General features: G+C 41.2%; 2 protein-coding genes across 2 annotated transcripts; one reads left to right on the forward strand and one right to left on the reverse strand.

Annotated features, from left to right (window-relative positions):
• Positions 1 to 21,369: 21,369 nt before the first annotated feature.
• Positions 21,370 to 37,247, reverse strand: LOC126640029 (elongin-A-like). The gene is given in 12 exon segments (XM_050315498.1): positions 21,370 to 21,587; positions 21,721 to 21,839; positions 23,598 to 23,715; positions 24,042 to 24,222; positions 24,994 to 25,091; positions 25,680 to 25,853; positions 26,679 to 26,769; positions 28,227 to 28,929; positions 30,015 to 30,127; positions 30,835 to 30,891; positions 37,010 to 37,162; positions 37,164 to 37,247. Coding segments are annotated over 12 exon segments (1,953 nt in total). The 3' UTR covers positions 21,370 to 21,525.
• Positions 37,248 to 44,061: 6,814 nt separating this feature from the next.
• On the forward strand, positions 44,062 to 50,176 carry KLHL31 (kelch like family member 31). The gene is given in 4 exon segments (XM_050315746.1): positions 44,062 to 44,156; positions 46,397 to 46,557; positions 46,559 to 47,601; positions 49,444 to 50,176. Coding segments are annotated over 3 exon segments (1,905 nt in total). The 5' UTR covers positions 44,062 to 44,156; positions 46,397 to 46,428.
• Positions 50,177 to 72,089: the final 21,913 nt, after the last annotated feature.

A 72,089-nucleotide genomic window follows, 5' to 3' on the forward strand; every position in this document is an offset into this window, starting at 1 on the left:
TTGAAGAAAGCATTTAAATTAATTTGATTATGTAAAGATCTGAGATGACTGGAAACACTTGAAAAAGTACGGGTCAGAAAAGGACATGGTGCTTCAAAAAATAGGCTTATTCCAGCTGACACCAGTGGTGCAATAGACATCTGGTCTTCCCGTTGGTGGAAATCCTGGCATAGAAGTACCATCATCCACCGTGGATAGTGCTCAGCTTTAATTGTGAAATGCCCATTATTTTTTCAGCCATCACACAAACACAGACCTTGAGCCTGGACATTTTATTCAAGTTTTTAAATCTGTATTTCTATTTCCAGTTTTTTAGCATTTTGTCCAGACACCCCGCAGAGGCATAGGCTGACAGAAGGCCAGACGAGGGTGAGAGGGAAACCTAGTCTGCTTTGGCATGCTCATTCCAGCCACATAGTTGGCAAGAAGCAGCTTGTAATTTTGCAGCCTACCCATCCATTCTGCTTTGTTGTGCATGGCGCCGGGTTCTCTCAGCTTGTGGCAGAGGTTTGACTTCTTGTCTGCCTGAAATCCTCCTCCTTGTTATGGGCTCACTTGGTTTCAGCACATATACAAGCACAGATACACCAGTGCTTTCAGGTTTAGAAGCAATACAGATGGGGTTGTCCCCAGGTGGAAATGCTGCTGGGACATGGGTTACCGCAGAGAAACAGAGCCCACCCAGGGCCCCCTTTCCTATATATTGCTTTTCCTCCAACTTTCCCAACACAGGCACGCTCATCTTGTGGTTCACTGTCTGTCTCTTCCCAGTAGGAAGGACAAACTGCCCTCAAGTAAAATCTCAGCAGAAATCTGATCCCAGGATACAGATGTTGAGCCTAATGCAAATATGGCTGTACAATGCAGTATTTCCTTAATTCTTTTGTCTCCCACTTCATCACTATTCCTCTCTTGCAGGACCACCATGAGATCATAACACTTATTTTTTGGAAGGTGGAAAGCTCTACACTGTATTTTTAATTAATCTCAGGGCTGCAAGCTGAAAATGGGAAGTTGAGAGGACACAACAGCTATAAGGAAAGCCAAAACCAAAGGCATTTTGCCCTTTCTAGCTCCTGGACATACACTGTTAGCACCAAACGGGCAGCTTCAACCTCACACTCAATGCCAAGCTGCTGCAGGTTTCCTATCTTTGTCTGCTTCCCTGCTAACCTTCCTCAGCCAAAATCCCCCTCTATGAAAAACAAAGACTCTTTCTTTATGTTTGGAAACCTCCCTAGGAAGCAGAAGGGCACCTTTTGTCCTTCTGTCATCAGGAGCGATAGGAAGAGCTGATAATCTCCATCCTTAGCTGGCCCGGTACTTCCTTTTGTAAGATCTAGTTTCTACTTGCTTGCAACCCCCCCAAACTCCAACTGTCAGGATAATGTTTTCTACCTTACATGTCTGGCTCAGACTCAGGTATTTTTAAGAAAGTTGCAGCTAAAAAGATCATCTAGTTCTAAGAACACACCAGACAACATCTTGAAAAGATGCACAGTAATTTTGCTGCCGTGATTGTTTGCTTTGGAAGAAAAAACCTTTTTAGCAGAAAGCAGCAAGCTCAGCCTCCTGTTAGCAGTGGGCCTTTTGCTGCCACAGCCATGAAACTTGTCCAACATTCCTTTGAAAAAAAATAGAAAATCAGTTTACAAAGGCCCAGCAGCATATGCACCTAACAAGCCTAGTATTTAGAAGCTAAAAATCCCCCAAATCCTCTGTGGACTGGGTCAGTTCTGCATCGTGCTGCCTGGGCTGCCCAGGTGCTGGAGCAGAAGTCTCTGCAACGTGTGCCCTGCAAGCAACCCGCCAGACGCTGGTTCATTAACCAGCTGAAGCAAAACCGAAATTTCTCCAGATCTGTCGTTAACATAACAGGAATGTTTATCTACATAAGGAATAAAGGTGTGTGACCCACAGCTTGGTGTGGCTGCACAGTCAGCAATCTGGGACACAGAGCACCAAATGGGAGAGTCACAATATGTTTGCTCAGCCTTGTCCCATATTATAGCATCTCAGCTAAAAAAAAAAAAAAGGATTTTATTCTGAGTTCAGCCTGCATCCATGCTGATTATTTTGAGGCAGATTTATAGCCCATGCAAACTACTTACTTTGGGGATTGCTGCCATTTCTCAAGAGGTAAATCCTGGCTGCAGCCTCAGCTTTAAAGGGCTCTGTGCTTCTCTACCAAGCTGTGTAACAGTTCAGCAGCTTCCATCTGTCTTGTCAGTCCTATTCTTAACTTCCAAGAGAAAAAAAAAAGTCCCCAGTTCATTCCTAGAAGAGACTAAGTGTTGCCCACTTGATGAACAGATATATTTGTAGGCAGCCTGAGTACAAGCTGCTTAAAAGGAAAATATGCACCCAGGGATAAGGTTTCCCAGCCTACATGAATGTAGATGTATCTGTAAATGGACATAGATCAATTATTGATTTTAATGTGAGCTGCATCTGGGCTTTTGTACTGAGAAAGCAAAATCCTCTGTGTTTGCTGTAAATCTAGGGTTTGCTGCTTGCAAAACCTTTAATCTCTTCTTGTCACTCCAAGCCAAATCTTCAGTTTTACAATGAGTAAAAGCAGCATCCAACATCTTCCAAAGAGCTCTTCAAAAGCCACAAGGAGAAAGAGTCCCCCAGAAATCACAACAGGCTTCATCTCTCCAGGGATGACCATGAGTGCCAGAGGGAAAAGTGGCCATGTCCAACCTCAGATATAGATGTTGGACTGCAATCCCTTTTCTTCTTCATCTGCATTTGCCAACACTGTTCGCATGGCCCACAATGTCCTCCAGAATGACAGAAAAGGATTAATAAGTCTTCTCCAAGAGGGTGAAGGCTGGGCCATCCACAGGCTGTCACCAATTCCTCAGCAGTTTAGAAGCCATGTTCAGAAGCAGACAATCATTCAGCCCAAGGCGAGCAAATGCAGAGTAGTAACACAGTTTCTAGGGAAGGGGCATGTAATTCGCTTCACTCCCCCAGCCCAATTAGTCTTGCAGCAGGAGCAGAGACAGCTCATTTCCAATCAACCACGGCCAGCTCTTCAGCTGCCAGCAGCTCCCTGTTGGGAGAAGTCCTGTAACACGTGTCCTCTTCAGAAGCTGCTCTTAGCTCCTCAGTGCCTGCAGAGCAGTCTGTTTCTACCACACTCTGCTCCTCTCCCTGAAACATTAGCATGTGCTTGGGGTTAAGGTAATAGCATTGTGACAAGCATCGTGTCATCCAGATCTGCCATGGTGGTTTCCTGCCTGCCTTCCATCTTCTGAATCTTTCACTTGAATGTTAGGCTTGTTTCAGAGTCCAGAAACCACCACAGTTTCTGCACTGGGAGCAAATCCCAGGACTCAGGGTCCTATAAGGAGCACTCCAGGTTGCTCTCCACCGGAGCAGCTCTGGGCATGCCTCCCCTTCCACAGTGGGCAAGAAAGGATGCACAGAGGTTGAGAAACTTTTCATGAGAATCTACCAGTCCTGCAGAGCTGTGTATGGAATCATAACATGCTCATCTCTTTTTCTGAAGCACTTGCTCAGTACTGAACCACTGAGGGAGTAGATAAATAAATGCATACCTGGACACCTTAGGAAACTTTGGCAGCTACAGAGGCTGATTCCTGCTGGAGATGCGCCTTATGCACCAGCCTGGGAGGAATGAAACTTCCATGCTGGTGCATGAAGAGTACGTATTTAGTGTGTGTGCCCATTTATCCCAGAAACTGAGTTCCCTTTATGAAGGAAAGAAGTCTAGTCCTAATTTTTCTACTGAGTTTGTCCCCCCATAAAATCTGCTTTCATGATGTCAAGCACGTGTTTAGAAAGCATAAGCTGCCTACTGGATGGAAAGACAATGTGGTTTAAAAACAGCTTAAATTACAGAAATAAAGGGAACAAAGCTAATAGAAGTAGAATTTTTTTTCTTGAAACTTAAGACAGGAAAAAAAGCACAGATTTTTATGAACATGTTTCCATGTTTTATGAACAAACATGAAATCCACATGATACATATAGCCAGTTGCCAGTTTTCTGCCAGCTCAGATTTTTATAAGTTGTTGGAGTGTGTCTGACAAGCGATGTCAAATCATAATCAGAAGACAGGAACGTTTGGCAACAAGAATGATGCCATTAGAGCTGCAAGAATGAGGAGGCTGGATGAGAGCTTAGATGCAGGGGAAGCTTGGGCTGAGAAAAACTCTCCATGGTGCAGGCAGGGGAGCGTGCAGCGAAGGAAAGGTGGGTGGTCATGGCTCATGAGCTGGAGAAGAAAGTAGAGGCCAGGTTGGATGTACCCTGAGCAACCCGGTCCAGTGGAAGCTGTCCCTCTCCATGGCAGTGGGTTGGAACAAGTTGATCTTTAAGGTCCCTTCCAACCCAAACGATTCTATGATTCTGAGAAGAAGCAAAGTGAAGCTCTCTGGGCAGGTGTAGCTGCAGGCACGCTGTGATTACCTAACGCTGGCAAAGTCTTTATGGGATTAGACAATCAGGACTCTTGGAAACAGAGGAATGCACCCTTGAGAATTCATAAGACTTTTGAAAAAACAAGCTGCAGTCCAAAGCCACAGTAAAAACTGCAATAAACTCCAGTGAAAGTAGCGCTGGATAAAGGAATAAATGTAGTAAACTTCTCAGTGTTTAGGAATGCAAGAGTTCTGCAAAGCAAGATGTTACACAAATTGCACTTAAGTTGTAAAAAAAAAAAAAAAAAAAAAAAGAGAGAGAGAAATTGAGAAAGGAGCAGGTTAAATACATGTTCTGTATCCAGTAGGAGTTTAATTACCTTGATAAGTGAAAATTATTCCATTGCTTTATGGGTGGTAAGCTTGGAGTTTGGCAATACCCAATACACACAGAATATTTTTATGCAATGCTCTGCAAACTGTCAACAACACGTGGCTTTACAGCTAAACAACCTTTGCAGACCTTTGAAAATGAGGACATCCAGTGGCTGAACGCTGTAACTGAGATTTTCATCAAGGGTTTTCATCTAGGGCAGAACCTTACCAGTTATGTCAAATTTCTGCCCTTTGCAAAGACCTGAAGTAGGTCGTGTGTGTAGCAAAGGCTTTTACAGAAGTCCTCTGTGCTGGGGTAAATTCTACTTAATTAAAGGGCTCATGGTTGTAACAAACTGTTTGAGGCAAGCTGAGTACCTGTAATACCTAGAATATTGCTTTACCTTTCTTTCTCTGCTTCCCCGTGATCATAGGCTTATGCTGTCATTTATATTAAAAAACAAAAGGTGAAAGCTTCTAAATAATTTCTAGTTTGGCCTCTCGGTCTCTTATTTAGTTACAGAGAGTAAACGTGGCTGTGAGTTTTAGAAACCCTTAGCACCAGCAAGTCCCTCTGGAACCAATCAGTACAGCAAGTGCCACAGACCATGCTTTTAGTAATTTAGCCATAGATACACAGCTTAGAATATCTACACCTAGCTCCCATATTAGTATAATATTTAAAGGCCAGTTGCAGTATTTAATCACAATTCCAAATAGCTATTGCAAGAGAAGAACTAAAATATTAATAGATCAAATTCTTGCTCTCCTGATATGATATTGGAGCAGAACATGATACATATGTTCTCAACAATATATAATTTCAGGACAAGAATACTGTGCCTTGTATGGATCATAAGAGGAACAGAAAGAAAATATGTAAAAATCAGAGTCTTATATAGAAAAAATGGGTCACTGGAGCTTTTGCGCATGTACAGGACCTGAACTCCCCCAGGGAATGGCCATATAATATCACTCAGCTATAAGCAACTTCTCACCTAACATCGAACACTGAATTTGGCAGCTGAGAATTGCAGAACTGTACTGAGCTTCCAGGATGAGCTGGGTAAGGCCAGAAAGGAGAAAAACCCCTTCCTTCTTCAAAATTGATTTTGAACTAATGTCAGTCTGGACTGTGTCTACATGCCCCAGAGTAATCCCTTGAAGATTTCTCAGGAAGCCCTTCGTATAATACATATCTCTGAACTGTGACCAGTTCCCCAGGGAGCCTCTTTCCAGTGCCCAACCACCCTCTGGGTGAAGAACCTTTTTCTAATATTCAACCTAAACCTCCACTGACACAATTTCAGGCCATTCCCTTGGGTTCTGTCACTGGTCAGCACCAAGAAGAGATCAGTGCCTGCCCCTCATCTTCCACTCACAAGGAAGTTGTAACTGCAATGAGGTCTCCCCTCAGTCTCCTCCGGGCTGAACAGACCAAATGACTCAGTCGCTCCTCATACAGCTTCCACTCAAGGTAGAATTATCTTCTCTGTAACTTTACCAGGCACTGAAGTGACACTGACAGACCTGTAGTTTCTGGGGTCCTGCTTCTTGCCCTTCTTGAAAACTGGGACAACATTCACCAGCTTCCAGTCAGCTGGGACTCTCTGGATTCCTAAGACCACTCAAAAATGTTTGGGAGAGGTTTTGCAATTACATCAGCCAGCTCTTTGAGGAATCAGGATGGTTCTGTGCAGGGCTAAGGGTTGGACTCGATGATCCTTGTGGGTGTCTTCCAGCTCAGCATATTCTGTGATTCTGTGAATCCCATCAGGCCCCATGGATTTGTAGGGATCCTGATGGAGCAAAAGATCCTGCAGAATTTCAGGGTTGACTGGAAGTTGATCATTCTCCCAGTCATGGTCCTCCAGCTCAGGGCACTAAGAACCTCTTGGTCCCTCATCCATGTTGAAGACAAAGAAAGTATTAAACACCTCTGCCTTGTCTCTGCCCCTGTTTGTGAGGTGACCATCTTCTTCCTGTAACAGGCCAGTGATATTTCTACACTGCCTATTGCCACTAAAAACTTTTTTATTGTCCCCCACATTTCTGATCAGCTTCGCGTCCAGTTCAGTTTTGGCCATGCGGATTTTCACCCTACAGTGGCAAGCAGAATCTCTGTATTCTTCCCATGTCACCTGACCTTGCTTCCACTGGGCATACACCTTCCTCTTCTGTCTCATTTCCAACAGAAGATCCCTGCTCAGCCAAGCCAGCCTTCTGCCTCACCTGCTTGACTTCCAACATTTAGGAGTTGCCTGTTCCTGTGTCCCATGGAGGTGATGTTTGAAAAGTGACCAGCAATGATGGACCCCAGCACCCACAAAAACATTTTTGCAGGGGACCTTAGGACCTTACTAACTCCCTGAGCGACCTGAAGTCTGCTCTCCTCCTGCCCAGGAGTTGGCACTTTTCCTTCTATTAACAGAGACTTTAAACTTGATCACTTTGTGGTCACTGCAGCCAAGACGGCCACCAATCTCCACTTCCCTCACAAGATCCACTCTGTTGACAAGCAGCAGATCAAGGAGGGCATTTTTCCAAGTCGGCTCCCTTAGGATCTGTTTCATAAAATTGCCATACAGGTGTTTTAGGAATCTTCTGGCCCAGGTTGTACCAGCTGTGTGATGCTCCCAGTTAATTTCTGGCAAACCGAAGTGCTCCATAAAGACAGCCAATCCAATCCAGCAATCATTAGGAGCTGTATCTGCTCTCTGAACCACTTCAGTTCCCAGTTCCACAGAACAAGTACCAATTTAATATAGTTTTCATCAGTTGCAGCGTTTTTAGACTCTAAGACTACACTTTCAGTTTAAGCTTAAACCACTTAGTGAGTTGTGTTAGGCTTATGCCACTGTGTTGGAAACTGAACCCAGTGCCCTTATGATCAGCAAAACAGAGGGTGTAGCCTTGAAATTCCACAGCAAGACAATTCTCTCACACTTTGGTAGTGTTCTTGCAGCTGAGCTCAGGCTAGACCACCAGTCAGAGGGTCATTTTATGTCCATCCTAAGCCACACTTCAGCCTTAACTTCTCTACTTACAGACTTCTGCTAAAAGAAAAGAAAAAGCTATTCTCCTTCACCTCCCCTTCCCCAGGCTCTCCTGTGCATTGGTCACAGCCACAGGGTAAGATCAAGCTTGCTGATCCTGTGGGAAAGTAAACCAGTATGAAAAATATAAAAAGACAGCCAAGTTTCTTATGTCATTGGTTTTGAATGCTGAATCAACATAGCATATACTACATGAGCATTAGATCTCATTCAAGAAAGGAGGTGTAAATGTTTGGTCAGCAGTTTGGGAGTCTATTTTTACCAATTTGGCTCATTGCTTAGTCAAAAGAACACTCAGCTTGGTGCAAAGAAGGTGCCAGGAACATACAGCAAGAGAGGAGAGACTATATTCTTGCCAGTTTTTATCAGCTCACATTGTTATATCTTAGACTTAAAAATTTTACAGCTTTATCATTTGGGAACTATGTTTAGAGCTCATAAAAATAAAACCATGAGCAAAAAGCATGCTGGGCACCATCAGAAACTTACTTTCTTTGAAGAGCTGTAGTGTTCACAGACTGACTCTTCCAGGATTACAACATATTTTTCTTCTCTGGCTTGGGGCTTATGAGGAGCAGGACAAGAATCCCAACATGGATTTCTGCACCCTTATATTAAAGGTGTGATAGGCAGTATTTGGGGTGGCCATGCTTGCTGGCTAACAGCATATAAATTCCTTCTGGCTTTTCACATGTGGAAACGTGGAATCAAAGAGCATGAGTGAGAAACTCAGGTTATTTTTCTCCCTATTACTATTAAGTGTTCTCTAGTATCTTATATATTTTCTGGAGCATTAGTGTCATACTCAGCTACTTACTTGATTTTGTTTATTGTTACAAGTTACACTGTGTTTGGAACAGACACTTAAACCACTGCACTAAGCAAAGTCAAGTCAAGGTTCCCAGCAAAACTGAATTATCTGACTTCCCTCTCTGTTCCTCCGTAAAGGTTATTTTAATTACATAAACTTCATACAGCAGCTCATGAGGAGCACCTAAATTACAGACAGCAGACAGGGACAGGTGGGGAAAAGTGGCTTGGAACTTAGAGGTGTTGCAACCTGTGATGCAACATAAGAGAATTGGCAAAGCAACTGAATATCAATAGTGGGAGCTTTGGAATATTTTTCTTCCTACAACAGCACTGTGATATGTTTTTGACATAGAGCCCTAGCAGCACACAAGAACTTCATCCTGAAATTAGTGATAGCTTTTACATTAGCTTAGTCTTATGGCTAGATTGTCCTGGCTGTTTACAAGGTATCTGAATTTCATTGAATTCGCCATGAATGCAACCACAAAGCATGCACTTATTTCTCCAGAGGCTACCTTAGATTATACGTTGACAAATTATATACTGACAGATTATGTGGTGACAAGCAACTCATCCTTGCATTCCTTTCACCAGCCCACCAGACAGAAACCGCACTGTACACAGGCTGAGAACAACAAAACAACATTAGTTCCCGTTCATGTGTCTAATTTGCTTTCAAAATGCCTGTTTTCAGCCAAGAGGCATATGGGCGAAAATATTCTCATCCACTGTACTTCAGGGAGAAAAAAAAATGTGTAAGTATGTAAGCGTAATGGGTTTCTGTGGCTGGCTTTTGGTAGGGGGAGCGGGGAGGGGGTACAAGGGTGGCTTCTGTCAGAAGCTGCTAAAAGCTTCCCCTGCCCTGTGGAACCAATGCCAGCTGGCTCCAGGATGGAGATCCTGCTGCTGGCCAAGGCCAAGGTCAGCTCCTATCAGGAGTAATAGTAATGCCTCCATGATAACATATTTAAGAACAGAATGTATTGCGCAGAAAGAATTCCAGCCAGGGAAGAGTAGAGTGAGAACATGGGAACAACAATTCAAACACCAAGGTCAGTGCAGAAGGAGGGGCAGGAGATGCTCCAGGAGCCAGAGGTGAGGCTCCTGCTGAAGCAGGCTATCCCCCTGTAGCTCATGGAGGACCATCAGGGTGCAGAGACCCACCTGCAGCCCATGGAGGAGCCCATGCTGGAGCAGGTGTATGCAGGAAGGAGGCTGTGACCCTGTGGGAGGCCCAAGATGGAGCAGGGTTCTGCCAGAGATCTGAGGCCCATGGAGAGGGAAGCCCACACTGGAGCAGCTTTTTCCAGGTAGGACTTGTGACCCCTGTGGGGGACCCACACTGGTACAGCTCATCTGTGAAGGACTGCACCCCATGGAGGAGTGACCCACAGGACAGCAGTTTGGGAAGAACTGCTATCCGAGGGATGGACTCACACCAAGGTGTCCCTCAAGGACTGTCTACTAGGCGAGGGACCCCACGGGAGCAGGGGAAGGACTCCTCTCTCTGAGCAGCAGCAGAAACAACAACTGACAGTAACCCTCATTCCCTGTCCCCCCCCCACTGCTGGGGGGAGGAAGGAAAACATGGAAGGAAGGAGGGGTGGGGGGAAGGTGTTTTTAAGATTGTTTTATTTCTCACTCTTTGGCTCTTATCCTGTTAGTAATAAATTTAAGTACTATTCCCACTTTAAGTGTTTTGCCCATGAAAGTATTCAGTAAGTGACCTCTCCCAGCTCTTAACTCACAAATCCTTACCTGTTTTTTTGGTTTGTTTTTTTTTTTTTCTCTCCTCTGTCCAGTTGCAGAGGGAGAGTGAGAGTAGCCTTATTGGGTACCTGGCATCCAGCCAGGCTCAACTCCCTACAGTAAGTAAAAAAAAACCAGCAAGCATGTATTTTGATTTTCCCAACAGTGAAAGGTTTATAGAGCCATTATTAATATAAAAATCAACCTCAGATGTCTGTAGAGGTGAGTAAACACACCCCTTTCCTCCATGCTGTATGGTACAAAAGTGTTCTTTTCAGTTAACAACATAGAAGAAGTTAGTTAGCACCCATGCCTCAACCTCTACAGCGTAAAAATTTGAATAAATAAATCCATACTTTCCTCTAATGCAAACTAGATGCTACAACATCAGCATTTTCTCTGTGTCAGCCTAAGCCAGTGATCTGGATCTAACCCAGCTGTCTGTAAAAAACCAGAAAATATAAGGCAGAGAATTACTGGCTGTTTCCCATCAAGTTTTGAAAATAGTAAGGCAAATATAGTGTGTTTTGAAGAGATTCATCTATACTTTACCAGAGTAGCTTGCAATTTTTAAGTCCTACTGAATACAAGCTACGCTTACCATATTGAAAAATAACAGATGTACATCGCAGAGTTTTGTTTTTCCAGTTTGGTGATAGTGGATTTTCTTATTGGACTTAATGGACTGTAAATATTGCAAGTCGTCTGACTGTCTGAGTGCATATTGCCATTCCCGTGTTTCTCAAGTTCCAGCATAAATTTTCTAGAATAAATCCCAAATGCTGCATATTAGCACAGACTTAAATGGTTCAGCTTCACAGCTACTGATCGCTGACCAGTTATGGAAACAGCCTTCACATTTGCCAGGGCTACTTGTCCACTGATACTCACTCTGCTCAAACACAGGCACTACACAGACATTAATAACGAGACAGGATCTCGCCTTGATGCTCAAAAAACAGATTCTGAAGGGATTATCCAACCAATGGAAAACTAATTTTTCCTAGTTCAATCTGCATGCCCTCCCCCACCCATTCACTGCAGTGTTTAGAATTGGCATCTCCACTCAGATGTATTCCTCAATCAAAGTCCAGAGAATTTCAGTGGATGACTCCTATTAATGTTCCCATAAAGTAAGCATTACCACCTCTCTGTCTGGGCAGCACTGAGTTTCTCTAACTTTCTGAACCACCCATTTTGCCATAAGCTTTATCTCATGCAAGCAAGAGATTTTTAGATGATCTAACAAACTGCTCTATTTAGATCACATAAAAAGAGGCTAAGTATAAAGAGCCAGTAGGGCTCCCCATGAAGAGAAACAGTGAGCCTTACAGTGGGTACACAAATGCATTATGGCATATCTTGAAACTCATGTCACTCTCCTTCAACCTTTTGTGCTTAATTTTCCATAGTGGAAAGTGGCAGGCCATTAGCAGCACCCTCATGTGAACTGCTAACTCATGCTGAATGAAACCTGGAGGTTTGCTGCCTGCCACAGCCGTGCTGCCAGTCCCTCGGCTGTACCGCAGGGACTAATGTGACAAGGGGACGTATTTTATGTAGCCCACACGTAAAATGATGGAGCTCTTGGAAAGCACTTGAGGAATTCTCCCCTCTAGCAAGTCTTTATCTTTTTTAACAGGACAAGAAGTGACACCTGATTAAAGACACAAGCTCAGACACTGATCTCTGCCTTTGCAAATTGATACACCAAGACGTGTGGTCTTGTATGGAGATCAACATAGCTACTGCTGCTCTGAAGTATCTTTTTAAGTCCTATTTTCAAAAACAGGAGCTGAAATTGGACTTTCTAAACCCGAATTTGAAGCACCTGCTTTTGGGAACACAAGCACCTATTTCCCACTTAGCAACAAATCAGCAAGTCAAAGTGCGAAGAAAACAAATTTAGCAGACTGAAAAGTTTGAACAATTACTTGAAGACAGCAAACACATCCTCATTTTTGAGCACATCAACAGCATCCTGATTATTTTGGAATACATTAGCAAGGAACAGCTGTATCTCTGAAACTGGGAAGCCTTAACTTCCTGTTGGAGCTTTATGAAAAATAAAAGATGCCACTGGAAATACACTTATGGAGTTATCTGTGATGGAGAATAGGGAATGGTTTCAGTGTTGGAATATGGTGACACCTCTGAAAGTAAGAGAGAAAAGAAAAGTATGTGTATGCAACACAGAAAAAGGTAGAATATACACACTAGGGCTTCTTGCAAAGACTTTCCTCTGTGCGGTGCTGCATGGCTGTATTGCATCAGGAGCTGAAGGAGGAAGGGTTGTGATAAAAAGCAGCAGCAGACAGACAGACTGTAGGATCTGGGTGAACAGAAAGGGTCCTGGGGAAGGGCAGGTAAGGACACAGCATAGGTTAATTAGCTGGAAATGCCAGCAGGCTGTGGGTGAAAAAGAGTTAGAACCAAAAGTCGCCTTACTCGATGTTACTGGGAGAGCTGGCAAGGCAAAGGCTACATTAGCATTTTGGATGACAGACTGAAAAAAACTTGTATTATTATTGTCCTCTCAGAGGCTTCTCTGATTTTTAACGTTTTTCATGCCTGTGGTTTGGCATCTTTCTTGAGGAAATAAACCCTCTGAGCTGCCCACCAACATTCTCAGAAATGGGCTGTTAAGGAGGAAATGACCCAAACCATAATTTTCATAATTGCCTGAAGGAGTTACAGAGTCCACTGTACCCAGCTTTGGGAGGAACACATGATCTAGGTCTCACAGCCACTTCTTGCAGCTCTTGAACCCCTCTGTAACAACTCCTCCTGGGCCGCAGAACAGTCACCATGAAGGATGGACAAGCAGGGACAGGAGCCGTGCTTCAAGGGCAGGTAGTGGGTTGCACAGCACCTGCCTGACTCTTTACCACTCTCAGGACTGCACTCTTGTAGTGAGACTGTCATCTTTCTGCTGTCAAAATTCTTGCCAAATTCTGTTGCCTGATAACTACTTTAAAAAGGCCCAAGAGCCTTTAAATTTAGGTAAGCAGGATGTACCTCAGAGTGCATTAAGGAAAAGGCAGTTCTCTGTCGTGTCCACATAGCTAAAAGCCCCAACTTCACCCAGTAGCAGCATGCTGGTAGCTACAGGGAGGTGGGAACCAGGCACTGCTGGGAGAAGGCAGGGAATAATGGATGGGCATCCAGGTGGAGAGTCAGCACCCAAGCAAAACCATCTTTTCCCTTATGGTAACAGTAGTGCCATGGGAAGTTGCCATTCTTTGAGAATTATAGTGATTCATTCCCAGAAGAAAGGCATTATTCTCCATATAACTCAACAGATTATTATAAATGATGGATGGAAGATGAAGCTTCTTGTTGCAGAGCAATGACAAAAATACTGGTAGGAAGAGTGGTTGTCTTGTCCCCAACCAGCTCAAGATCTCAGTGGCTTTTAACCACTAAGAACTAAGAAAAATGTAAACCACTGTGCTAGTCAGAACAGCACCGAAAACATAGTCTGTCACATCCTTGTTTTTTCCCCAAATTCTTCTTATGTGCGGTAAGTGCCATAATTTTGAGAGAACTATACAGTTCTTTCAATGTTTTACATTGACTTATATCCAAAATATAGCTCAGTCTTACTAAAACAATCTAGAAAAATGCTTCATACATTATGCATAAGTTCTTCCACAAAGCTCTTGATACAGATTATAGAGAAACAAGATACACTGTCATCTGAGTGTTGAAAGCTTTTATAACAGTGAATGATTAAATAACTTCATAGTAAAACAAACTCTAAGGTTTTCTTGAGGAAACTCTTTCCTAAACTTCTCTTGCTAGGCAAGCAAAGATTGTAATGAAAAACATGTTGCTGTACCAAACAGCAGAGGAAAAACAGACACAGCTTATTGCAGCTCTCCAGATCAGGATATTTCTGAAAAGGGCATTCAATAGAGACCAGGGACAGTAGGGACCAGTACCTTGCTAAGAATGTTATATTTCAACATTTTTTAAACACCACTTTTATGATCCCGGTCAACTCTGAACTTGTGCAAAATCTGCTGCTCCAGATGAATCCCTGGAAGTCTCTGAGGCCTCATAGGATTCATCTAATAATACTCAAAAAGCTGACTGAGTCATCACAAGGCCTCTCTCAATGATTTTTGAACAGTCCTGGGAACCTTGAGAGGTCCCACTTGACTGGAGTCTGGCTAACATTGTCCCAGTTTTCAAAAAGAGTAGGAAGGATGACCTTGGAAACTACAGGCCTGTCAGTGTCACTTCAGTGCCTGGTAAAGTTACAGAAAAGATAATTATGGGAGGTACTGACAAACACCTGAAGGACAACACAGCCATTGGTCACAGCCACCATGGCTTCATGGGGGGAAAGTCCTGCTTATCAAACCTGATTTTCTTTTATGACAAAATAACCCACCTAGCTGATCAAGAGAAGCCAGTTGATGTAATCAGTAAAGCTTTTGATACTGCCCCTCACAGTATCCTTCTGGACAAAGTGTCCAGCACACAGCTGGATACACACATCATGTGATGGGTAAGCAGCTGCCTCACAGCTTGGGCATGAAGAGTTACAGTGAATGGAGGAACATCAGACTGGCAACTGGTCACTAGTGGAGTTCCACAGAGCTCCATCCTGAGCCCAGTTGTCTTCAACATCTTCATAAATGACTTGGATGCAGAACTCAAAGGTATACTAAGTAAGTTTGCCAATGATACTAACTCAGAGGGAGCTGTTGACTCCCTCAAAGGCAGAGAGGCCCTGCAGAGAGACATAGACAAATTAGAGAGCTGGGCAATCCCCAACCCTGTGAAGGCCAACAAAGGAAAGTGATGGATTCTTCACCTTACCAAAGAAAGGAATTTGAAATGATGCCAGCTGATTAATCAGCCGGTGATCAACATCGAGGTCATGACAAAACCTTGTGGCACAGGGCAGAGACCTCTTTGTTATAATGAGGTGCCCAATATATTGATTTTGCCTTTTCAAAGCCACAGAGACTAATCTTCTCCATTCCTGTAGAGGGATTGGTACCTTGGCTCAGAGCCATTGATATTCATCCATCAGCTGCAGAAGCAAACTCAGATTTCAGGCTTTCTGGAAACCTGGAAAATCTGCTTTGTGAATAAGCCTTTGGGACTTCTCTGCATTTCATTCTCTCTCTGCTTTTCTAAATACCTAAGCCCAGAACTCAGAACCCAGAACTGTCAGCACTGCTCCAGCATGATACTAATGCTCTGAAAAGTCACACCTTAATGCACCACTTTAGTGTTTATCTAAAATTTTAGACAGACTAATTATCTAACTTTCAGACTGAAAGGTCTGAAAGCATTGAAAAGCACATCAACACAGGTAACTGTGAGAAAACATGCTTTGCAGTGAGCTGACTACAACACATCTGTGGGAGAGAAAAGCTGAGAACTCTGAGCATTATGAAGACCTGTAAGTAGCAAAAGTGCCATGTCTGCTGAAAGGTACTTATGTAACACACAGTTAGGTAGCACAAGGAAAAGTGCTTCAACTTTTTCCCCTCAGAGAGGTCAGCATCTTGACAGGAGGGACTATTCTTCCCAGTCTGGTCTTAGTAGCTTTTCCCACTCCTGCAGGGTAGACGCCTTCCTTCTTCCAGAGGCCAGCAGCCATTTAATCCTCTTCATTTCTGGCTGAGCAGCTTATTTTCCCATTTCTGCAAGCAGCATCTCTTTTTCTGCAGCCTCAGCAATTCCATAAACATTAAGGGATAGGGCCTGGAGGTGTGGTAAAGACCTTTGTCTACTGCCTGGATAACCATCTGCAGTTCTGTGGGAGGGCAGCTAAGGATGATTTTCCAGAGCTGTTCAGCCCTCTCCCTGAGCAAGTTCCATTTTTAGGCCTGTCACCAGGGATAAGAAGAGGCAACTTCTTTGTAAACAGAGTTCACAAAACATACATTTCCAAAGACTTCCACCAGCACTTCCCACAACAAACACACCATTTAGGGCTTAAGCTACAAAGATGACACTCATGACATTGTATTTTGACATTTAAAGCAGGGATTTTAAAGTCCTGCAATTTGAAGGGAAAAAACAACAACAAAAACACCCCAATCTTCTGCATTATCTTGACCTGAATAGTTTTGTCTTCTGACACTGAGAGGCAGTTTCATTCTGAAACTAAATTTCTATGCCTTAACATAATTGGCAACTTTCTGAATATTTGATGCTTCATTTCTGAAAAGCTATGACAGCCTCATCATGTATTTTACTCTATAATCCTGCAAATTCCAAGTTTCATTTTAGTATAATTTTTGTCTAGGGTGCATTGGTGAGGAATTTGAGTGGGGTTAAATGCACAGGACTGTTAGACCTCAGACTCCAGGATGTTTCATCCCCAGGTCATGAGAGACTTGGGCTTTTTCAGCAGAAACAGTTTTCTCAAGTCTTCTGGGATTAAAACATTCCTTTGCACATTTGGAAATGCATGTTTCTTATCTGCTTTGTTGTCATTTTGGATCCCAGCTCTCTGCAAATTATATTTATTTTCTGAAGAGCCTGCAATTCTGACTCTAAAATTTTTGTAGTCACAGAGGTCCCCTTTCACTACAGTTTAGGGTGAAAGTTTTAAAAACGACCCAAGACATTTAACCAAATGAAATTAGAATTCTGTACCATTGAATAAAATGTAGTTCAGCTCTATGAAGAAGCTTAGAGAGGGAAAAGATCTGATAGTTGCATAAGGATGCAATTTGCAAGTGCACAAACCAGAAAATTGAAGAAAAACGCATTAAAAAATGTTTACTGGAAACTGTAAGAGAGGAGGAAAATAACTCTGTACATTGCACATTACTTCCATTAGGCGGGAGGAAGAATGATGTTGGGTATCAGGCAGACATCAGGCCTGGGAAAGCAGGTGCAGTTGCTCAGCAAGAGGCCTTGTTCCCATTCTCATGTCAAGCAGCACAACTGCAGAGTGATTCCACCACTGTCCTGAATGGTTTTTCTGCTAAATAATGGTACCAAAGACAGAGACTTATTGGAAATAGTATTGCAAATGATCACACCAAGAAATGAACCCAGCTCCTACAGTGGATCAAATCTGATTATCATGAGGACACATCACCATTCTTCCCCCCTGCCTCAACTGATTCAGCAGATCAGAAAGGAAATGCTTTGGGGGCTGTAGGGAAGAATTGTTTATATAAGACTTACTGACAAAGCAAAAAAAAAAATTTTCATAGTATGTTTGGTCTGTAAACCAAGACCATTTCTGCCGCAGATGGTGAGCCAGGAAAGTAAGCTACTCCTTCAAGCTCCTCCTCTTTCCTCCCTTGCCTGGTAGAATTAAGCTTGTCACAAGCAGACATTATTAATCTGGAGAGAACTAGACATTCCTCCAATGGCAATAACTAGTTACAACTGCAGGAAAACAATCTTGATAAATTCCACCTCTGTTCAGTGGCAGGGCTGGTTGCAAGGGGAGACAGTAGGCTGTCTAACCAGTGCCTTCAATCACCCACTCAAAGGCCTCTCCTGTTTTTATAGGAAAGGCAGAGAAAGGAAATAATGCAAATACCAAAACTCCAAAACAACCAGTGAGAGTTGCCTTATTCTTTTGAGTCGTGGTTTGTTTTTTCCCCAAAAGCAGTGTATCGAGGACTGTCCTCTTACTTATCAATCCATCAGCATTTTTCACCACACTGAATCCTGGCACAGGCATTTTCCTGAGCTTTCAGATGGCAAGTCAGAGATTTGGCCTGTGTGAGGGGATTTCTTTTCACTCTGTGGAGGTTATCCTATGACTACCACAAATTCTCAAAAATCCCCATGTACCAGACAGCCAAGAGCATCAATGCTCAGAGCTGCAACAACCTCCCTGCTCACAGCTATCCCAGCTGTGCCTTGCTTTGACAGAAGCTCAAATACTGATCCCTGGAACTGACAACAATTTGCTTAGGGCAGTACACAGATGTCTATGAATTCTTCCAGAATTATCATGCCAAACCTTACACCCCTTTCTGGCTTTGGTGCAGGACTTAAGTTAACATTTTAATGCCTACATGGTCCCTAAGAAGAGCTTAGCTCCTGGAACTCACCCACCTTCTTAGCAGGGTCTCATAAGATCAAATGCTGCACCTCAAAACTGTTTTCTTCCTCTAGCCACAGGGAATGTTTAGATGGCAACATCATATATCTTCCTTTTTCAAGTGGTATAGCAGTAAGGCCAAGCTTTCTTCTTGGACCCAACCACTAACAGGATGAAAAATGTTCCTGAATGCTATAAAGTAAATATTGTCAGGAAGTGGAAAGTGGTTTCTGTGCTTGAAATGGACCAGTTCAAGAAGAAAGAAAATATCCATTTGTGGTGTTCTCCACAACCACTGGGCTTTCCTTCTATGACAATATTACTCTCCCATTACTTACCTAATTTGCCAGAAATTAATATGGAACTTGCTTACCACCTGGAGGGAAAAGCATTATGCTGCTGGGATGAAAGGCTCCAGAGATACTGCTGGATCATAAGCTGCAATGTGTTTAAAGAAGAGAAGGCCATTGTGCACTCATGACATATGGCCTTTCTGTGAAAATAGTCCCTAACCCAAGAGGGATCAGAGGTCTCTTTGATGGGATGGCAACCAGAGTGCAGAGTATGTAACAAAACCAACCAAACATCTTTTGCACATCAAACAAAAGGAAAGTCATCTGCCTTAGGCCAATATACTGATACCATGTACTGCTAGGTATGTCAGATGCCAAGAACAGATATCCAGCAATAATTCCTCTTTACTGGAATAACTGTATGTAGGGATGCAAGGCAGGAAACTGCAGAAGCACATTAGTGTTCTAGTTCAGATGAAAAGGATATGCTTTTAAAACAAGCTTTGAGTTTGCCTCCATATATGATCGCTATTGTGTCATCAAGCAGCGTCAAACCCCAAAAACAAGATTCCTCACAAATTAACTAGGAGATACATTCCCAGAGCACCGCAACACACTGCAGCCTCAGATGGACATTAGTCCATAGGAACAGACCACAGCACATCTGAAGCAAAAGAAAAACCCTAACCTAAAGTGTGTGTAGCACCAACTACTTTACAATAAAGAGAATTGCTTACCTACAATATCTTCTGATGTAGACATTGTCAGGACATCAAGCTGGTCCCATGGAGTTCCCTTCTACATATCTCTTACCAGAGTTGTATCTAGAGCCTCTGAAGTGAGAGAAATTGAGAAGATTAGATGAAAGCCACTTAATCTTGAAGTCAAATTTGCCCTCCACACAACTCTGCTATCACTGAGGACAGAAGAAGATCTCTAATCAACAAATGTAAGTCTACTAGTTAAAACAACTATTTATCCTTCAGGCCTCCTACAGAGACACTCCTGTCATCTATATCTGTTCCAAATGGCTACAGCTGTGTTCTCCAATGCCAGAGCCTAATAGAAGACTTTGGCTTTTCTTACATAAAAGGATACCATCAAAACCTACAGCAAAAAAAAAGTGTTTTAGAAAAAAAGAAAAAACACCACAAAAAACCTCCAAAACAAAACAACCAAACCCCTCCTTGAACAATTCACATCACACTTGATGCAAACCTCCAGCCGAATTGAGCTTCTTCCACCAACTGATAAGCAACTCTGTGATGACCAGAGGTGTCTGGGGGACAAAGAGGTGGTTCCCTGGTCTTTCAGCCAGATTTAAGTCATGTAAAGAATGCTTCTGGGATGAACCCTCCAGACGTGACAGATCTTGCACTACCTCTCCTACTTGTCAATGCTTGTTTTGATCCCAGAAACAGACAAAGCTCCCCACAGTGTTTCCAGATTAACACACCTGTTTTCAACTTTCATTCTTTTTAGTACAACTATAATACTTGGAGAAAAACACAACACAGCAGCACACCTGCTGACTTCAAATTCCTCTATAAACAGGGCATTTGCACATACTGTTACATATAGGTGATTATGTTACATGACTGTCAAAGCAATTTTTAGTAGCTGTTATTTTATAAACTACCTGTTATAGCCAACATACAGAGAATGGTGAGGAAACACACACATGGTGTTGTAAGAAACAGAAAGTGGTTTCATGATAAACTTACCCTGTGCTTCATGAGAAGTTCTAAGATGTCAAATCCTATGGAAGTACAAGGAAAAAAACAAGACCTACTTGCAACTACTGAGTGCAGTCTTTCTACAGAAAGAGTTCCTCTAAGCCATGCCTTCAAGGCAAAGTCACGCTTGCAATTCATGCAAGTGAGCTGGTTTAGAGGAAACTACAAAGATGTATCTCATTTCTAAAAGTAAACCTATTCATGGACTAACCCCAAATCGCAGCAGTCCCTAACTCTTGAAAGGACAGCTAACCAAGATCAAATAGCTTTTCTAATTTGAGCACAAAAGGGTGTGAGGCTGTGGCTTTTTCATTACAGGTTAAGAGCAGCAGATCAGAGTATAGCATGTGTTCTTTCATCTCCACACTTACGTAAATGTGTACATAGAATTATAGAATCACAGAATTTTTTAGGTTGGAAAAGGCTTTGAAGGTCATCATTGTCCAGCTGTTAATCAAGAACTCTGGTCCCCAAGTGCCACATCAACACATGTTTTAAGTAACTCTAGGGATGGTAACACATACACTTTCCTGGGCAGCCTCTTCCAGTACTTGACAATCCTTTCAGTGAAGAAATTTTGCTTATTTATCCAATCTAAACCATCACTGGTGCAACTTGAGGCCATTTCCCATTTCACTGTAACTTGGGAAAAGGGACCAACCCTCCCCTGTCTACAACCTCCTTTCAGGCAGTTGTAGATGACAATAAGGTCTTCCCCGCAGCCTCCTTTTCTCTGGACTAAATGACTCCAGTGCCCTCAGCTGTTCCTCAGAAAACTTGTGCTCCAGACCCTTCACCATCTTAACTGATAAGTACACCACCTATAAAAGTCAATATAAACTGATTTTTCATTAGTGTGTACTGACCTTATTTCAACTCAAGAAAGAAAGCGGCAGTATGAAAGGACTCAGATGTTTCAATTTTTATTGCTAATCACTTGCCTTTGCAATGTTTCATAACTCTTATCTAGGGCACATTGAACATTGTTTACATGAACATTTTATTCATTTGCTGTAGCATGATACACAAACAGTCACATCACGTAAGCATCAAATACGCAGCTTCATTTTATCGCCGTCCAGGTCTACTCTTCAATACTTTCAAAGTTTTCTTCATGATTGGTCCAATTTCTTCAACAGCAACAAAGAGACCAGTTAGGATTACAGCTATGAGTGACTTAAAATGGTATTAGCATAATATTAAGCATATATTAATAGGCAGGTCAAAACAACTAAATTGATAATCTTAGGAAATTCCATTTACTTTTGATTGGCTTCTTTCCATCTTGAATCATGACACCTGAGCTGGAACTTCCAGTGTTGCCAGCAGGAATCAGATTTGATAATGTGTTATTTCTGTCTCTGCTTTCTGGAATCCTTGTTCTTTTAGAAAAAGGAAGTAAAAAAGTTAGTATTTGATATCAAGCTACTATTTGCTCCTGCTCATTTGGGGGAAAAAACCAAAATCCTGATCAAACAAATTTAAGAGACTTTCTCTGTTTCAAAATCATAAGATAATTCAGGTTAAAAGGGGTCACAGGTCCCCCATCTTGTCCATTTTCATTCTTGCATAAATTTTAGACTTATAAGATTTTATTTAAAATTAAATTATCAGAGTTTGTGACAGATCAAAACAGTGAGCAATATCCCTGTGATTCATAATGCCCTGTGCTCTAGTTTGTTCTCTGTGTTTATTTTCCTCTGTGAACACAGCTGAACTGCTAACTAGCTCTCTGACAGAAAATAAGGGCAAACTTAAAAAGAAGCTTGTATAAGAATGAGTAACTAGGAAAAGGCACAATAACTAACCCTAAATATCCAATCAATAGGACAAGACCTGAGGCAGATTCTTATACCTCCTGCTAAAGACAGTTAAACCAACACAGCAATCACATGTCAGCATGATGTCACTGATCTGGACAGCCTTGTCCACCTCAGAGCCAGTCCCTGACATCTGCTGCCAGTGCTCACATACCACTGTGCACTGAACTGAGAACAGTGGCCTGCTGGGGATCTGCGTGTCTGCCTCGGGACCTTCTTAGCTCCTGCAAGACCAGCTGCTTAAGTGAAAATTTCAGCTGTACAAATTCTGCAGTTTACAAATATGACAGCTCAAAGCAATGAAGTTTAACTTATCATGCCTAAACAAACCCTTGTTTCTCATGAAGGCAAAGCAACGACTCTTATGGCTTCTTTCGCACAACACCAGTTCTTCCTAATTTATCATGCCTGGGGTAAAAGTCTTGAAGGGCTTGGAGTACGTCATTCAGCTACTGGCCCAGTGATTACTGGAGCAGAAAGGACATATACATTACTGTACTTGAAGCACCTAAAGGCTGGAAGGCTGGTCTGTCACAACACAGAATCAACCTCCCACAGAGCAGCTGAAAGCAAAAGCCTAACCTGAAGTGCCTTAAGGTACTGCCTTGGTGGGGAACTATCTTTCCATTGAAAACAACAACAGTATGGAAAGAACCTTCCGGATCTCATCAGCTAAGGGTGCACTTATGAAAAGATACCTGGTAAAAAAGCTGACTTTAAGAAATTACTTTAAGAAATACATCCAGGCTGTCATTCCTGCCCCATACCACCACCATCTTGAGCAGTAAGTCAAGGCTATTCAACTAAGCTTCTGAAATTCAGAGAGGGGAAAAAAAAGGAATGAAAGCACACCAAACAAATAAACAAAAGAACCTCCCAGTTTTAAAAGTTCCTGATGTTCATTCTGATCAGCTAAATTACTACAGGCAGCTGACTGGGATTTTATCAAAGCAGAAGAACCTGTGAGGCTACTAGGCAGGTTTATAAACCCAAAACATCAACAATGGAATCTCCCCAGGATGTCAAGCAGCTTTAGAGTGATCTGGACAAAAAAACCACCATCCACTCACACTCTAGCTGAGAGGGTGAATTCACAACTAGCACTTTGGAGAAATGTGGGATGGCAATGCGCACATGGCGCGGCACAGAAGCACGCACAACTTAAAAGGCAGGTTAGTTTCTAGCCACCAGCCACTTAAAGAAAGGAAAGTAAATAGAGAGTTATTTAGAACTTCTAAACTATTTTGCAAGCAAGCTTTTGAACTGACAAAAGACACTCAAACTCAAATTAAAAGCATTGTACATAACACTTACTTGTACTTCTGTATGGGATGAAATGGGGTGACAGGTCCTGCTGTCCCATGGATTTCTTGCTGTCGGCGAATGTCCCTGGGTGGTTTTGCTGCACTGCTCATATAAGCCATTTTTACTTGTCTACCTAATATAGAAACAAGGAGCAGAGGATATGTGACTTTTTATGCCTTTTATATCCAAAGCTCTTTGCGTTGCTGCTTAGGATCCTCAGTCTAACCAGTAAGGTAAGATTTGTCTAATGCATAATACTTGCAGCATACAGCAAAGTATTGTACTAGCACATGCATTTAGTTTTTCAGCAACTTTTAAATTAAGAACAGTGTTTGTTCTTGATGACTTCTAGAAGTTCAGCATTAGTGTTCCCTGCAAACAGATCACTAAACCCTACATATTATCAAGAACAACAGAAGAGATTGGGTTATGTAATTGGAGGAGCTAACCAGATTTTACCTTTTGGTTTCTCAGACTGAGCTGAAAGAATATTTTTTGTAAGCATCTTCAGTTTTTCTTCTCTCTGATTAAACAGTCTCAAGTACATTTCACGCCAAGACTCATATTCCAAGAGGCTCTCATTTTTAAAGTCTCTCTGGCAGTGTTTCTTCCACAAGTGGTCAGAGTCCTTTATAAACATCTAATTTGAACAAAAGATATCTTAAACCAAAGATTTAAAAACACTTTCAAGAGTACCTATTAGCTGAGCCTGAAGACGCAGCCCAAACCCTTGGTGGAGAAAGGTGCAGAACAAACCCCATCACACGTGCCATCACCAGTACCCACAGTGTGAAGTGTAGCAATACCTTGCAGATATACTGACTTCAGCCTAGAAATCCCACAGCTTCAAACAGCAGAGCCCTACGCTGGAGTCAGTAGGCCATGCTTACAGTCTAGACTTGTGTTTACAGCACAGGCTCAGGCCGCTCCAGCTCTCCACTTGAAGCAAGCAGAGAAAAGGCAAACTTGCACTATGAAGGGCTACACACTGAGAACCTCAATGTCCACATGCATCATGGAGCTGAAGTCTCAGCAGCATGCATACTAAATCTACCACACACATGAAATCTCACTCCAGCTACTTCTTGACTGGTATGCTTTGCAATCTTAAGAGTTTGTAACTTGAACACAGTTGGTTCTATTACAACTTTCCCACCAATTCAGTGTCAAATACTGTGATCATCTTTTTTTCTTTCTTATTTTTGGAAACAAAAATAGTTTTCTATGTACAGTCTTTCACTTAGTCATCAGGAATAATTCTCCCAAATGTTTTAAATCCTGACACTTGAGAAAGGGAGTCTTGATAATGATAGCTTAATTCAAAGAAATTAGTATGCAGGACAGAAACCCAGTGCAACCCATGGAGTTGTGGAACTCTGTACCTCCCTGAATTTAACAAGGCAGAATTTACCAAATTGCATTCCTCTATTCGAAACAACTGCTCTGGTGTGCAACGTGTTAGCACAGGTTCAAGAATTTCAAAGGGCACACCTCCTACTTCTTGTAGCACTACAAAAAAGTAGGTAAGGTACTTTCAGTATCTTGCTTATTTTACTCAGTGGGTAACACCACTCATCAAGCAGTTTAAAAGTAAAAATACAAGTCAAATTTAGCACACACTAACAGAACACTTCCTGAAGTCAGGCTATGAAAATATTTAGAGATCAGCAGTTCCTCACTGACTAGTAGTTATACCTGAGGACAGATAAAGCATCTTTGAACAGTCATTTCCCCATCTTTACTGATGTGTATCACTTCCCCTCTCTACCTATGCATGGCATAAAAATGTCTTGATCACTCATTCTAATTTATGTAAGCAAACATCTTGGGCTGAGGGGAACAGCAGACTTCTTGACTTATAATTTATAGGACATTACATTTTAAGTAAAACTGGAACCGGAAAAATTGTAAGCTTTCAAAAAAAACCTCTACATTTTAGCACAGACATCAATCCCTTTTTAAGTGCCTTTCAACTTGCTCTGAGTCATTGTTTGCAGAGCAGGACAATATATTTTAGTAGGCTTGATGTTTGCATGGAGAAAAAAAATCTGATACACTTTCAATCACAGCCTGCTACAAATCCCTTAAAGTACTCACAATCAATATTATTCTGAAGCACACGGATGCACTGTTCATACAGTGTAAGCATCTTTGAAAGACAGACCGTTTTAGAGCCAGAGTAAACTTGCATTTTAGAGTTCACTCTCCTTCCTGGGAATTGAACCGTCTCACTGACTTGCTGAGGTGCTTCCACAACAGGTGCTACAGAAGCTGTAAGCAAAACATCAGCAGGTTTTGCAGTGCTTTAAACATTCAGCTCTGAGATGAGCACAGCTGGTAGGACATGTTACCTTTTCTTGAAAGACAAAGTTATTGCATTACAGTTTTGGGCCCTTGCACATATTATATTGCAGAAGTCCACTCGCCATCATCTAACACCAAGACAGCATGTACACTGCAAGTGAGCTGCACCCACTCAAACATGTCTTGCATTATTTAGCTCCAATCTACATGAGCTGTATTCACACTTGGGTAAAGGAGTAACCTATCTATGGCACCCTGCTGACCCTCCCAGGTTATCCTAGAGAAGCCAGAAGCTACAATAGCAGCGACATTTCAAGACGCCAGTGGTATAAAACCACTGAGACCTCAGAAAAACTGCTAGAGAAACCACTGGCAGTTTACATCACCTACCTATAAAGATGCTAGTGGTTCCCATGCCAAAGTTCCTATACCAAGTGTTTCATGTATTTATTTTACCTGAGGTAGTTTCTACTAAGTCTATTCTTGTCTATACCTTCGACCAGGCAAAAAGATAAATGGGGGTTGTAGAACTACTACTGATTTATGCCTTCTCTAATATGCCTTCTCTACACCTGTGATAACCTTCCACAGTATTTCTTTACTCAGCCAGCCATAAGGAAGGCTTTATAACTCCCTTCAACTTCAGTATGATTTTTACAAGTGAGAAAGTGAAGGTGAAGCCCTTCTTTGCTACGGAGGGATGAGCTAATAGAGTTTATTAGAAAAGAAGATAAAATATCTCTACAGAGACCTGTAAAACCCCATACCATTTCAACCTTGTATACCACTTACCTGTAAAGTCTGCAGCATATGAGTTTGAGATGCCTGTCAGAAATTTAGGTAGTGGAGTATTAAGAAGCTCCTGGAGGGATGCCATCTTAGCCTGTGCACAGTCAAGGAAACAATGCTTCAGCAATATAAATTTGGGTTTACGGGAACTTAAAATAAGCTAAAAAAAAAAAACCACACCAAAAAAAACCCACCCACACGACCAAAACCCCAAACCAAACAACCCTTAAGCAAACCCCAAAGGTAACTAGGATAACTAAAATTATTTTTCTATACTAAAATTTACTCACAGGATTATTTTTCACGGTACCCTTTCTTAGTTTATATAGTCTACTTATCAAGACTATACCACAAAAAGAACTTAGTGTGACATCTGCAATTAGTGCACAGAAAGAAATTAAAGAACAGTAGATCGGTCAACAGGCTTTCAGATAAATCACTACAGAGGCAAGCAGTGAACGAGACAAAACTGCAAGATGACAAAAGTACAATCCTAAAAGACAAGAAACAGCTTTACACCTGGTCCTATCAAGTCTCCTAAATCATGCCTAAAATATTCACAGATAACCCCATAAAAATGGATTGAAAGATGCTGCATTCTGTTAAGTATGGGTCCCTACAAATGTATTATGAGCAGTGTCAAAATTGGGTCTTAGGTGTCCTCCAATTGTAAGTCATGCACTTATAGCCCAAAACTTGCATTGCCTGAACTTCATTTCAGTATCTTCAATAACTTTTCACAACTGCTTGAATATAAAAAGATTTTTCTTCAAGCAGTTTAGGAGCATCAGATACAAGCCTCTACATTAATATTTCTCCATTTGAGACAGAAGATACCACATTCAAATCGCAGATCTTCCACAATAAATAAAGCCTGAAGCTTTCACATCACAGTGAAGATATAATACTGAAGATAGCTCTAATTTCCAGCATGCAAAAGGTTTTAATTTAAAATGTCTAATTAATACACATTTTTAGATATACCTTGGCTCAGGGAAGCTACTCAAGCTTCTTCCTCTTCAAGGAGCTAGGATAGCTCAGATTAAGAACATGTATAATTGAGTTTTATATGCAATACTTTGGTTTACCTCAGTGCATTTAAGGAAGGTTCAGCTCCACTGCAAACCTTAATGTTCACTATTAAAGAACCGTATCATCTGACAAAAAGACTGTGCTGTACACAAACAGCTGCTGCAGCCACAAACCAGGCTGGTCAAGAATGGAAGAAGGGGACATCTTTCCAAAGGTAAATATCTTTGCACTTTGCAGGTCAAAAGCAGACTATCTGATATGAATCAAACACTACTGCAGTATTTGAAATAATCCTAAAAATACAAGTAAGTCAATTGCAAATCCCCAGTATGCAATAAGCACTCTTCCTTCCCCCCTTCTTGCCTCCCATAATTATTGTAATTACAGGTAGTTGCAATAGGGCTGATATATCAGAGTCATGCAATCTGTTCCTTAAAATAAACAGAGATAAATTTCACTGAAATTCAAAGTGCAAAGCATTTGTTTATCTGCTATTACCTCAACCATGTAGCAGTTTACCTTTTTACTGGGAGTTTCTGATTGATCACTCTCACATTTTTTAAAGTCTTCCACTCCTTCTTCTGCATGAGAAAGTTTTGAGGTCTTTTGTGGTAATGACCTGTTCTTCTGTTCACTGCATTTCTTTGGCCGTGCACCCGTAGCCCCAGCCTTCCTCTTTCTTTTATTAGTAACTTGATCATAATTAAGATAGGATTCAAAAGACATAGTAGGGGGCTCAAATTCCTCATCACTAGATAATTTGGCTTTGCTTTTTATGACAAGTTTTTGTTTTGCTTTCTTCACACGTTTAGGACTTCTCTGTTCAGAAGTATCCTTACTAGACTTTTCCCCCAGAGGTGATAAGCCTTTATCGGCTGCAGAGAAATGCTGCTTTTCTGAAACTTTCTTGCTCTCTGTGGAGTTGCTCCCTTTGAACTCACTGTCTTTAGCCTGAGAATTGGTACCCCAGGAAGCGTGCTTAGAACCACTGCTGCTACATTCTTCATTATCACATTCTTTTGGACACTCAGAATCTGTACTTTGATGGGTCTTTTCACTACAAATATGCTCCTTATTCAATGTTTTAGAAATGGGAGCACTGTTGGGACTTCTAAAGGCCTGTACAGGTGCTCTGGACTTCTTTGAAGGCTTAATCTCCTTGGAAACAGAAGATTTTGTCTCACATTTTTCTTTTTCAGTATATTTTTTTCCTCCATGACCACTGCAACAATAGAAAACAACCCATATGCCATTGTATACCTGATGCTAAATTTTTAAACAATCTTTGTTCCTATATTAGTAAAACTAAAACCATTAAAATCACACCATATGTCAACTTTACAAAACCCAGAACTGTGCTCTGCTGTGCTCTTATTTTTCCATTATCAGTACAGAATCCCAGAGAACTGCTCTTGGGTCCAGCACTGCTAAATATTGCAACAAGAATTGACAGCAAGGCAAGTGGGGAGTAGGGACAATCATCAGTCGGAAAACATGCCTGGCAGTACTACTTGCTTAAAACTTGTTGGATACCACATTTCATACAAGTTTCCCTGCATGCTTTAGAACACAGATGTGGTGCTTGAAGTAACTATGAGACAGAATTTACAACATGCTCTGTAGGTGGTACGGATTACAACAGGTCAGCCTTTACAATTTGCTCTTCACAGGTTCTGGTATTTTGCTTTCCTGTTGTTTGAACAACTTCAGATTTAAAATGCACTGTTTAGTCAAACGAAACCCTTGGTTTTCTCAGCTCAAGTGTCTCAAACTGTCGGAGGACTGCAAAGCATCCAAAGCAGAGCGAGCCTGGTCATGGCAGTGGTGGCTGTTTCTTTCAGAAAAGAAACTGCATTTCTTCAGTGTGACTCCTCTGGTATTAGAAGCCCCTCTCAGTCTACAAGAACGTTAAAAGAAAACTCTCTATACAACAAAAGCGCAGGAGAGTTTCCTCCTTTAACCACCACCTCTGGGAAGAAAGAACAAGTTTCCCAATTTACTGAAGAAGTGCACAGCACTGCCCATCATTGGTTAGGGTTAGTCCCTGCTTGTACCAGCTGGGACCTAAGAACTTGTACCAGTCAAAAAACCAGCTGAAGTCAGAGTGCTGACTGGCTACTTGGCCAGTACTAGTAACTTTGACCTTTTTCCTCATATTTTATAATGACATCCTAATTCCTTCCATTCAAGTTATGCATTTGTCCTAATGCAGATTTGTTCTTCCAAACACTTTCCCAAGATTTCCAATCTCTATTTTAAAGTCACACTACAGTATAATTAACTTTTAGGAAAAACGTTCACACCTACCTTTTATTTTCTGTGGAAACAAGCTTTTTCCATTGTTTTACCAGAGTTTTAGCTATATTCCCAGCAGTGACATATTTCCTCAAACTGTTAACTGTTTTGCCTATGCCAGTTTCCTGTGGAAGATAATGCAAGAAAGATGGGCAGAATAAATCACAACTCTCATCCCAAACAAAACCTGTGTTTAGGAAGGCAAATGCCTTTGCCCCTTTGCCTGAACAGTCTAGCTAAATACCTTAATAATCATTTTTTTCTATTACTCTTCAAAGAATTCTCTCACAAACCCCATATTTTTCTTCTTCCCAAAATACAGACACATTGCTTATAATAAATCAAAGCTTCATAGACCAGTGTGATAATATTTAGTATAAAATTCGATAGGATGTGGCTTGGATGAGGATAAAAGTCACAAAAATCCTTACTTGGGCTGCCCTCTCTTTAAATGCATGAAACTAACTTTGAGCTGCTAATAAAAAACAGAAGAGTTAGAAAACTGACCTAAAGAATAGTTCACCCTTATTTGCTTTTCAGTCAATGCTAACATTGATTGAAAGCAGTTTTACACTGAAAAGAAACCAACCCTGATTAGTAAAATTAGTAAAATGGCCTTTATAACCTCAAGTCCCTACTCAGTACTATCATTAACATAATACTGCATTTGCCAAGTTGGATGTCCAGCTTTTAAGAAATGAATCTAACTAAATTAAGATACAGAGCCAGAATTCTAAAATGTAACCTTCACCACCTCTACAACTGCAGACTCCTGACATTTACACAGTAATTCACTACAGAAGAGTTTAATAAATCATTATTGATTGCTTACCACTAGAATATCCAGTGATAAATCCAAATCCTGTAGTACCTTAAGTGTTGTTATGATCTGGAAGGAAACATTAGATTTATTGTTTTAAACAAATACTTGAAATTCTACTCTGTTCTTCTCATCCTCATTCCCTTGTTTGATACAAAAAGACTCAATAGTGTTAAAATGAACACCCAGGGCTGCACATCAGGGCTGTGCTTGCAATCTGTGCTGTGAAACAGTACAGTTCTGCCAACCCCCCAGTTTCAGTAACACCAGAAAATCCAGTAGATAGCTTGAATTTACAACTATAGAGATTACCATAAAGATCAATAATACAGTAGTATGAGGTACATATATATACCATGCTCCTCATGTAGCAGTGACCCTCTTCTGCCACAAAACCAATAGAAAAGCAGCACTAGGCAAAACCATCACCAAAAAAAAAAAAAAAAAAATTAGCAAGTCTCACAGTCAGCAGCACTACTCCTTCATCAGCCCAGGCCAAGAAAGCACAATAGAGATGGTGGGAGCCCAGACTGCATAAAATGAGGTATTGAAAACATAACTGCAATTTGTACATTAACAAAATTAGCTCAAGCTAGAACAGCTGTTTTCTTTAGCACTGACAAAGTGTACACCTGTTACAAAACTCAACATTTCCATAAAAAGAGGAAAGATTTTTTTCAAATACAAAAGGCTCATCTTCCTATGAGGATTTTCTTATAACAAAAGTCTAATTTATAAGCAGAATATAAATTTCTACAGTAATATAATCCAATGTTTTGACAATGGTTATACAGCACCCCAGGGTCTTGCAGCTGACCTTATCCTTCTGTTGTGGTTTAGGAATGGTATTCCCCAGTTTAGTGTTCCCACTGAAACACCCCAAACTGCATGCATGAAGCTATGCTACGTAGGCAACACAATTAATGTACAACTGAAGTAGCAGCATTTCATGGGGCTTTCACAAAGCCTGGAATACTAGTCAGGCGTTTCAGATCACTGACACTTCTAAACATAATATCAGTAAAGCAGCCTACCCAGAAACTTTTTAACTACAATAACAGCTATACTGATTTAAATAACCAATGAACTGTCTTTTATCATATTAGATATTGCTTATGAAATGGAATTGCAGGAGGCGGAAGAGGTACTTAAAAAATGAATACCAATAGAAATTGCACTCCAGGGATATATTTCTCTACTGTTGCCCTAAGTTTTATTGTTCCTGTAATGCCTTAGAAGTGGAATCCCATATGACACTGAATTTCATTGTGTACAGTGGGTTCTATCCACATGCCTGGCATGCAGTTCTTCTGTAAATCATCCATTCTGCAACAGTGCTTCTGAGACCAGAGAGGTTCAGGAAAAATGCTGCACAGCCTGGAAAAATGGTAAGACATGCATAAGACATGCACCTAGGAACAGAGCTAACCAATCACTTGTCTCCCAAAAAGTTCAGGTAGCTACAAAACAGCAGGATACCTACAGAGAAAAAAAAAAAAAAAAAAAAAAAAAAAGAAAAAGGGAAGAAGACTGGGGGGGAAAAAAAAGCTTCCTGACCCAGATTTCAGAACCAGCACAAGGGCCATATGAAGCTCTGCTTGTCTCCCATTTAGGAGTAATACACTCCCCAAGAAAAATAATAATTGCTCACAAGGTTAACATAGTTTCCAATGGTTGTGATTATCAGTGTCAAGTTAGTTCACTTTTTATTTAATTAAAAGAATATATATACCCATTGATTTAATTTATTTTGCAATGAAAAAGAAATAACCCACTGGTAACAGGTTATATTGTGCTATACAAAATGACTAGATACTCAATCACTGCAAACTACTGGGAATAAATCCCATAGGCCAAAACCAAACCTCTGTGTGGAAGAATACATTGAAACACAAAGAGAATAGGGGGTTTGAGTATTTCCTCTTGATAGGTTTTAGACTAATTCTTAAAGCCAAGTTTATTTCAGAAGAAAAGATTCATGAAGCAGGCAATCACTATTCATACGACTTCAAATCTACAAGCTAAATTACAGAAGTACCTAAGTGGCAAGCATGTCCAAAACCAGACAATACATTTTAATGAAAGATTAAACTTGCAAAGTTTCCTAAACCAAAAACTTCACTGTACTGTGTACTGTGAAGCACAAGACAGAGAAAAGTTTTTCACTGAAACTAAAGTTGTTAGAAACACAAACTTTGCTGTCATAATACCTATATAGCATACTATTACAATTATTGTATAAGGCAAAAAGAAAGAAATTAGTCTGTTCTAAGTAGGCCTTTAACAACAAAATGGAGACTGTTGAGGCACCTTGTTCTAACCATCTTTCACCATAGCATTTGTGGCCCATCTAGCTCTTCTTATCTCACTGGACTAGATCCAGTAACTTCTTCCCCCAAGTTCTTTCAAATACACACAATACATATGTAACTCTCCATTGGTTTTCAGACTATTTTATTTCACATATCAGTTACATCTCATGGTAAAAAAAGTATTGAGACTGTGAAGTTTATAGAAAAATCAAGAAAATACCTATTTATTCCTGAACTATTCTACATAATTTCTACATACTGACTTAGAAAGAATGATCAAAAACCTTTAGGATTGTTGGTTTTCCAATAAATGACATTCCAAGCAAACCCAAGACCCAGATCTTCATGCAATATAAACAGACAGCAAAAGCAGAGCCTTATGGACAAACAGAGCTGGCACACACATACCGGTGTGAGACAAAAGCAAAGTGACAACAGAAACAAGAGCAAGCAAAAATGCAGGAGTGGAGGGAAAGCAGGCCGGCATTTGGAAAGCAGAGGGCAATGATAATGAGCAGTGGGTAAGGAAGCATGTGTGCAAACAAAATTTTCTGGAGTCAAAACTGAAAGCAAAGTAGTAATGACAGACCCCAGGTGCATCAGGTTTGGTCTTTTCCCACTGCACCAGTGTTGTTCCATCATCCCTTATACAAGTGTTGTACTGTCTCCTAATTTTTTCTATCTCAGCTTGGAACTTCAGGAAGGATGGGAGCCATTAACAGATTCCCAGGCCATCCGTAGTCAGTGGACTGACTAAACATTTCATTACAGTAACTCTTGCCTGTTTTCTGTCCTTCCTCCTTCACTCAGTAGCTGCAACTCTCTTTCAAAGAGATCCCTATGATCCCTTAGCTCATTCTCTTCTATAACACAGCCTGTGAAATTCCACCAAGTCCACAAATTCTGGCTGAGCTAGACAACTCCTCTGAAAGAGTACCAAGACTCTGAAGACACCTTAGAAAAACTCAGCTCTTTCCCAATCATATGCCCCCAGTTATAAAAAAAAAAAAAAAAAAAAAAAGGCACACAACTGTTTGTCTAAAAAAATGCCTAGTTTTGTTTTCAGCTATTAAATCTAATAATCTCTTCTTGCTAATTAAAGGAGCCTTCTTTCAATAATCTTATACAACGCAGAAATAAATGTAAACATTAATCACACACTTTACCTTGGTTCTTTAGTTTCATTAAGTTATGCCAGCCATTCTCTGGCTGTCTTATTATCTTTTCAGCTTGGTCAGTATTGTTTTTTAAAACAGTCCTCAGAACAGGACATAATATTCCTCTAACTGTCCCTCTAATGCTGTATAGCAGTAATAACATAACCTTGCTAAGCTACCTAAAGATAGCATTTACTCCATAAGCCATTGCATTGTACTGCAATTTCATGCTCAACTGGTAATACATCAGAGCTCCAAATCATTTTCTGAGTCAATGCTTTCCAAAATACAGCCTCCTATCCTGAATGACCTATATTCATAGCTCCTAGCTGTGACTTTCCACTGAGCCATGGTAAAGCACGCGTTGCTCAAATGCATGTAGCCTAGCACACAATCACATTTGGTTTCTAGAAGGGACTCTTCATTTGACACAAATTACTTCAGTATGTGTAGCATTTCCCTATAATGCTTGCGGTCTTCTAAATTAAGAAAGATTTGAGTAGCATCATGTCAGGAACAGATGGATAATCAACCTCCATCTCACCCCAAAAAAAACCCCACCACAAACCCACAACCAAAACCACAAATCAGTATTGTTTCCTGTTGAGGTCTGGCATGTATTTTTGGTGAGTGCAACTGAAATCAGTTTTATGAATTACATCAGGTCCATGACACCACTATTGTAATCACCATTACACAGAAGCAAGTCAAATGCCTTGAAACTTGCATATATTTATGACAATTACTGTCAGCTGAATACAATTTGAGATGAATTTGGCAGAACGTATCTACATAACGACTCACTGAGTGGCATGGATCATGGCACCACCCTTCAATTCTACATCAGTACATCAGTTAGATCTTAAAACAACATCATGCAGCTGCTCAACAAATTCCTTTAAGACCAGTGTCAATGAGGACCATTTCACTAAGCTGTATAAACAATAGCATAGTATTTTTTTCCTGTACCTTCATTAGAACCTTGAGCGTCATTCAATACCTATTCTTTGTCAATTCTCTGAAAATTCACTGAGTAGCTATCAAGCTTCACACATTAAGAGGCTTTTGACATGAACAATTTACGTTCTGCATCTTCCCTGGTTACAATCATATCAAAGACTATTCAGCAATTACTAGAAAGTCCCAAGACAAATATTATTCTCAGTATGGAACAGAAATATTTAACAACACCAGCACTTGCCTAATATTGATTTGTTATTCTTTCCACACATACCTAGAACTTTCCTCTTTGCCTTTAAAGAGGCATTTCTATTACTAGATTTAGCTTCTGTTAGGAGTGCATTTCATATCTGCTATCAGTTTCTCACTTTCCCTACCACTCCTTAGGCCCTTGTTATCCGTAAATATTTCCATTTCACTAAACACAGTTTTACCAGGGACCGCAGAAGTGCTGCAGCACCACCACTAGCCACATTTTATGCAGCACCTACTTGCAGTCATGCTGCATAAAAACAGATCATCTCTTCCCTTAACAAAAACAAATCTGCCAGAACTATTCTCATTTTTTCACTGCAGTTGAATGTGTTCTGAAACTTATTGTTTTGGGATTAATTAAAAATTAATTACCTCTACAATTGCTATTTTCTTTTGCTTTTCTATCTCATGTTCAGAATAGCATATCAACAGCAACCCACTGTACTAAAAAATTCAAATCCTATAATATTTGATAATTTCTGTAGCACGGGAAGAAATCATAGGTTTATGGAACTGAAAATAAAAACTTCCGACAGAAGCATCAACACATATTTGCATTTACAGCACTGGCATTCAAGTAGATAAACCATTATTGGCTAAGAAAATCAGTATTTCCTCTATGTGCATAAATACACACTTTAAAAACACACTGTAGGTATGATTAATAGGCAAGCTTTTCAAGTTCATTAGCTACCAAATACAACGCAATTTCTACTGCTGCCTTCTGTCTCTAAATACTTCCACAAATTTGTATCAAGTTTTAATGCTTTTGAAACCCATCAAAGCAAACGTGTCGTATTTTCAAAGCGAACGTGACCCTAAACAAACAAACAAACAAACAAAACCCACCCTACTCTTTTAATACACCTTCTTTAGTCGAATTGGGATGTATTCATAAAACATTGAGGCCAATCTGGCTGCTCTGTTTGCAGTTCCTTTGGAGTCCAGGCTGTTGCTCCGAGAACGGTGCGTGCCTTCATCCCCCTGAGCCCCATAACCTGTGCCTTCCGAGTGTCCCTCTGTGCCTTCCGAGTGTCCCTCTGTGCCTTCAGAGGCTCCCTCTCTGCCTCCAATGTCCCCGTCTGCCTCTCTGCTCCTCCAGTGTCCCCCTCTGCCTCTCTTGTGCCTCCAGTGTCCCCCTCTGCCTCTCTGCTCCTCCAGTGTCCCCCTCTGCCTCTCTGTGCCTCCAGTGTCCAGCACAGCTTCAGTAGCTGCTCTGACCCAGCTCCCCACTGATGTCTGCGTGCTTTAAATGTTCCTTATCCAGTCCTCGCAGCTACTGAGCAGCCTAGCTGCCCCACAGCGGGTGTGTCACTCCTTCCAGAGACAGGAACAACTTTGTTCTTCTTGCACCGAGAAGAACCACCAGGCAGGGCGTGAGAGCCCCCGCTCCTCTTGATGTGCACCGTTAAAACAAAGCAGAACCACCTATTTCCCCCAGAAAATCTCTTATGAACACAGTGATTGCAGCCCAGCTGCTGTTTTGCTCTCCTGGCCGGGTACCTCCGCGGGCTCCCGGGCGCAGCCCAGCCGCTCCTTCAGCTCCAGCACCCTCCCCGCCATGGAACCGGCACCGGGATCGGCACTCCGCCCCTCCGCCATAACACCGGCACCGGGATCGGCACTCCGCCCCTCCGCCATAACACCGGCACCGCTCTGGCACTGCCCCGGCATCGCTCCGGCCCCGCCCGGGCCGCGCCGCTCCCGCTCGCCCTTCTTGTACCCGCGCCTGCTCCGCCATAGGCGGGCCCTCCCGGCCGGGCCGGGTGCCGAGAGCTGCGGCCCACCTGGCTGCTCGCTACCAGTCTGTCAGCAGCAATGACAGTGAGTGTGTGCTTCGCTCTGCTCTGCCTCGTTAGGCGCCACCTGAACACACAGTGGCACTGGGCAGGCACGGCTGCAGTGAAGGTGAGCCCGTGCCGGTGAGTCGGAGGCATCACCAGCCTGCCCCGAGACACGACGTGGCGCGCTCTGTGCCCCTGCCGAGGTGTGTCCATCGGTGTGTCCATCGGGGCGGCTGTGCGGCCGCGGGAGAGCCGGGAGCGCTCTCTGTCCCTGGGGTTCCCTGTCAGAGTCACTTGTTCGTGCACACCTGTCCTGTTACCTGCAGGTGATGACAAGGTCTGTGGCACTCCTGGTGTCCGTGCGTGGCTGGGAGGCTGCTCTGTGGCACGATGCCTTGTGTAGGGGGTATCATTGTCAAGCCATGAAGACGTGACTGGCACCCACAGGCACCCACTGCGGTCCTGACTCGGCTGAAGAGGACATCCTTTCCTTTTGGTCCTGCCTTATTTACAGCCTGATGGCTAATGCTTCTTGCCTTTTTTTTTTTTTCCTTTTTTTCTCCCCCTCCCTAGGAGGACTGATCACTTTGGGGCCCTGCATGGCTCCCGTGTGGGTTATCTACAAAGCATGTGACAGGGAATCAATCGGTCTTTGGTTCTGTGTGAACTGCGCATCTGAAACGGGATCTCCGCAGTAGAGCTTCCCGGGGCTGAGCATGTCCTTGAAAGACTCCAAGCTGAATGAATCCTTCCTTAAAAATCTATGCCTTTGCAGTATTTCCTGGAAAGTTAATGAAGATGTAATTAAAATAGATACATAGAACACCTTTCACTCTTTAAAGTGGTGTCTGGGGAAAGTGCTAAAAAGTGTATCCAGTCTGAACTACAGGGGAATTTAAGTAGGCAAAAGTCTGGTATTTGCACGTTAGGGTTACTGCTCTTGCAAAATAGATCTTATTACAGCTTGGCACAGTGTATAGCAAATTCATCAGTAGAGAAACCAAAATAGCTGGTATGGCAATACAGCAGGTAGAGCTCTTAAGTTGGGTATGGAAAAAATAAATACAGGTGCAAAATCCTGATGCAAACTGGGTCTCCAGTTCCCATGCTTATCTTTTTACTTTACAGAAATAATTAACTCATCTTCACAATATGGCCTAAACATAGGCCATTCACAACTAGTTACTCTTCAGTTTTCTGGCCCAAATAGTATGAAATTATTTTTATAAAGTGGCATTTATGGAGAAGAAATCTTCAGAGAAATTCAGCCCACACCAACATTATAATTAAAGTCATCATGAGTAGGGAAGTTGAGGCTCAGATTGTCATATGTATTATGCAATTGAGACTGGAATTCCCATATGTTGTTTGAAAGTCTTAATTCTCGAATTACTGGGTTTCCTGGGATGAGGAAAATGTCCTTGCTGCCCAATTATTCTGAAAGATCATGATTTCATGCCAGTGAAGATGACATTTAAAATCTTAAAAGCTCTCTAGAACAAGAAAAATATTTCCAGCCCAAATCTAACTGCGACATTTTTCATATCACCTGTCATAACTGTCAGAGGAGAGAATTCCAAGTTTACTCAATCTTTCAAAACTGCAGCCTGATCATTATGAGGGTTTGTTTGTTTGGCATCGATGTGTGACTCCTTTTAGAAAAAGTGGGGTTGCCATACACACAAATATAGCTCCAAAAACTGCTCGGACAATACGTGCTCAAAAGCTGTGTTGTGCCATCAGCTCTGCACCAAGGCTTGCAAACTCTTCTCATCCCTAAAGTCCTCTCTGTGCCCTGCTGCCAGTGCTTAATGAGTTTCCAAGGAAAGACTGAAGCCAGAAACAGGCTTTGTACAAGCTAAAGAGAAGAGCCAGGTGAGAGTTTCAGGGGGTGAATCAATGCGAGAGTCTTGGCAGAGCAAAATTAGGCAATGGAGTGGGAGCAAATGATCGAATACAGGGGGAGGTCTGAGTGACCCACTGGGGATGGATGTCTTGCTGAACACTTGATTTCATCTTCTGTGAAATCAAGCCCTGTGCATTTGTTTCCAAAGAGTAGTAGTTTGTACATTTATTTAGCAGCTTAAAAAGAAAACAAACAAAACACATTTCTATTTCTTTTTTGAAAAGACTACAATTCCCACTGAAATTCAGTATGCTTACTGGTGTGATTACTCAGTACCTTCAGATTAGTGCATTTAAAGATATTTTTCATAACTGTTTATCATAGAGAACTAAATATGGGCTTTGAAGGTATGTGGTATTTAGCTGAGCATACACGAAGTGATCAGAACAAACAAAACAGTGATGATCTAGAGCTAAGCCTGAGTTTTGTTAACATCTTTAGTTGGCTAAGGTAGATCTGCACATGGCCATGGCTGTGACGCTTGTGTTCCACCAACAAACCAGAGCATGCTGACTTCAAAGAAAAGGCTTTACATTTCCAGAAAGAGTGCAGTAGTGGTGGTGCATGGATTAGAAAAGATGGTTATAATTGCCTTAAGGCCTATCTTTGCTGATACAAGAACTTTCCCTATAGTTGATTCTGAATCGCGCACATGGAGCAAATAATAACAATTGTTCTTGGTCATTGGGCTGAGAACAAATCTCTTGAAATGTTTCCACTTTTTACCCCTAAAATGTTAAAACATTACTATATGACCTGCAACTGCTGCATGGATTGATAGTTTTGTCCTTAGTCACTCATAGAGACAAGTTGATTATGAAGTAAATTAAATCCTTTTTCCCCAAGATTCACTCATACTTAAAAGCATGCATCTTGAGAGGCTCAAGATATTGTCAAAACATTAGTAACCCTTCTATGAAGTGAGAAGACAATTAATAACCTGATTGAAAGGACTTAAATCAATATAAAAATATTTTATAGTAATTAATTTCTATACCACTTGAAAGGAAATAAGCAGAAAGACAACGTTATCTTCAAGATATAAGGGAAACAATGTTAATAATATCTGAAAATTAAAAAGCATATTAAATCAAAATTTGATTTTAAAAACTATTGTTTTATATAAATGTGCATATATATAATGTATTATATATTTTATATATATTTTATATACATGTATAATGGATATATATGTGTGGTTTGCATTTCGCAAATGATTTCTGAACGTGGTACTAGTTATCTTTATAAGATTTTATTGTTTGCTAATTAATGGAAAATGAGAATGACTAGCCCCAGGAACAGTTTGCATGCCACATAATATCCAACTACACTATCAGTTGTCCTCTGAAGACCAAATAACATACAACCAAAGTTTCAGAACTATGTGAGATGTTTATTCTGTCACTTTTAGTACACTGAGATGTTGACTCATGCCCCACAAGATGGTTATCTCTATACTGCCCAGCTCAAAGCATGGTCGGTATTTTCTGGAAATTAGAAATTAGTTCTTTCTTTTCAGTGAGGATGCTTCCCCATTGTCGTTTCTCTTGTTTTTTTCAACAGTGAACCATATAAGGATTTTGGAAACACATTTGTAGAGACTAAATAAGACTTGAATTTATTTTACAGTGTGCTAGTAATTTTAAAGATATGCTATGAAAATTAGAATAATATTTTATTTTCTACATATTATGATTGTGTATTAATTTTGGAGAATTGTCCCCTTCATAAAAACAAAAACCAACAAAAAACAAACACACAAACCTCTTGAAAAAAATAATACAAATATATCTTTGAAAAATACTGGTCAGGTAATCTAAATTATAAAAATTTATAAAAGTCTTGGCATGAGTTGTTAGAAAAGGGAACACTGAATAACTCAGGTTCACTGGTATGTATATACTTGGGAGTATTGTTTTAGAAATACGCCTGTTCTACCTACAAAACCTAATTTTTTACAAGTTCTTAAAACTCATGAAGTACAGTGAGAAATATATTCTTGTGAAAAGTTTGGTCAGAAATGATCCCTTTGGTGTAGAGTTTAAAAAATCTTAGAAGATAGTTGTTTTATGAGAATGTCTTTATAAATGTAATGAACTAAATAAATACATGGAGAGTGTTAAGATGATGATAGCCACATCTCTGCTATGATGAAACTCCCTGAATAAGATAGTTAGTTGTATTTTTGAGGCAGTAGAAATCTACATGTGAGAAAAAAAAAAGATATAGTAGGTGGAAACTCCCTTTTTGCACAAAAGAGGAAAGATAGGGGGATAAAATAGTTTATCCCTAGTGATTATGATTTGACAGAAGAAGAAAATTTTTCACAATGAGAAATAACTAGTCACTGGAGACCCTGTAAGGCGGGTGATTCTCAATGCTGGATGTTAAGATTCACCTAAAGAGTGTGCTGGGTTACCTAACTAGACTACACTTGCAAGAAAGGCTGACTACGTTGATCCTTGGAGCCCTTCAAACCTGAATGCAGACTTCAAGAAATAAGGCTTTGACCTTATTTTTTCACAGCTGTGGCCCTATTTTTCAAAAGGGATAATGGTTGTTGCTGTTGGGAGGGCTTGGCTTTATGTCCTTCTCCTTCACTCTCATTTCACACATTTGACTGCCTATGTTCCCTATTCTGTTTTTTCATTTTTATCTTGCAACGTTTTGTAATACCAGCACAGTAATGCTGTTTTGTTCAAGATGACAAGTGTTATTTTGCAGCAGTTGTTGTAAAAGCTCATCCAAGCCTGGAGGCAACCAAATAAATCTGTAAGAGTAAGTATTATACAAAGTACAGCCAAGAGGAAGTCTTCCTGTTCTCTAACTTCCACTTCTCCCAATACCCGTTTTATCTCTCACATGGGATTAAGTTCTTCTGGGATGTGGAGGTTTGGCTTTTTATTATTCCTGAGGTTGACTGGCAAGGAGGTAGAGGTAAATTATTTCAGTGTATGGCATAACCCACAATTTACCTTGTCGAGAGAGAGAAGACCAAAGTTCACATCTCTCTGCAAATATGTCAGGGAATGTGAGTCAGGATCCTTGAAAGCCAAGGCAGTTGTTTAGGCAGCAGCAACCTAACTCCTTGACACAGTGTCATAGTTCTGATTTCAGCAAGGAATTTTTTCTTTCCCTTCCCCCCTGCGTGTGTGCTCTGTGGATGAGCCATCAGGTGAACAAAAGAATTGGCCTGGCCACTAATGACCGAGATTAGTCTCCTTGACAACGAAGGGGGAGGAGTTGGCTGGTGTGTGACTGGAAGGGGGTGGAGGCTGGGGGGAGAGCTGAGTCTCTCTGCCCTGAGGGGAGCCTGCTGCGGGCTGCAGACATTGCCGGGTTTCTTTGTCTTTTTTCCTGTCGGAGGGGAGTTCTGGCTGCTGCTCTTGGTTCAGCTGTGGCTGGTTGCAAGCCCTGCTTACAACAGACCCTAATCAGCTGAAGTTTGTGAGTTTTCTTCCATTGGGAGAACTTTCTGTTTTATTGCTGTTGTTTTCCTTCCCCTTCTTCCCCCCACCCCATCTGGCAGCAGCCAAGGATCTCACAGCGCCGCCTGGTGACGGGCACTGGACATTACAAGTTCTACCCTCCAGTGATCCAACAGCGCCACCTGGTGACTACAATAGGACACTACAAGTTCTGCACCTCCAGTGCTCCAACAGTGCCACCTGGTGAATGGTACAGGACATTACAAATTTTGCATCTCCAGTGACCCGACGGCGCCCCCTGCTGACTGTGGCTGGAATTGCACCAAAGGGTGCTAAAAATTGAACTATTTAAATTTTCCTTTTGCCGGTTCATCGGTTTTGTTCTTGAAGGGGATTATTGGTGGGTATAGGAGTATTGCTTGGTTGTTTTACTTAGTTTTTCGTGTTCCTGTTAATACACACATACCTTTTAATAAAGGGCTGTTATTTTTTTGTTTTCCCTTTTCCATAACTTGTTTTCCTTCAATCGGAGCCTCTTAATTTCGGATTTATAATTGCTTAGAAAAAGAAGTTTGGGTCTTTTCCTCCTAATTCATCCTCAGCAAAAGACCCTTGTCCCATTTAAACTGGGACACACAGGAAAAAACAGGACATGACTGTGAGCCCCATCAGCTGGTCTCCTTTCCTCTGCCCAGACTGAAGCACAGAAAACCTAAGAAAGTGGAACTTAAGTGCAGTGTTTTCCTTGGCATTTTCCTGCTGGTTATTTTAGGTTAGTTTAGGTTATTTTAGGTTAGTTTAGAATAATATGATCATATAATGGCTTTTGAAAGGACCTTCAAAGGTTGTCTAGCTCCAACCCCTCTGACATCTTCTGCTAGACCAAGTTGCTCATCCAACCATTATTCCAGAGATTATTCCAGTCCCATCCACCCCAGCCTTGAACATTTCTAGGGATGGGACATCCACAGCTTTGCCAGGCAACCTGTGCCAGTGCCTCACCATCCTAATCATAAAAACTATCTTCCTTATATCCAACCTAAACCTGTCGCTCTCTCTAACCCTACTGGCTTTCATCCAGGCTCCCAGCTTTGAGCAGGGCAACCCAGTGGCTCACCCTATACTTGCCTAAGACAATTACTGCCTGCTGTGGAACTAGCATCTTCACCTTCCATTTGCTTTCCTCCCCTCTACCTGTGCATTTGCAGGGTCCAGGCTTTTCCTCCTGATTTCCAGTGGCCAGGCAGTCCAGGGAAGCTGAGCTCCTGTGGCTGGGCAGAGGCAGGGAGCAAGGCATGGAGAGGAGGGGTCATTTTAAAGAACACCCGAGCGCAGGCTCCGGTCTCCTTTGCTCACTGTGACAGCAAAGTATCTCACTGGAAACCACGAGCTGGGACCTACCAAGTGGCCTCTGACCTTTCTCTCTCTTGTTGACCACAATTCCTTGCTTTTTGTGTTTGCATTTTCCAAGGAAGACGGATTTTCACTGACAGCTTCTTGGACAGCTCTGGGACAACATTTTTCTGAGGAGGGTAAGGGGTTTTTAACTCCTTGATTTGCTAGTGCTTAGAGGGTAACATTTAAAGGTGGGGGGGAGGTTGATTGGTTGAAGGCATTGTTTTGGGATCCCAAGTGATATTTGGCATGAGTTGTTCTAATCTAAAGGAAATTAGATGAAGCAAATAAAAAACCAAATCATCTGTGGTTTTCAAAGTTAAGTAACCTGGTTTTATTATAGGATCATTTTATTTGTTTCACTGGGTTTGCATGTCCTGTCACTTTTAGTGCTTGTACACTAAACTGCCTGATGAAATTTCTGGAGATGAAAAAGTGGTTTTCAAGAAAAAAACTTTGGATAGTAAGCATTTCTGAACAGAGCTTAAAATGCCATGTATTTAAATGAGTTCTGCAATGACACAGTGAGGCAATAAACATTAAGTGCTGCATGTATTAAAAATTTTAAGTTATGGGTCTCTAAAAAGATTTAGAACAACAAGATATGACTGCCAGCCTTAAAGTTGTGGCTATTAATATGCAAAGCTAAAACTCTGTGTAGAGTATACAAAGATATCCAGAAGTTTTGTTTTCCTTTTTTTTAATGCAAACAAATATACACAACACTTGCAACATCATAGGGTTTTTGCAACAAAAACTGTGTTGAACAACCAAGTATACTAAAACACTAGCTATGCCTTCAACTGAACCTGTCTTAAAATGGCAAGCTGCTGGGAAGTTGCTATTCTGGGATGTGACTCTGATAGGTCTCAACAGATGCAGCTCCTGGAATGCAGCCGGAGCAGGGGGAGCCGGGCAGCAGCTGACCCCTGCGCTGGCACACTGACATATCAGGGATCGCAGCTCACGTCAGCACAGGCTGACACTGACACTTTGGGCACACATGGCTTTCTCCCTCGCCTGCTCTGCACATGGTCATCACCCAGCAGCAGCAGCAAAAAACTCCTGGTGCTCGCAGGCAGCAACCATTCCTTTCTAAAATTAAATTATCATTTTGTTACATGCTATGTGCTTAGGGAAGAATTGATGTGCTGAGATTCTAGATCAAGATATTACTGAAGTCTTTTTATTAAGTTATCTACAATAAAACTGTGATTCGATTTATCATTAATTAGCATTTCTTCATATTCTGGTTTTTATGACTACAAGGATCACAAAGAAAATTAATATGTGTAAATTGTTTTTAAATCAGTGGATATACTGGAGATAAATGCTATATTTGAATCTATTTGAATCCTGATCTCCACAATTCTGTTTAAACTATGTTACTGAAGATCAGTGCTTTCCTTTGAGTATATTTGCATGTACATATATTTGTTTGAAGCAAATCCTAAGAACTGGAACTTGCCTAGAGTTGATATATATAATTTAAATATGTGTTCTAACATAACTGTGTGGGACTGATTCTTACCTTAACACGTACAGAACTTGTTTAAAGTAACACATCGCAACTGAATTTGCATGACATTTTTTTCAGATAGAAGTTAGACATCTTCTCCCTGAAACTCCACAAAATCCTAAAAGTAGGGTTATAGATTTTGAATTACTGATGCTGAAAAGCAAGCTAAGTGTGCTATGTCTAGAAAGTATTTGCATGTTTGACATGGAAAATAGAATATCATCAGTGTATAAAATCAAAAGTTACAAAAACCTGGAAGCAGTTTGGAGCAGATCCTAAATCTAAAATCAATATGACATCATACTAAAATCCACTTTCTCTCTATGTCTCGTCTTGCTTTTTTTTTGTCTTTAAGAATTTCTCCCAGTCTTAATATTTTCCAGTCAAGTTCTGAGCACGCCTCTAAGTCTGTACTAGCCCTGGAGTAAGGATGAACAAAGTTGGGGCCCCATATTTTTCCTATGCTTCAGGCTAATGAATTCAGGTCTAGAACCTGGCTAATTTAAATACTTATTTATAAAACTTTACACTCTGGCAAACTCATTGAGAGAATTTAACTCTTTGAATGTGGTGATAACAGGTGAATGTTAATTTATGGCCCTCTTATTTAGAAAAAAAAAAAGAATTATTGAATTACTTGTAGATGCATTCTTCACAATTTAAGTCTTGATTGTTAATTATAAACAGCCACACTACAATCTAGAACAGAGAAATAGTTCTTAGGAGGATAGATTATCCTGTGTGTTTGGTTTTGTGGCATAAGTATGTATTGACAAAGGTTAGATTTGTTGCATAATCACATAGCTATTAAATTTCACAACTGTGGCGTAGCTCTAAACGTTTTAATTTTATTTTTAGCAAGCTCTTGGCTGTAATATTTCATTGCAGTCATGGCCCCTAAGAAGAAGAATGTGAAAAAGAACAAAGCAGATATCAATGAAACAACTATCATTGTGGAAGATGGCCCCCTCAGTAAACTAAATGGCTTGAATGGACTCTTAGAAGGAGGAAATGGTTTCAAGCTGCATCTCATCTGAAGTTTCGGACCCATCATATTGCCCAAATCTCTTGGAAGGTCTAAGTAGAATGAGACAAGAAAATTTTCTGTGTGACTTGACTATCAGTACCAAAACCAAATCCTTCAGTGTTCATAAGGTGGTGATGGCTTCAAGCAGTGAATATTTCCACAACATTTTAAAGAAAGATCCATCCACTCAAAGAGTGGACCTCAATGATGTGTCCCCACTGGGTCTAGCTACTGTTATCACCTATGCTTACTCTGGAAAACTTACTCTCTCACTTTATACAATAGGTAGTATTATTTCCACAGCAATTTATCTACAGATTCACACCCTTGTAAAGATGTGCTGTGATTTTCTAGTCCAAGAAATCAGTGTTGAGAACTGTATGTACATTGCTAATATTGCAGAAACATATGGACTAAAAACAACCAAGGAAGCAGCACACAAATTTATTAGAGACAACTTCATTGAATTTTCAGAAACTGATCAGTTTCTAAAACTTACTTTTGATCAGATTAATGAACTTCTTGCAGATGATGACTTGCAGTTGCCTTCTGAAATTGTTGCATTCCAGATTGCAATAAAATGGCTGGAATTTGACCAAAAAAGAGTAAAGTTTGCTGCCAATCTCTTAAGTAACATCCGTTTTGGTACCATCTCAGCCCAAGACCTTGTCAATTATGTGCAAACTGTGCCAAGAATGATGCAAGATGCAGACTGCCATAAGCTCCTAGTGGATGCCATGAATTATCACTTGCTTCCCTATCACCAGAATACACTTCAGTCCAGAAGAACAAGGATCCGTGGAGGTTTCAGAGTCTTAGTTACTGTTGGGGGACGCCCTGCTCTAACAGAGAAGTCTCTCAGCAGAGACATCTTATACAGAGATCCTGAAAACGGATGGAAGAAGCTAAGCGAAATGCCTGCTAAAAGTTTTAATCAGTGCGTCACAGTGATGGATGGATTTCTTTATGTGGCTGGTGGGGAAGACCAGAATGATGCCAGGAACCAAGCCAAGCATGCTGTCAGCAATTTCTGCAGGTAACTGGTCATTTATTTTAAAGGGGTAGAGGAATCTATTCCACAGAAGGCAGGCAGATAGACTAAGCTGGTTTGTATCACGTAACATGAACCACTCGGATAAAGAGAAAGGGGATGGTGTGGGGGAAGTATAGATGCTATTCTAAATTAAAGACTGAATGAACAGAAATATGCAACTGGAGTTATGCAAAAAACTTCACCATGATTGCACATGCACAATCGGAAGGAAGGAAAACCTCAGAGAACTTACTCCAAGTAGAGGAAAGAAATAGGAACATAAATAGGAAGTCCTGGGATGTTCTAAGGTACCATTAAAATGCACCAAATCAGACAAGGTGAAAGTTTTCAAATTTTTAAAACTTTAGATGTCTCACAGAAAGTTCTGAAAAACACCCTTTAGGTGTTATAGTCTTCACGTTCTATGCACCATCTGCTGTATTTTCAACAGCTCTTATACTGCATTTCATATCCCTTAGCTTCTTTTTATTATCAGGAGTTTAGAAACAGCACCATTGCTTGAGGGCTGTGTTTCTCTTCTACAGTGTACTCCAAATAACACCTCACTTCTGAAATATTGCAGTTCCTATCTACAGCTATCGGAGGACTGCACCGATGGTAGCAAGGTCAGAAGAGTGCATAGGCTAACATGCAATAGTCAAATGGGTGGTCCTGTTTTTTAAATAGTTCAGCCTGAAAGCTGACAGCACACAGCAGGTTGAAGGAAAGGCTGGAGGTAAGAAAACTCAGCTTTTTATCTACTAATAGACTATGAACGTACAGTAGCAATACACAGCCACAGTCCTACCAATGGTTACATTTCTGCTTCCAGAAGGAACAGTCAACTTCTCCTGATGTCAGCCAACATACAAAGTTAATGAATGAGGAACCTTCTCTAGATCAATTTTATTGTGTAATCTACTTAGTCAGAAAAATATATCACATAAAAGAGATTATGCTGCTGCTCTCCTGACCTGCTGCCTTTAAGCTGTGCCTCTCATTCTCAAAGGAGCTGTGCCCAGTGCACACCTTGGTTGTGAAGAGGTGGAGGAATCCTCATTGTCCATGGCTGAATGGATTCTGCTCCTTGTTGTGCCATTAACCTTGAGCACATCAAGTCACATCAGCATGTCTGTGGACCTGAAGAGGACAATGCTGAATGACAGTTAACAGTTAGTATTTACTTTCCAATAGTCTTTTTCTCATGTGATTCTCTGATCCCCTTAGCATGCAACAGGAGAAGTGTGTGGATCTACTAATGTATCTCACTCAACATCTTCAAGAGTCACATTGTGACATTTCCTGTTTCAAAATTCCTTAAGTATCAAGGACAAGGAACGTTATTTTAGATAGGAATGTTGTTAGAAAGCACAGAAGCTCTTTCCACATAAACCTTACTCCATATGAGTGGCAGGGAAAGCATACTCACCATCTAGAAAGTACTAAGTATAAATCACCAACTAATGTTTTTTAAAACTCCTTGAGTAAATTAAGATATCTTTGCTGTAGGTGTAAATTGAAAAAATAAATTTAAAATTTCTATTTTATCTTGAAAGTATCTCTTCCCAGTATTCTAATGAGATTATTGTACAAAATCAAATTACATAAGAATCAGATATACTTCACTGAAACAATAGGTTTGAATGACACAAACAGATTTTTCTCCAATCAAAACCTGAATTTATTTGGAAATTTAACCAGGAATACCAGTTTCATTACACTGACTTTTCATAGGCTAAATAACTAAAATTTCAGCAATTTTGCTCTTGCAGCAGTGACATGGAAATCCTGTACAGTTTAGCAGAGCAGTATGTGAGACTGTTACCCTCTTTTTAATGCTTTCAGATATGATCCTCGTTTCAACAGCTGGATTCACTTGGCAAACATGAATCAGCGGCGCACCCATTTTAGCCTGAATGTGTTCAATGGCCTCCTTTTTGCCGTGGGTGGTCGTAACTCTGAGGGGTGCCTCTCCTCAGTTGAATGCTACGTGCCTGCAACTAACCAGTGGCAGATGAAGGCCCCACTGGAGGTGCCCAGGTGCTGCCATGCCAGTGCCGTGGTGGATGGTCAGATCCTGGTCACAGGAGGCTACATCAATAACGCTTACTCTCGCTCAGTGTGCATGTACGACCCCAGCAAAGACAGCTGGCAGGATAAGGCCAGCCTCAGCACCCCAAGGGGCTGGCACTGTGCAGTGTCCCTTCTGGAGAGGGTCTATGTCATGGGTGGGTCTCAGCTGGGGGGGCGAGCCGAGAGGGTCGATGTTCTCCCTGTGGAGTGTTACAGTCCTTACACGGGGCAATGGAATTACGTGGCACCCCTTCAAACCGGAGTTAGTACGGCTGGCGCCTCCACCCTTAATGGGAAAATTTACTTAGTGGGTGGCTGGAATGAAATAGAGAAAAAGTACAAGAAATGCATTCAATGCTATAACCCAGATCTCAATGAATGGACAGAGGAAGATGAGCTGCCTGAGGCCACTGTGGGCGTATCCTGCTGTACAATATCCATGCCCAACACCAAGACGAGGGAGTCCAGGGCCAGCTCAGTCTCTTCTGTCCCAGTTAGCATTTAAAGACAGGTCTAACCAGCAATTAGTTAAAAATGTTTACCAGCACAGCAGTATAATTAACCCTTTAAGTAGAATTTTCGTGCTTATATGGAAAAAAATCATTGGCTTTGCAAACATTTTAACAGTGCAAACTGGCCAGTTTTCATGAACTTTAGTACAGGTGGTGTGAAACGGCACATTAAGAATAATTTCAATTTTCTTAGCCTGAAGAGAGAGTTAACCCCTAGCTGCAGAATTTCATTCTCTTCTTGACTTTGCCATTGACAATTGCCATTACTCTACTATCTGTGGTGTGTCATTTCATTTTTTTATACCTTAGTTTGGTTACCTGTGAAATTGAGATACACTTGCTGTAGAAGATCTTATGAGGCTTTTTAATACTAAGCTTTAAAGGCTTTCAGAACCCAAAATGAAAGTCAAATATGACTAGTAATAAATCTCAACATAGAATAGAAATGGGTAATGTCGTCATAAAATTATCATAAAATTCATCAGTTTTGTTCTTTTCTAAGCTTTTTTTTTTTTTTTTTTTTAATAAACAGAAGGTAAAAAAGGCAAACCAAAAATATAGCAGATAGCGTGTGCACACTTTCCTTTCGAGGCAGTGGTATTCACAAAAAAATTCTCAAGGCATTTTCTTCTTCAGAAGTTAGAAAGAGAACCTCATCTTCTGCCATGAAAGCCTTTAATTCTTATATCAAATGCGGTGACATGGCTTTCAAGATTTTCAAGAATCCACAAAATACCTTACCTTGCTGTAAGTTCTTTGGGCCAGTCCCCAGGGCTACCTTGGGTGCCAGATGGCTCTCCCAGTCTCTGTGCATATCAAGGAGCAGACCACCGCCCCACACCCCTGTCATTGCAGGTGGGAGGCACAAAGGCCAGTCTGTATGACTCCTCCTGTTCCTGCTCTTCCCATCTGTGTAGAACTGCATGTCTGGGTTATCTTCTCATCTGAGAAGGTCCTCACCAGTGCAAGAAGCTGGGAGCTGCTGCAAGGGCAAACTGTGAGTTGAGCTGAGTTCATGAAAGTTGAGTTCATACCAGGAGACACCAGAGGCTCATGGCATCTGCATATGGAGAAGATGCACAGAGCAAACTTTCTTAGTATTATTCCAGCAAATAACCGGTGGAGTGAGGAACAAGGATATAATAAAGACTTCAGGATCTGCCTTTAAGAATAGGACATGTGTGTGGAAAACAGTGAATCCTGGGAAAACTTTCCTTAATAGGAACAAAGAGATACCTTAACACCTTTCTTACCAAGTGTAGGCACAACACTCAAAGTAACCTTCTCCTGGACATACCATTATGTATGTCCTTCTGAAGCCTTCCTTACAGCCCTTTTAATGGAGATTTTATTCATGCTATTCCAAAGGTTAGACTAACACTCTGTGTGTTGAAGTCTGTGAATTGTTCTCAGTAAGTAGAGTGGAGTCTTTAGTCAACTTGGATTACCTTCCAAGAACTTTTCTTCCTGACTTCAGCATGAACTGGGAGAATTAAGCAGGAAATCTAATCCTATTCCCATAGCCAAAAGGATATGCAGCCCATTATGTCCCCTGAGGATTTGATGCCAAAGGACTGCTGTCAGCACAAAATTTCTACATCCTTCTGTTTGGGGATGAAATAGGGAATACAAGAAATTACAATGATTTAATATAACCAAAAGGGCAGCAGGTCACTCACCTTAACCAATTCACAGAGGCTTCACATGCAACTTCCTCAGATTATCATTGACACTTCCAGGCTCTGGTGCCAATGAGAAGCCATGCTCCTAGCAATGTTTATGAGACAGACAAATTTATATCTCATTTGCAGAAGGGGAACACTAGAAAATTGCCAGTAAGTTCAGATGTTGTCAAGGCAAGCATTTTCAGCACCCACGATCTACTCTTTGTAGCTTTGTTAAAGCTGCATGTTGAGCATCAGCATGAGCGTGAAATGGTATTAGAGATGAAGTAATTCACTCTGTTGGTTGGGATTAAACTCCATGGTACTCAATCCTGTTTTCCAGTTCTAACTTAGAGTTCATGTTTGCAACCTGACAACACAATTTTAAATCTCAAATTATATTTTTAAGTGCTGCATGTTATTAGAATATACAGCATTGCAATGACTTGTGATCAGAGTAGCACTGTCATACAGTTTTGATTAATTTAATTACCATACAGTTATCCTTTATCCTGCTTAATTCAAATTAATAACAATTGAAATCAACAGTCTCAGAAACAAAACATGGAAGTGTTTAACAAGGCAAGATTACTTTAAGTATGAAAATTCTGTTCTTGCCCAGTCCAGTCACCAGAAGTTTCTCCTGGAGGAAAGCAAAACGTCTCTTTTCCCAAAGTCATGACCATGAATATATTTAAGGAGCTCTCTAGAAATAACCATCTGCTGTGATAATATTTTGTAAAATTCTCATATTAGATGAAGTTGTTTGTCCGTTCAGTCCAATGGAGACACCTGTACACATATCCAATTATAACTGTGTACAGAGTGTAGTTATTTAGTTTTTCTAAGGGATCCTGAGATGGTATTTAGGAATTTAAAAAACAACTACTCTGTCCTCAGACACACATTGGATGAAATTGTCATATGCAAGGGTCTCTTTTTCTCTTCAGGAATTCAATCCCAAAATGCTATGAATAGTCAGATGTTGCTGCATGCTTTCCTATTTGTGAGCAAACACTTCCTGTACATCAACAACCATTTTGGTTTTGAGTAGAAAGTTATTTGTGAATGATGGGCTAAGTGCAATGAAACTACTTTCCTACTACTTAAAGGGTTAAAAACTTTGGGGGCCAAATCCTTTTCATCTTAGTCACAAAAAGGGTTCCATTGATTTCAGTGGGACTACCGAATAAGATGTACAGGATTTTGAACTCTTGGCTAAATTCTGGCAGAATAGTAGATAAAGATGCCCACTAAAACTGTCATACCCAGAAGGAAGACTGTTCCTCTGCCTCCACTGCCCTTCACCACAAATCCATGAAGGTGTGTCCTAGGATGGGAGCCAAATACCAATGGCCACGTGTTCCTTCTGTAGCATAAGTTGGGTACGTACTTCAGGACAAAATGTTATTGTTATCAGTATAACACTTCAGAGTGGCTTTATATTATTTCTCTCTAAACATCTGTTTAGGCTTCAACTGCACATTGAGCCAGAATTTGGCCCTTAATATGTGACACTATTAGCTGGACTTAATATTATGTTGATCATAGCATGTACTGAGGTATATGTGACATTTTTATGTATGATCTTGTTTTGTTAGAACTGTGAAAATTATTTGTATGTTGTGTTTTATGGGACAGTGTTCTTTCATTGTCCAGTATCGCATTTTCAATCTCCAGATGTTTCATAACAACACGTCAGTTGAACTCAAAATATTGTATATCCCAAAAAGAAGTTTGAAAATACAGCTTAGGAAGTACTGTATACAGTAATATTAAGTAGAGCAGAGGACTTCTAACTGTATGAGATGTAGACCGTTAAAACACTACAGGGATCTTCTTTAATGACATACTAGTAGGAGGGAAAAAAATATAAGCTGTTATCCTCAAAATTCCTTATAAAATGCCCATGCATTTTATAGTCGACATCTGTGCTTCAAATTCAAATCTGAAAAATAAGCTTTCTCCAGTCTGTGAGTGAAGCAGTTTGCTAAGGTTTGTTTTCTTGTTTATTCATGATTGTTTAGGTGCATGGGAGAGTGTGTTACAAGGTTGAGAGGGAGGAACTTACTGTTATAAAGTTGTGCTGAAAGGAAGATGTTGTGTTTAGTTCTTGAGACCAGATCATGATTGTTTAATCTCTTCTTAAAGTTAACCTGCAAGATCATCTGTGGGTGATTCAAGAGTCAAGTAAACTTAAATGCCAACTTCTAGCTGGTCAAAGAGTGAAGCAGACAAAATTAGCATCAACCAAACCAAATGTTCAAAAGTGCTTTGTGTTGAGATTTTTAAATGGCAGTTTTTGTAGGAAAAAGTATGTGATAAATAAAATGACTTAGTAAGACCATGCTTTATGTTATCCTGAAACCTAGATTAATTTATCTCATGGTTGTAACTGTTCCCAAACCGTGCTGTTTTTTAGGGGGAGTTTTTCCCTAGCAGCAGCTGGGTTTGGTAATTCTCGTTGCAAACCCAACAGCCACACAAATAGTTTTATGAGCATGCATACCGTCTTGAATTCAGTGGGACTTCTGCTATATACAGTTATTCTCATGGATTTATATTTGGAAAATTAAAATACAAGAACTAAATTCATGAGAAGACAAACATCAATGTTAGTGACAACCAACATGAATGTATTAGGCTGATCCTCAACATGACCATTCACTTACCATGCTGGCACATGACATTTTTTTGAGACTCAATTACCCCATAAGGATATTATTTCCTGGGGAATTGTCGCTCAATGGAATCCTATGTATGCTCCAAGGATTTTTGTGCAACACACAGGATGGGAGATGCATGAGGCTCCAGTCAGTAGAAAGCGGAAGATGGAGACACTTATAACAGTCAGTAGACTGAGATTTTGTTACCAATTCTCAAGGAAGTTTGAGAAAAATGTGCTGGAAATAAGCACCTACTTCAACACATAGCTTTCTATAAGCAGCTTTGCTTATGTTACATAACTGAGATGGGCTTCATAACTGAGATTTTTCTAATGTAAAGCAAGGCTCAATTTTCAATTGCCTGTAACTTCAGTTCTCAGTTGAAATCAATTTTCAATCCATTTTAACCTGTTTACCCAAGTCTGGATCCACCCACTCAGAGAATGCAATTAAAGCCAATAGTTAGTCCTACTATACTTCTTGAGCTTTTTGCAATTCATCTTCTCATCTTTTTGCATAAGTACTCAATAACATTGTAATGCACAGATTTATACTTTGATTCCTCCTTGCAAGAGGAAGATCTCTTGTCCCTATTAGTTTCTCTTTTCTTATCCATAACTAAGTGACTAACAGCACACCAAAGAAGATGCACACATGAACAGCACATAAAAGCTCATCTGTGAGTCTGATTTTAAAAATCTCATTGCTGGTGGCCACAATAAAGAAAAGGACACGTTCTGAAATGCCTGCTGAAAAAAAAAAAAAAAAAGGAGTGAAAAATAAGTTACTGGTGCTCATTTGCAAGTGTGACACTGCTCAGAGTTCTGTTCCCAGGAATTTCCTTAAGAATAAAGAAAAATAGATGCAATTCTATACAGTTGGTATGAGAGGTTTGATTAATGCCAGATGAGTGTAGCTATGCAAAAGACATACTTGTCTCAATGAAAATTTTCAATTACAATATAGGCAATCAATAAACTTATAAGGAATACATAGTCAATTTCTGTTGGTAGAATGGGAACACACACACTTAGATACATTGGATGTTATGCTAGTTGCAGCCTTGGCAGTTTTTTGTCAACAAGAAGAAATATTACCTTATTTGTATAAAGCATTTTCCTGGTTTGTAAGTGCTAGACATATTGCTTATACAGAAGGGTTTTCTAACTGTACACTTTATGGATGGACTGTGATAACACAAGGGAACATATTTCAACAGAAAAAAATCTGTAAGTGTAATGTGAGAATGTTACTACTTAAAATGTGTAGTGCAGCAGTTGTCGATAAGAGGAAAACAGCATGTTGGTATTTTTCATTGTGTGCTTTAAATAAAGCTGGAGACATGTGGTGCAAACAAATTATTCATATTGTAAAATCATTTGGAAACTGCGAGACTGTCTTTCTGACAAATGCCTGGTTGCAGTTGAAATATGCTTTGTTTTCTGAGCCCCGGGCTGATCCTTGCTTTCATATCAGCCAACTGGAATGTTTGTTACACCCGGACTGTCAAACCACCTTCACAATAAGCTGCATAGTGTGACACTGGAGCCATTTTTATCTTTTCCATTTCATTACAGGGACAACAGCTTGCTTTTTAACAATGAATTTCACAGTCTTTTGTTGTGATCAAAATGCCTAACAAGAAGTGATGATAAATCAAATGTCTGATTAGTAACTGAACATGTTTTCATTTGGATTGTATGAGTATCAAAAATAAAAATATCTAAATTTCAAGGAAAAAAATAGTCCGAATTCTGAAGAGCAATTAAGTTGAGCCACAGATGAGCGGATCTGAGATGCCAAAAATCATTCCCTGTGTTTTAACACCAAGGGCTTGGTTCACAGTGTGATTCTGTAGATTTGGCAGATGTCAGAACCTGAAGGGTTACCCAGCCTGCACGTGTGCAAAGATCATGACTGTGGGTTCCTAGGATTCTGTAATACACAAGGATGCAAAGGCTTTGTCCTCTAAAATTTTCTACTTTATTTACATATTACCACAAAAATCACTGTTAGCAAATATACTGGTAGTTAATAAAGCTAGTATGATGATTAATAAAGGCATGGGTCTCTCTAAAGATGTTTCACTGCAAACCTGCACATGTGGGTGCTTTGCTGGGGAGCCAGAGCCAAGCAGTGCTCCCACTTGGCCCCATGCACTGCAGTAGCAGATCAGCCTCCCAGGGGCCACATCACAAATCCTTCTACCCATTCCTCTGACTGATCCAGTCATTTCCCTTTAGTGAAAGAGACAGAGGGAAGAAAGAGTGTATGCACAGTCCTCAGATGAAAATTACTTTAGCCCAATAATTTTTTAATGCATCACCCAAACTGTATTTTCCAGCCTCTGTACATTCTCTGCTAACAAGAAGGTCTTCTGATGAGCAGCGGGAGTGCTTTGTAAAGGAATTTGCAGACCAGAGGTGCTCACCATAAATTACTATAACTTATCATCAGTGAAGAAAATTTATCAACAATAGCATAATAGTATATATATATGTAATATATATTACATTTACATAAAGAAAATTAGACAGATTTAAGAAGAAGTCAAACCATCTCAAGAGGAAGGAACAAGCTGATCCTGGAGGGGACACCCAACCAACCCCAAAAGAGGGGGCACAGACGCAAGCAGTAAAAGACAGAATCTCCCTTCCAGACAGATTCCCTGACACAGAGTCTGGAGTCAGTCAGCATCCCCAGAGACTCCCTTTTGGATAAAAACAAAGTCCTTTTTGTAACAAAGGGACTTATGTGTAGGAGATCCTACTTTGAGCAGTTAATAGATAATCTTAATTTCTATTTTTCATCCCTAGCAGCCAATAGGTGATTCTGTTTTCTACTTTTCCGGAGCAATTTTATATTTCTATGTTGTTTTCCATTTTCTCAGATGTTAAGTTGTCCTTACAGTCTCTTGGTCTTGTGCTTGGTGGTGCTACCTTGGGATGTCTCTGGTTTCTAGGTCCCCAGCTGCACTTTTCAAGGATGCTTGTGGTTCCCAGGCCTAGTCTTCAGCCTCACGGTCCCATGCTGGCTGACCTTTCTCTGTCAGGAATTTCAACACACAATTTCTTCTGTGCAGCAATTTTCCTCTTCTAACCAGGCTCTCACGGCAGGTGAGCCAAGGCAGCAGGGTGAGCCTGATAGCTATGAACCAGGACTCATGCACATCTGGAGCAGCAGCTGGGCTCCTTAAGGCACCTGAAAAGCTGCTACATGCCTGTGGTTGTGCTCACCTGTGCATCAAGTCAGGGAGTCAGGACTCAGTTGTCTGAATGTACCTTGTGCAGATGCCCCAGGTGCTGCAGAGCATCGCAAATGGCACCAGGTGTCAGCCTGTGGGCCGCTAAGTCAAGCCTGGAGAAGGGGGTTTATTTGCCCCTCTAGTCCCTACACAGCAGTCCAGAAGTGCATGGCTGTCCTGTGTGTATGCTAATATGTCCACTAGTCCTGGCTGCCTTGGGTACCTTCAGTGATGATGTTTATGAGGAAATAAAAGGAACAGTTTTGGCTTCAAAATTGAGGGGTGATTTTGAGGAGTCGAGCCATGAGTCTGTATTGTAAAAACTGCTAGAAAGACAGAACTTACAATTAGACTATGATATAAAAACAAAAATATTTTAAGCAAGTCTTGACAATGCTAAAGTAAACATGGATTAAAGTAGAAACTATCTGGGTCCTTTCTTTCTTAAAATATTTACCTTGTTTCTTAAGAGTCTGAGAAATCTTTATTGCAGATATATTTCAGAGTTTACTATGTCATTATTTTCCTTCCAAAACCACTGAAATAATATGAGTGAAATATTTACTTAGCAAAAGTGAGTTTTCTGTAAATTATCCATAATTTAGCTATAGGTCCTGCATAGATTTATGGTGTCCATTGTAACAACTAAACACCAGTATGTAGAGGATATAAATTGGTATGCTGCTTCTTTCTGTGAAATGCAGAAGGTAAACAATACCCAAGCCTATGGCAACAGGTTATTTTTTCATTTGAAGGACACCGTGCATTCTTTAAGTAGAATCCCTATATAGCACAGGAAGTTCCACCTGAATATGAGGAAGAACTTTACTTCTACGGGTGACCACGGAATGGAACAGATTGCCCAGAGACATTGTGGAGTCTCCCTCACTGGAGATATTCCAGAATTGCCTGGATGTAATCCTGTGCCATATGCTCTAGGATGCCCTTGGTTGAGCAGAAAGGTTGGACTAGAGGATCCACTGTGGTCCCTTCCAACCTGATCCATTCTGTGACTCTGTGACTCTGTAGTCACGTGAGAATAGCTGAGTAGAGTCAGAATTCTGCTGAATTTGATTAGAAACAGACAAACTGAACAGACTGCTTTTTTTGGTGTTATTTTTATATTGGATTATTCTGAGCCAAACATCAAATTTGTTGAAGTTACTTATCTAAAGGAAGAGAATAAATTGAGATTAAAGGTCTTGCAGCGTGTAGCCTGTGTTCTTATCGCTGAAAGCGGCCACAGAACAAATTCCGACTTCTCATTCTATGTTAAGTAAATGCCACGGTGCAAATGGTAACTCAGGGAATGCCTTTGATAAGGCAGCACTCCGAAGAGCAGCTCAGATAACTAGGCGTGCCGTGTTGCTTTCCTGAAGGTAGCAAGGCTTGCCTTCCTCAGCCTACCTTAATGTCAGCTGGGCGCTTCGCCTTCTTGCCTTTAGTCAGTGACACACGGCTTGCCCAGTAAATTAAATTCCGTCTTCAATTTGGCGCTAGATCCCCACGTATCCCGATGGAGCATCACTGTCCGCGGGATGTCCTCCTAAGGGTTTTGCTCTCCTAAGTTGTTTCGGGAAAGAGACGCTGGAGGGCAGCAGAGGGCCGGGGCTGGCGGCCCCGGGGCGCTCGGGGTCGGGGCCGCTGAGGACGGTCCCGCTGAGGACTGTCCCGCTGAGGATGGTCCCGCTGAGGATGGTCCCGCTGAGGACGGCCCCGCTGAGGACGGCCCCGCTGAGGACGATCCCGCTGAGGACGGTCCCGCTGAGGACGGTCCCGCTGAGGATGGTCCCGCTGAGGATGGTCCCGCCTAGGACGGTCCCGCTGAGGATGGTCCCGCCTAGGACGGTCCCGCTGAGGATGGTCCCGCTGAGGATGGTCCCGCTGAGGACGGCCCCGCTGAGGATGGTCCCGCCGAGGACGGTCCCGCTGAGGACGGTCCCGCTGAGGACGGTCCCGCTGAGGACGGTCCCGCTGAGGACGGTCCCGCTGAGGACGGTCCCGCTGAGGATGGTCCCGCTGAGGACGGTCCCTGCGGCAGCAGCGGGAGCCAGGGCGTCCCTGCCGTGCTGCGGCGTGTCCATCCATGGTCCCCAAACATATATGTCTTTCATCTTTTTGGCTCAGCTCACACCAGGAACTTGGTCTGCATGTTCCAGATACATGATCTCTCCATCAACCTATTTGAAAGTTTTTCAGTCTCCTCTGTCAGAGTTGTTCCAGTTCGAATATATGATTTAATATTTACCACCGTTGCAGGGATATGTGTGTGAATACATTTCTTTTCAGCTTTCTCAAACCAGTGCCCTGAATGTTGGTATCTCAGCTCAGGAAAAGTTCTTGCAAGAACATATTTTGTTTTCATCCCAGTGCAGTATGAACACATTTTTTAAATTACTGACATTTAGCAGACGGGAAAAACAGTTATTTCCTATGTTGCTGTGAGAATGGTGCAGCCAACAGATTCCTGGCCCAGCTGCTGCTCTGAAGCTGTTATGCTGGTCACTGCATATACTTGAGAGTTCAGCCAGTGAATTATGGTTTGCTATAATAAGAATATTTTGCTTTCCATTAGATCACGCTCAGAGGAACAATAGCAAATGCACCGAAGCAGCAAAAGTGGCCATCAGTGACATTTTAGGGTCTCTTTGTTTCATTGCTGATGTCAAACAAGTTCTGGCAAAAGGATACTTTGGCCACATTGCCAGAAGTAGCAGATCAGCTCTTCTGAAGGATGAACAGGTGAACTGCCAGCCAGGTGAACTGCAAAGCACTTAGACTCCACAGGAATTGTAACAAAGATGAAAAATGAAAGTGGAGATCATAAATCATGTATTAAAACTCAATGCAGAGCTCTCTTAGGGTGTTATATGGGTACTAAATAACACCCTAAGCTGTTAGCAGCAGCTTGAATTCTTTTTCAAAACTCCCTTTGAAACAAAAAATACGTCTATCTCTTGGACAAAAATTGTTGCAAGGAGTCACAGAAAAGAGTCTGGTTCACCCAGCAGAAGCAGAACAGGAGGATATGTCAATTTGGGTCATGCTACTAGAAGCAGGATCTGTTCATATGAGAAGTAAGTGTTCAAAGAATTCCCATATGATATCTCTTTGGAAAGGTAGACCACTTAAAAAACCAGATCAGTCACGCCAGTCATGCAAGTGAGGAGTTGCAGGCATTAGCTTCTGTGTCACCTAAATGCTTTCATATCTGCCACTGCTTCTTTGAAACACCCAGGGCAACCCAAGGTCAGGAAGCATAAATTTAGGCATCTATAAATGCACTAGATGTTAAACCCCCAGTTACAGGCAACACAGCCAAAAGTACAAAATCAGACAATTCTGGCACATGAAGTGATTTATTCAGTCACCCACAAGTCCTACTTTAGAATGACATGAGTTGTCCCCTAGGCTTTGCTGACTGTATTTGCTAGAGACAAGGTTCAAACATAAATGTCCAGCACTGCCTGAGCGCTGGGAAGGTGTCCTGTCTGGCATCCAGCCATCCCAAAAGGACATGGAATTCCCTTATGTTGTAAGTGTCAGACGTGTCTCAGACTTCTGAAATACTTTCAAAGGCACCAATATTTAGGCAATTGAATCAAGGCACTGGTCTCCATAGCAAAAAAAATAGCAAGCATATTTTTATCCATACCTACATGTAGCCACATTAAGGGCCTCCATCTTGAACTGAATTCCATCTAGATATTACATGTTTTTCTCTGCACTTGAAAATTCTGTTGTCTTGAAGCTTCATTTTGAGGCTGTCATGTCCTTTAATTTTAGCAGCTCTCACGCTTTGTTTCACTCACTTGAAATACTGTCCATCAACAGTTCATATTCTTAAGCCTTAACAGGCTTGTGCAGAACAAATACCTGTGTACACAGGTAGTTCAGCATTTAGAGACTGCATTTGAACCTTCCTAACTCTGGATTACTTGTGTTTTGTGAGGAAGTCCCTGGAAGGCAGCCTTATGGCTCTCCTTCAGAGTACAGGGTTAAAAAATTGTAGTTAAGGGTAGTTATGGGTGACAGAGGAATGAAGGTATGTGACAGCATCAGCAAAAGCATTAAAGTGAGGACAAAGGAATGGTCAGTAGTTCTAACCAAGGGCATGAATGGAAGCAGTCAGACTGAAAAATGCTGAGGAGTGAGTTGTTCATCATGACCAGAAGGCCTGTGCTCCCTCACCAAGAGGATGGCAACAAGGATGTCACATGTTATGCTTCCTTCTGCTGTTTCATGAGGAAGATGAGGATACCCAAAAAGAGGTATCATGGACAACAGATAGTAACCTTGCTGGAGATTTATGGAGAATGAAGCTTTTGAGGATGAAATGATGATCTGGCATTCACTGTTCATCATTCAGTGTAGGATTCTGAACCACATTCTGGGCAACATCAGCTTGGGAGCAATTCCAGTTCATTTGTTTTGAAGTCTTTTCTCCCAGCCTGCATTCTTGTTTTGTTTTTCCTGGAATGAAACACAAACAAAACCTGCCTGCCATTTGAACTGCTCTGTTGATGACTCACTGAACCACTCCATGTCTTTAAGAAAGCAACAAGCTCACTCACTATCTTAGTTATGCCTTCTGAAAAACAGGGTAATGAGTTATGCTTTACTGATAATGAAAAAGTGAATGTGAATGGAATTTTTCCCAGAAAGTAAATTACTAAATAAATATGCATTAACAAGTGATCCTAAGTTCCTAAGAATATGCTTGTGGGAGCAACTGCATTTTCAGTAAGGCCACTCTTGAATAACACCCTGCCTTATGAAATACTGGGAATCACCGTGACAAAGCACAAATTGTTACCACGGTTATTAAGGTGATGGTGACACTTTTCATTCAAGGGTATTGCAGAGATCAGCAGAAGATGTGGCCCTTTCTGGGGTTTTGTTTCCTCCTTTTGTTGTCCGTAACTGCCCCTTCTGCAGGGATGGCTTGATCCTACTTCTCAGTCTCCTTCCACAAACAACTGAGTGACTGAGTTTAACCAGGCAACCTCTCAGTGGTGAGTATATTTTAGAGACATTGTCATAACAACTCCCAGATCCTTCAGTTAAGAAGGAACACCACTAACATTCACACATTCAGGACAGAACCAGTACAGTAATGTATTCTCATTTATTTACTTGCATTACCATAAATTTTACAGACTCATGTTGACCAGGATTTCTATTGTGCATGACAAAGAACTGCTCTGAACCGAGGAACTTGGACTGGGAGCTATGAGGTAGAAAGTAACAGGAAACAGAAACAATCGATCCTAGGCAGCAGTTTCAGTATAGCAACCACTCAACCATCATCAAGACTTCAGCCATCTGAGAACTTTCAAAGAAAATAATTAGGTAACTTTTAGGTGTTTATAATGACTTTTTCAGAGAAGAGTGCTTCTGGGGAAAAAAAAAAAAAGCACAAAAAGTGCATGTTTAAAATTTGTTTCAGGTTGGAAATGGAAAATTACATAAAGTTGCATCATAAGCTGATCAGAGGTTGGGCTTGACCTCTAAATACTGAAAGGATTATTTAAGAGTTGTTTTACCTGAACAGTCACAATATGCAAAGTTGTGATGAGTTCCAGAATAAGCATTTACTTCTGAAAGCAGTAAACCTGGTGAAGCCTTATTCATTTGAACTAGTGTCTTATTTTCTTACCTTCCCAACACAATAACCTCTCCTGACGCTAAAGCACTTTATGACTTTCTCCTCACCTCGGCTGTACACTCATTTTCTTCTCATGATGTCTAAATACCACCTAGGTGAAGGGTAGCATAATCTCCCTCCACTCCCTCACAAGGGGCATGTGCTGGCTGGCAGCTGCTACCCACAGTGACTGCTGGTGAACACACACTCCAGCTTTGCCTCATTAAATTTCCTTCCTTAAGTAGAGTCAGTCTTCAAAAATTGTGCAGAAAATTCCACTATTACACTGTTCTTCATCTCAGCCAATCATCTTAACTAAGCAGAAAAGAAAGTCACTCTTAGTCCATGATTCATCCCATCCCAAAATAGACATCTAAATCAGGTCACTTGAATCATGGTTAAATATGCCAGCTGGTCTCCACTAACTGTAAGGACAACCTAAGGTGACTATCTGAGATGAAGACATTGATACTATACAAGTCTAAACTTAACGTAATGAACCCTATCCTAATACTTTTGAGCTGTGTGTCACACTACCGCACGATATTAAAGTGTGGCAGTTGGTTTAAAACTTTCCAGAGTGGGACAGATGGATGGACATTGTGATCACTGAAGTCTTCCTTCATCTGGAGGTTAGGCTGAAAAATAAAAAAAATCTTCTCAAGGGGAAGAGTGAGAAAACAAAAATATATTTGTGCACATTTCCACAAAGGAAGATGCTACATTCAATGAATAAATTATTTGTTGTGTCACTCAGTCTGTTCTAGTTTCCATGCCTGTAAATCTGCTTTAAATATTTAAGGTCTGATCTCCCACCTAATAAACTGCATAAAGCTGCACCAAATAGTTCCTACATAAAATTCACAGCTGCTCATTAAAGTAGAGAATATAGGAAAAAGACAGCAAGTCTCAAACTGAGATAACTTTTTTTTTTCTTGGAAAAAATAAATTCAGAAAATTCCACTTTTTCCCATAACAACTTTAAAAAATTTTGAGGTTCTACACAGCAGGTTTTTTAGTATCCAGGCCATTGTCTGCCACTTTATGAGCTCTCTCTCCATCTGCTCAACAGCCCCTGTACATGTGCTAGTGGTTAGAGCAAAGCACCTCAGTGCTGGTTTCACCACAGTCTTCTCAGTGGATAAAAGCACTGCACATTGAGAACAAGCACCAACAAGTTGACCTGTTCTACAAAGGTGAAATTAGTTCACTTACCTTTTTGGGCTTTGCAAACTTTTCCAGGAATTAATGTATATTTTTTCAGTCACAGATAAAGAAGGTGATGAAAGAAAGAAGATGAAAGAAAGTCACACAAGATATATTAGTTTCAACAAGACGAGAATATTTAGTTGTTCTGTATTGCAAAACAGGAAAAACAACCATTAACTAGTAAAGGACCTTGAAACTTTTTCTCACATGCCCTTTTTTGAGGACAGCCTGAGAAACATGCCTCTGTTTCTCCAAGCCTGGAGCTAGCCTGCAAAATGCCTACTAAGGGCTACTGTGCAGATGCAGAAGTGGTTCACAACTTGGAACTGATTTCTCAACACACAAAAAAAGTCTATTTTATGCAAGTTCATTGTGAAAAAGTGCTCTGAACATAGAGTTGTAAAATAAATGCTCGTGACTTACCTCATGAGTGAAATCCCAGGACAGCTGGGAGGGGGACACCTCTCAGCATCTCCTACACACCATTTCACATACTCAGCTCAGGTTGACACATGACCATCACTGCAATTTTGGTGACTCCATGGAGAATCCTGTCTGAGGGCTTCTGCTCAGAGGCAGAATGATTGCTGCTCTAGCACTTCCATCCTGCTGTGGTTTGGGGCTTGGTGCTTGTGTGTGCACCATCCCAGCACGGGGAATTTAGGATCAAAAAAATTTCACCAAGGCTCACAAAGTTCTGGTAGGTGTCACTGTCCCCGGGTAACAGCCACCCCCAGGCTCAGCCATCCCGTGTAACCTCACCCTGTGAGGAAGCTCAAGCTCCCAGAGACTGCCTTGCATCCTCCTCCTCCTGGGTCTCCTGCAGAGACAGCTCTCTTCCTCCCCTCCAGCCTCCTGTGGGCACACATGTCCATGTGGCTGGATGGAAGACCACACCACGACTGCAAGCTAGATTACAGATTGTGTTTTTGTTCCCACTGGCTGAGATTTCACCTGGATTAATTCATCTGTTGTTCAGAGCAGACTTGTGCAAACTCAGGGGAGAGCGTAGGTATGAGCGGGTGAGGGATGCAGCACTACATCTTTTAGCACCAATTCTGGCTAATGTCAGCTTAAAAATACAATTCCCACCCCTGAACCAACTTCTCAGACCTAGCAGAGCAGTCCTTTTCAGCCTTTTTTCCATGAATGAGGACAGCACTTGACCGCTTCTGCAACTGGGCTGCATAACTCACAGTCTGCAAAGAGCAGCCATTGTTTTGAACGGGATTAGAAACTGAAAATGCCAGGAGAGGAGGCCCTGAAAGTATTTGTTTCAGAAAAGTCACCAGATTTTTTAAAAGCTGAATGAAGCAGTCAGCTGCCCACACTGCATGGGAGCCTCGTGGCAGCCCGTAGGGCACACTGCCTATTCTTTGGTGGGACTGGTAGGGTGAGCTGGAGCAGCCGGGTTTGTGGGCTTACCCCTCTGGATCCAAGCGCAGACCTGCCGAATCTTGGCACAAAGCTGAGAATCTCACACTTACCACTCTTCCAGCTCTGCTGCAGAAACTCAAGCTGCCAGCTTATGGGCAGAGAGCCAGGCAAGGCTGTGTCCTGCTCACACCTCAGCCCAGCAGCTGTGACCTGACAAGTTCCAGTGGGACCCCTCTGGTTTGTCGCACTGAAATAAACAAACAGTGTGTGCCTACGAAACCTTTCCAGTGAATCTGGCGGTTCCTCAGGAAAGATCAATCTTTCCACAAATTTCCTCAGAGCCCCAGCCCAGTTGCAGGGTTTCTTTCATGAAGGAATGAATGAGACAGGGTCAGAGGCATGAGAGAGTCACATGGGAAAAGGAGCATCTTATAAATCTCAGGGAAGTGGCCCACAGGTCCAAGTTTCTGGGTCCACTGAGAGTCACAGAAAACCACTATTTTGTAGCAATTAAGATAACAAACAGAAAAAAATATAGAAAAAATAATATATTCCTTGTAATGTGTCAGAAAGACATTCAGTTTAATAAAATAAAGACTTTCTTCAATGTCTTTGATAGTGTTTCTTGTTAGCCTGGTCAAGGAGCATTGGCTTTCTTCTGCTGACAGCGTAGCAGAGCTGTGCAATGACAGTTTGTCCTAGTGCCACGTGGGTGTAGGTGTTTCATGCTTAATATATCATGCTAATATAAAATTATTGGTTTGCTAGCAAGTTTGCTTATGTGAAATGGGGCCAACAGATCATCCTCATGAGGGGAAGCAGAGGGGAAAGCACTGATCTCTTTACTCTTGTCACCAGTGACAGTGAAGCTGAGTCAGGGGAGGTTCACCCAGAGGATGGTCAAGCACTGGAACAGACTCTCCAAGGAGCTGCTCATAGCACCAAGCCTCTCTGAGTTCAAGAAGCATTTGGACAATGCTCTCAGGCACATGGTGTGACTCTTGGAAGTGTTGTGCTCATCGAGTTGGACTCAATAATCCTGATGGGTCCCTTCCAACTCAGCATATTCTAGGATTTTATGATTCTGTGACTGGACAGAAAGTACTGGGATCTTTCAGATCATAGAACTGCACATGAAAGATTATAGAACCACACAAAGGCTGAGACTAGGGACATTCAACAAATCTAGAAACATGTTACAAACAACTTACGTTTTCATTATGTGACATAGATAACAGTACATAGAGTATATTTTCTGTCATTATTTTAGATATGCTTCAAGCTTTTTGTGTTATTATTTCAGTTATGCTTTGGGTTGGTAGTGACTCAGCAACTTGACAAATTATTTAGTAGATTTGAGTTGTATCAGACCATGACAAATGTAAGAGGCACCTTCATATGAGCTGTTCATTGATATGGGCAAGAGAGACCCAGACACGGTGCTCTTCTCCCAGGAGGGTTCCTGGACCAATCTGGCCCTGTGCAGTGAACTCATGGAACAATGCAAAGCATTCACCCCACGAATACTTTGAGGCTGCCTCCTCTGGCTATGTGTCCATTCTCTCCACAAACATAAGTGCACTTAAAAGAAAGTCATCTGAATTTAATTCCTGAAACTATTTTACTCTCCTGAAACTCCTGCGCAAGCTATGTTCTCTGGAGTACCAAAATTTCGTTTACATTTGCATCTTCCATTTGAAGCTTTTGGAAATAACTTATAGTGCAGAGCATTAAAATAAACCAAATCACCAGCCAAAAGAGAAAATACTGCTTGTCACAATTATCCCTTTTTCTGTTTTAGGATGTTTCCTACCAGTTTTGGTTGGAAAGTGACAAAGTTTGTGGCAAATTTGATCTGACAATCCAAATGAGGAATTAAAGTCACTGAGAAAGTGCAGTGGCCAAAAAGACACACACACAGGAAGGTTAGCAGGCACAAACTGATCCTTTATTATCAACAACCATACATATTTTATAGTCTTTTCCTAAGTCCACATGTACAGAAGTTATCCTTCATCAGCTGTGTGCCTCAGTTCACGCGTCCCAGCTCACCTTCTCATAGGTGGTCAGTACCAGTCCACACTCTTATCACATCTCAAAACAACACCTGGTATTTACTGCGGTTTTGCTCCTTTTTTGCTTAGTCACTCTGACAGTTCACATACTTTTACAACTTCACAACTCAGTTTCCCAGCCCAAGCTGCTCGCAGTTAGGTTGTTTCCCACAAGGAATAACAGGTGTCATCTGGAAAATAAGCAGAGAACTTAAAACCAATTAAGGCTAAATGTATTCATTTATTTGCGTTCCAAAAGGTCGCCCTTTGGTCTCTCCTAAAGATAACATGGTAACACTAGGATGAAATGTTGGCATGCTGTCCAAACTTTTCCCCTGATTTTGAATTGCAAACTACAGATGCTGAGTCACTGATCTTTTTATTAGTTCAGAGAAATAACATGGCATTGCTCAAGGATGGACACCAGCCAAAGTCTTACAAAGATAAGAAATGGATGAATTTTCTCTGACAAAAGAATTCCTTATCTTTCTGGCTTCATTTGGTGATACGTCAATAGAAAACCAAAATGAACTGATAAGAAGGATCTGTTTATTTATTTTCCTAAAGAATATTTGATCCTTTTAGATGATTCCAAATAGCATCATATTGGGCCTCTGACTACCAAGGAATTGGAGACCTGATTTCCATAGCACTGTTGCCACATATTGATATCAGCAGTTTACCATGATAAACCTACCATATTGACTATATATAGCCATAGTATAGCCAAACAACAACTACAAAGAAACACATCCACAAATTGTACCCATTTTGAACCAGTCTGAGATTGAGGTAGAAAGCAGAGATTTTAGGGGAGCATGAGAACACCTACTTAGTTTAGATGGAATTGGTCAAGTTGACAGAAGGAACAGGGAATGTGGTCAGTATTTGCTGAAATACAGCAGCTTATGTGTTTGTTATAAAATAGTGGTGTTAAACTTTCAGAAGCACAGATCCTACTGATGGGTCAGTAATTAATGTACAGCCTGATCCAGGAGAGCTCCTCTATTTGGTCAGAGCTTGCTGACTAAAAGCAACTACATATTTCTCTGGATTTTGGCAATTACAATTACTTTTGGTATCATCCCCACAAATAACAATGTTCCATTTCAAAGTTGCAGTCTATATTTTTAGATCTCTTAGTATTTCAAAAGCATTAGAATATTTAAAATAAAGTACACCCTTAGTGCAATCAATCAAACATTTACCCATCAACTAGGACCATTTCTCTCTCCTGATTCCTTTCTTAGGTTTAATACTATTTTGGATTCTGCTACTGAGTGGCTCTGTAGGTCTTCAAGAAGTTGGTGTGCAAGTGGGACAACTTATTAAATGCAGAAATCTGAGATGCAGAAACTTGTTTCCTTCACAAACACAAGTGTAATACGCTACTGAATAGCCGCTATTGTCTTTATTTTATAGTGGGGAAAATGAAATTATATTCTGTAGGGAAAAAGAACATTTCAGTGATAAAATCAGGACAGAAAAAAAAATTTCTGAGTTCTGTTTAGTGTTTTCTGGCTGGTACCATATACATCACTGGCAGCAGCATCTACAGAAAAGGGCATCCAGCAGTTCCCACCTGAAGTTCTTCATATGGCTTTGCAAGACTTTCATATAGGTGACATTTTTCAGCCTTGGTATCACTAAGAGTGCCCGCCACTAGAAAATGTTGACAAAAATGGTCATCATTGATGAGAATAAGACAGGAAATATGCCTTCTTTTTGTGGGGGAGATGCAGGGGGACTCAGTCACTGTCGAAAACATGAGCGGGTGAGAAATGTGCCATGTTTCCTAGGTTGGCAAAACTACAGTTGGTCCTTCAGGAAGCTCTTCAACAGCTGTGAATTTGACGAAAAATTTCCCATTTGGAGAGGTGAGAGTTGGACTAAATGAGAAACTCCTCAAATTCCAAGGACAACAAACCTGTGATGGAAATTCTCGGGAGGCCCTCCTCCTCCAGTCTGTGGAGGTTTTTGAACCAAGCAGGGTCTGACAGATGTGCCATCCCCACATTGTGATGCTGCAGCTGGGCCAGCCTCAAGTCTTGTGAAGGCTCCAAGGCAAGGATCAGCGCACAGAGCCAACGGATCAGCACCAGATACACACTTAGCACAAAAAAGAGATGAAGAGCAAATGTCCCAATAGTTCTGTGCTCTGTTCATCTAAGCTTCTTCTGGAGCTGGGAATAAACAAGATTTTTTTATCAGCATAAAAAGTGTGAAAAGCAGTGGGAACACAGCTGTCTTAGCATTCTTTTGGGACTGATTCCCTGGGGAAGGTAGCCTGTCTCTGAGTGTGAAGTTCAAAGGGCAGAGGATGGTGCTATGAATCAAGAACATCTTAACTTGCTGATGAATGCATAAGTGCCAACATGCATGGTGTATACATTTTCACCTTCCCTTTTTTGTACAGCTAGGAGGTTATTCATGCACACTACCAAAGCAAAAATTGCCCTGCACTGAAAGAAAATTATTATAGCAAAGTAATTCCCTTTAATGCCATGAAATGCCAGAATTAAGCTTGCCTTGAATGTGACATTTTGTTGTGTACATATTATGATACACTTCTTTAATGATACAACTGCATAGTGCTCCTTTCAAGAGATCCCTTCTTCATTCACTACACAAGAACAGCTGAGATTTCTTAACGAGATTGTAGGCAGGATTTTTATTAGTACTGATCTTCTGCACCCTCTTTTGTTTACTGAACTCATGCCCAGTACAGCTCTGAATAGGAAATTAAAAATGTAATATTTTATGTAATTATTCTTAAAGTTCAACTCAACTGCAGCTGAATTTCATGACTCAGTAATCCAAGATAGTAAACTAAAAATTGCAAACTAAGTAAACTGTGAAAATCCCACACTGATTTGTGTCCCCAGGCTGTGTGACAGAGCCATGCCTAGCTGCATTTACTGTGGCAGTACTCCTACCCTCCTGGAAAGTTCCTCACTCAGCCCTAAAAGTGAGCCTTTCATAGAGCAATGTTTCAGCTCAGCCACAGAAATATACACATATTACTCTTGCTGGGCACAGTTACACCAATGGCCTCAGGCTGACTAAGTGTAGGATATGTTTGCACAGTATAGAATACAACAGAGTACAGAATATCTCAAGGTATGATAGGAAATATGAAACTGAAAGCCTGAAATTTTCTGATCTATCCCAGGACTTGTCACTGTATCCAATGCCCACATGCACATACAAAGAATGGACTCCTCTCTTCAAAGGATGTTTGTCCACCTGAAGGACAGATTTGTCCTTGAGTTTTGGTTAATCTGTTTTCTTGCAGGTGGACCATTCCTCCAGTTTCCCAGGAGGCAGCATGAGTGATGTGTTTGTAAGACCAGAAGCACTGGGCTGAGAGCTGCCTGTAAGGCAGTGGCAACTGCAACATGTGAACATCGACCTTCAGGCTGATAAGAGGTCCAATATGCTATTCCAAAGGAAAAAAGTAGCACAAATAGCTTGTTTCTTTAAAATAAATAAATAAACGAACAAACAATCAAACAAATAAAAATATTTAAGTGTAAAATATAATCCATTTAAAGGTTTCAGAGGAGAATCTGTTCGAGAAAACCATCAAGTATGCTTTCTGTGTGGGTTAGCTCTTTCACCCATGACTTCTTAACACACCAGCTCCAGGGATCTTCAAAAAAGACGCAGGTTTTCACATGTAGATGCCCTCTTGAGTACTCTAGCATATCCCACCAGCCTCCCAGCCACCAACACAGAGGGCATGGGGATCCAATAGGCCCTGTGTTATATCTTCAGCCCTGTGTGGATGTCTTGGTTACCCTCTGTAGTTTATGTCCAAGGAGTCTGCCTTATTCCCTGACAACTGGGGCTGTCAGTGTTTTGGCACATACTGCCCTTTTGCTGTCATACACCCAAAGCTCACACATATCTGCCCGCTGCACCTGCCTGGCCAAAGCAGGGTGCCAAGGGCAATGGTGAGTCATTGCCTTGTTCACCCCAAGACACTGTTGCGTGAGGAACATGAGTTGTTCTTGCTCTATTTTGTTTTTAATGGAGATTAATC

The sequence above is a fragment of the Myiozetetes cayanensis genome, unplaced genomic scaffold (genome assembly GCF_022539395.1).
Source record: "Myiozetetes cayanensis isolate MyiCay16 unplaced genomic scaffold, myiCay2020 scf2-11, whole genome shotgun sequence".
In the NCBI taxonomy this organism is placed as follows: Eukaryota; Metazoa; Chordata; class Aves; order Passeriformes; family Tyrannidae; genus Myiozetetes; species Myiozetetes cayanensis.